Genomic DNA, 57,398 nt, shown 5'->3' on the forward strand with positions numbered 1-57,398 from the left:
GAGAGGGGGGGAGAGAGGGAAGGAGAGAGAGAGGGAGAGGGGGAGAGAGGGGGGGGAGAGGGAGGGAGAGAGAGGGAGAGGGGGGGGGAGAGAGAGGGAGAGAGAGGGGAGATAGGGAGAGAGAGGGAGAGAGAGGGGAGCGAGAGAGAGGGGGAGAGAGGGAGGGAGAGGGGAGAGAGAGGGGGAGATAGGGAGAGAGAGGGAGAGAGAGGGGAGCGAGAGAGAGGGGGAGAGAGGGAGGAGAGGGGAGAGGTAGAGAGAGGGAGAGAGGAGAGAGAGGAGGGAGAGGGGAGGGAGAGAGAGGGAGGGGGAGAGAGAGGAGAGAGAGAGAGGAGAGGGAGGGAGGGATGGGAGAGAGGGGGAGAGGGAGAGGGAGGGGAGAGAGAAGGGAGAGAGAGAGAGAGAGAGAGAGAGAGAGAGAGAGAGGGGAGAGAGAGAGAGAGAGAGAAAAACAAAAAAAATGAAACAAACAAAAAAACAAAAAAAAACACTTAAAGACCGGGTAAACCAAAAATAATTATGGGTTTTGAGTTTATAATACCACAGGAAAATATATTATTAACCACCCTGCCAAATTTGAAGGACTAAAAAAATCGCGAAGTATATAAAATTATGCTTCAAAGTTGATGAAAAATGAGCAGTAATCCCTGGCTCAGGACGGTGGGGGCGTGTGCGCTGCAGGCCAGGAAACCACGCCCATCACCGGAGAGGTCCAACGGGCAAGCTAGCTGCAAACTGACAATTCAAATCAGACTCGTGAGCGGTAAAACCATAGACGGGTGAAACCACAGAATGCTAGTGCGCGGTTAATGTATTTATACCTAGAGGGCAGCAGGGGGCGGGTTTATGTGAGTAGGACCGCTTTACGTAACGCGGTCCTCGATGTAGACCCGCCCATTTTAAACCTGCACACAGAACATTCTCTGAGGCCTAGCTCCTCAAGGAAATGATGAATGGGAAAAATATTTTTTACATGTTTTGAGGGACACATTTAAGGCCTAATTAATATGATAAGAAGAAAAATACTGAATTTGGTTTACCCGGTCTTTAATTTGTAAGGTTCATCAAAATGGACCTAACAAAACGCATCCACAAGGGGGCGGTGTTGGGACAGCATGGTAAGACACTAACGCGTTTCCTTCTGGTTTGATGGTCGTAAAAAAAAGCTCTCTGCAGGAAGCAGCAGGCTTGTTGCTCTGTGTTACGGCCCCGTGTGGGTCCTCTGGAGATGGTGCCGGCACAATGAAGGACTGGACGCGGTTTCCTGAGTTATTTAACGGGCGGGAGAGCCCTATGTGCTCAGTTGTGGAGGAAGCTCATGACTTCTGAGACGAGCTACGCTCAGCTTTGTGTGTTCTTGATCTTCAGCTCTCTTCAGCTCTCTCTCAAGCAGCCATGGCCACAAAATAATAATAATAATAACAACAATAACTGTATTTTTATCTTTCTAAATATGAAAACAAGGCGGAGGAGAGACCTTTGGATCAGGGTTTTCGCTTTCCCCCCTATGCGTCCTCGCTGGATTGGGTTGAATTCAGGTCCTTGATATGTTTTGGCCCAATTACAAAATACCTGAGACATGACTGAACAGCTCTGATAGGCTGCAGACACTTTGTGTTCAGAATCACACACTTGGCATTCAGGCAAAGCGACCGGGACAAGTTTCAGCATCGCCCCAGTCGAGCTCTTAACACACTTTTTCCCAGCACACATTTTTTTTATCTGTCTCTGAATAGAGGTGGGACTGCTCAGGCCCCATCTCTCTCTCTCTCTCTATTATCTATTTTTTATATTTTTATGCGTACATTGCACTTCTGCCTTACTCTGTTTTACTATGTATATGTTGTGTGTATACTTGGATGCTGCTGCAACAATTTCGTTGTACACTGTACAATGACAAATAAAAGGAGAGAGAGAGAGATTCCCTCTCTCTCTCTCTCTCCCCCCCCCCCTCTCTCTCTCTCTCTCTCTCTCTCTCTGGGATCTTCCCTGTCCCACCCGTACCCGTCTCTCTGTGTGTTTGGGAAATGACCCGGGTGTGGCTGTACGGGTGTGGCTGTGTGTGAGAGGGGGGGGGGGGCCACGGGAAGCGATGAAGGTGGTGATTCACGATATTTTGAAATAAGAAAAATATTTGGGACATGTCTTACAAACATCTCAAGCATAATCATAGTGGTCACCTTGTTTGACTCCCAGCCATAATGTGAAAGGTTCGAGTCCCAATGTTGTCGGCCTACATGTAGGCATCCCTGAGCAGAAGGCCTAACCCTCCTCAATCATTAAATATGAATATTCACTGGAAGTCCTTTTGGATAAAAGTCTCTGCTCAAAGACTATTTCAAGCGCTTCATTCAGGTTTATAAAGAATACATTATCCCACAGTAACCTGGGCCCAGTTTCAGGCTCTCATAATAGTACTATTCTTATTGTATTATTTAGTCATTTAGCATACTTTTTTTATTAAGATGCATCAATAAGCAGATTTGATATTGGCATTTTGCTCAATAAGCTAGTCTGTGGACACTGGGATTCAAACCCTGAACCTCTTGCCTGGGGGCCAAACTCCCGACCAACAACTGAACCACTAGTCTCTCCCTTTCAGTCTGTGGAAATCTGGATGCAGGTATTTTTTAGAAACTGACATAAATAAATTCCAAGCTGTGTGAACACCCTGTAGGAGACTAAATGAACACAGCAGAGTTGGCGTTTACAGGCAGCGTTTACCAAGCTTCTTCAACGAGACAAAAGGGTGCACAGGATTCTTACAGAGACTTTCCCGTTGTGGAACGTAACAACAAAGGATTTTTATGTCCCTAATTAACAAGAAGATATGCATGACTTCAGTATCAGACATCTTCGACACGGTCACAATACAAATATTACTGACATGCTGACTAAACCAATTACTAATTAAGTTCCGCGCTTACAACACTATCCTTTCAATTTGAGAGAGGAGGAGAGCTACCGGTGAAGGCTTTTGTGTGGGATTCATACCAAGAAGACCTTTTGAGTTTACTAGTAGTAAAGTGAAAAAGCTTCTTCATCATTTGTTCTATTATTATTATTACGATTCCTTTTTCCGTGATACTAAGCATCGAGCACGATGAGCTCACCAGACAGACAGAAAGATACGAGCGTACGTGGGTACGAGTTTGACCCCAGCACCGAACTGGACCAGGGCACAGGAAGAGAATCTTGTCCACGGAGCAGTTTTGTCTTTATTTTGATGGCGATAAAGCCCTCTGACCCCCGGGGCCTTGGACACAGGCGTCAAGAAGTCACTGAGAAACTTCCGCATGAAACCTCATTCAGCAAAAAAAACAAACCCAATACTAGCCGGGTTAGTCACATGACGTGGTCAAGTCACACGAGGTATGCATGTTTTGCATTCCAGCCTTTACAGCCACTACATCACCATCCAGATCTACACACACCTGAGGCCGGACCTGTGTGTGTGTGTGTGTGTGTGTGTGTGTGTGTGTGTGTGTGTGTGTGTGTGTGTGTGTGTGTGTGTGTGTGTGTGTGTGTGTGTGTGTGGGGGGGGGGGGGGGGGGGGTCGTTAGCTGGTGCGCGGACACTTGGAACAAGGCTCATATAATCCCCAAGTAAGCACACGAAGCCACGTCCACATGAAAGAAAGCACGACGCCCGCTGAGCGCAGGGACCTGTGAATGTTCTCAGATTTCCACATCTCTGTGACGTCATATGCTGGTAGGGTGTGTGCGGCGGTGTGTGTACGGCCCCCACTGCTCGTGAGTCAGGGCAACGGGAATACCTGTCTTGAGAAACCAGCTGTGGTTTGTAAATATTCGAACCCTCTCACACACGTACACAGGTTTTCTAATGCATGCTTGGGACTGTCCTCACGTGACCGGGTTGCAGCTCGGTCGGTCCCTAGCCCCCACAGCCAGCGCACCTCTCCCCTTCCATGTCGCGCAAAGGAGGAGGAAGACAACAGTAGTGGACGCACAGCTTAGAGGAGTTTGCGTAATACTTTGACGGTAATTTCAGAGTCCGCTTCTCTGATTGGCTAGTGTTGTTTGTTTGTTTGTGGCAAATACTCTAACGGCTGAAACACTACAACATCACGAGGAAGACCATGTGTACAGACAACACACTTTTTTTGAATTGTGTTTTTTACTTGATTTTCTTTTGGGGTTATTTTGCAAGTCATATGGAGAAGTTGCGGTTTCAGGTCATTCTGAAACGGTCTGTTTGCAGCAGGGCATCCGTGTACAGAAGAGACTTTCATTGATATCAAACACTCTCGCAACATCTAACATCACATTTCTTTGATGCCTTCTCATCGGGCTACAGGAATAGCTGCTGTGCTGAGAAGCAAGAACCGTTACCGTTGAAGTTCCCCAAAAGAAGTCACAAGGTCAAAATAAAACTCAAACATCATCATCAACATTCAACAACAACAACATGCTGTGTGACATGAGTTTATGACTTTGTTGAGGTTTGGTTTGTGATCAGGCAAACGGAGGAAGTTTATGTATCGTATAAAACAGGACATCACCAGTGTCTCCTGTTCAACTGTGCTCTGCTCAACTGTACATTATTCGGTCTCCCTTATGGCCTCATGGTAGTAAAACAACGCCTCAGAAAGATGGACCCAGAACGCTCACTACTGCGCTGCTACCGACCGTAGGTTAAGTTATCCTCAAACAGGTGTTGGAGGACAACTTGGCTTCTTACAGTCTTGACATTACACCAAATACTTGAAAGAAATGTTGACTAAATTTCACAAACAAAAAAGGTGTTTTGTGTGAATATTAGCACCTTGCGAATCGATCTAGATTTCTCCATCTGACGTGCATTTCATTCAGGAATTGTGTTGTTGTTCAGTGACCATTTGGATGGAGAAAGCGCTTATCTCAATACCGTTTTAACCTTTGGGCACTGGTGTACTTCAGCCAAACGTAGCCTATAGGCTGCTCTACGTCATCCCGTCCCCCCTAACCCCAAATATGGGGGGCGCTGTAGACCTACCTGACTGAGTATATCTGCCGGGATGTCATCCTGGTGTGGGACGTGCAGGCCTCCATTGATCTCCTGTTTGGTGACACTCTGTGAGTCGCTCATCTGATGGGGAACGAGACAGGCCAGCGGTTGGGTTACAGAGCTAGTCCCCACACACTGTAGGATTGACAGTCTCTTCCAATGAATGACCGACGTGCTACATTCATTTGGAATATAGAAATAGGTCTACATGGATCAGTGAGGCAGAACCTGTTCCACTAGATTTATAAGACACATATGCCTACACTGGCCTCTACACTAGACACATTTGTGGAGCGTTAGGGGAATGGAAGATTACGGCAGTGGAAGCTGTCCCTGGGCCCCTTTTCGTCACTCAGATGAGCACATTACTACTCTCGATTGTGACATTTCATGGGGAAACTGTCATGGGAGAAAAAGGGTAATATAATGATTCACTCTGGCTAGAATATTTACTAGTAGCCTGATGACACACACTCCTTCTCACAATATTGATATGAACTTAAAGATGGAAAGCGTTGGAAAAAAAAAGAAACTCCAATAGGATGCCGCGGTGGCTTACTATAAATTAACTGAAACACACAAGACACGGTCCCTGTATGACCTGCAGGTTTCAGGGATTGACACACCTTCTAGTCACCATCGAAAGTATCTCTCAGCTGTTGAATATGAAGATGAAGCCCAAAACAATCGCAGAAGAAACAACGACTTGAATAGCCGATAGGCCTATCACCTTAATTGAAGCAAACTTAAAACTTCGAGAGCGATGTCAATAAAGAGCGAGTGAAGGATGTGACTCACCTCGGTGTGCGCGGAATTGCGGTTGTGGATGCTGTGGAGATCTACCAAACGGGTTTTATTCAGACAGTGCACAGCGAACACACCCACTTCGGTAAAGTGAGTCGGCGGCGATAGGTATTTATTCTCTCACTATGTGTCTGTCTATTGCCAAACGACTGCAGCAGCCCTACCTGTGTGCGGCCCAGTCTACTGTAGGATCTCCTCAAAGTAGGCTGCGTAAACCGCGGTGGGTTGCGCGCATTACGCAAGACGGAATTGCGCATGTAGTTCCTAATTGTACAACTCTTTGTCTTCTTCTTGTTCAACCCTTTACACGGGCATGGCCTACACATCGGCCGAGTCAATGCAATGGGACATTGTGCCATGAAACAGTTGCCACATGATCGTTGTTGAGTTGAAAGACGTGGATGGCTGAAGTCAGGTCTGTCGAAAGGCAAACTTTCACACTGAAACACGGAGCGGCTTTTTTTTGCCTCTCATTGCACAAAGGTGGTCCTACTGTAAAAGAAATGCGTAACTTTGTTTTAAATAACAAATACAAAAATTAACTCAAATAAAGGGTTTGAGTACCAAGGTATTTCAGTGTGAACTGATAATTACTTGAAATAAAGGTGGAAACTTCTGAACACTAAATATTTTACATCACGGGGTCACATCGCAATTAACGCTTTCATTTTGGGAGAATATGGCTGTTAGGCCTGTTTTTGGGGACATGGTTGTTCGGACAGCGTCACTCATGCGAGACCTGGCAAAACATTCTTCACAATATTCTATATATGAAAACGTATTTTTGAATTCAGTGGCTGTGCTGTGAGGCGTTTTCACTCACTGGACACTGCTGCTAACATGCCCCATTAGATACACTGATGGATGGATGGATGATATCGAGGGATGGGTAGAGAGAGAGAGAGAGAGAGGGGGGGGGGGGGGAGAGAGAGCGGGAGAGAGAGAAATGGATATAGATAAATGGATAGAGAGAGAGAGAGAGAGCTGGGATAGAGAGGGAGAGATGAAAAGAGGAAGAGAGAAAGAGGAAGAGAGATGGATACATGGATAGAAAGATCTGGTCTTTCACTTGCTCTCTTTATCTACCCATATGAAAGCCGACTACACTGAAAAAAACAAATCATTTTATTTGCATTCAAATCTCCCCAAGCTCTCCCCCCCCCCCCCCCCCCCCGCTCTCTCTCCCTCCTGCTCTTTTTCTCTCTCCCCCTCTCTTGTATTCTTCTCCATTCCTTCCTTCTCATACCCCGAGAGAGAGCGAGAGAGAGAGAGCGCGAGAGAGAGAGAGAGCTGCCCAGATTATAGCGCATTACACACACACACGTTTAAGAGCGTTTTAATAAATAAAAGGCATTATTTGTACACAAAATCGAATGTTGGCATTATATGTTACGCAGTCCATGACATGAACACCCAGACATAAAGACACAAAACGATCCGCCCCACCCACACACAGACACTCCCCAACGGCCAGCCCAAACCCTGAGGACGACCCCGACCCGGTGACCCCGTGACCCGGTGACCCGGGTCAGACCTCGCGTTGTGAACACACAGAGCCTCCTCTTCAGAACCCCCACCCCCCCCCCACAATCGTAAAAGAGCTTCGTTAGTACATCCTGTAAAAAAAGTCTTTTAAATCAGTGCTGGGCGCAATTGGTTCAAAGTTCATCTGCGTTTGAATTTCCGTTTCAATCCTCCTCCTCTTCCTCCTCCTCCTGCTGCTCCTCCTGCTCCTCTTCCTCGGCGGCCCCGGGGCCTCTGGCCGGGCTCCCGGGGGGCGTTCTGCCTCCTGAAGTCCACCAGGGAGTCCGAGGCCTCGGAGATGGACTTGAAGGCCCTGATGGGGGAGTCACTGACCCTGAACGTGGCCGACTGGCCGCTGCTGCTGCTGCCGCCGCCTCCTTCCTCCGACTCCTCCTCCTCCTCCTCGTCCTCCTCCTCTTCGTCGTCGTTGCTCAGGTCGATCACCTCTCTGGAGGAGAGGAGAGGAAGACGAAATGCGCTTTAGTGCGCTGCACTGCGTACGTTTCATTTGAGACGGCTACCCGCACAGATTCCCGGGGACCACTCCCCTCCGTGGAACCTCTGGTGCGCCTCCGGGAATATAAAAAAAAAAAAAATGGGGTTCTTGTGAATCTCCCATGAAATAATAAATAGACAACAGAGCATCTTCAGCGGAGACCTCTAGGTTCTCCGGCAAGAGAAGGTCAGACCAACCTACAGGCTGACGGTCACTGCGTTTGTAACGGACCAGAGACAGCGATTCTGCAGCCCGGGCAAAGCAATTAGTACTCGAAACTTAAGGGAGTCCCTAAAGAGACGTGTGTGTGCTGTGTATATTGGAATGACCCACTTAAAGCGGTAACATTACGCCACCAGGTGTGTGAGTGTGATTATTAGCCATTCCAAAAGCCGAAAATCTGCCCTTTCTTGTGCCTTAGTGACATCACAAGTGGTTGTGTCCACCGAGACGTATGATGGATGGATGAGTAACGTTTTCTACAGTCCACTGAGTCTGGCGTCAAAACTACTGGATGGACACGCCCACTAGTGATGTCACCAAGGGACAGGGAAGGGCACATTTTCAAACGGCTTGCAACGGCTAATCACACTCAGGCGTAATATCACCCCTTAAAATTCGACACATACCACCTAAAGGATCTGTGCTTGAGTGGCTTCTGTGTGACTTGAGTGAATTCTTCTTTTAAGTTTTGAAAATGCACCCACACAGGCCGAAACGTTTTTTTTTTTTTTGTTTCTGCTATGTGGGCTCGGAATCTGTGTGCAGGGACCTTGAGACGGGTACAGCTAGAGAAATGATAGATACAAGACTATTCCGGTAAGTTATTAGCAACACTAGAACTGTTTGAGGTATGCACTGGACACTCCTCAAACCGCCTGCCCATAACCATGTACAGAACAAGCTGCCTCCTACTGCTTCACTCATTACCAGGCCTTGAGAACAACACGCTTCCACTGCTTAGGTTCAGGGCACTAAAACAGAGCTGGACGCTTTGTTCCCTAACCAGCACACTGTGTCGGCGAGACTCTTGTTATTAACTGATTAATAAATGATTAATCAATTCTTAAATGATTTTTTTAAATAATGATATCGGTAAAATATTTGAATGGCATGCCAGGACTCAGAGCAGGCCAGTGGACGGTGACCCTCGGGTGTGGTTCCACTCTCTAGCCCCAGAACGCCTCCACTGCCTGGGCAGCTGATGGAGGCAGGAGGAGGAGGGGGGGGGGCCTCACCAGCCTACACGGCCCCTGAAGAGAACCTTCTCTAGGGGCCCGACCAACCAGGCCGGTTTCTGATATCAAATTGTTCACCGCCTCATAAACTAAACTAAAACAGAGTTGATGTTGACTTACAAAGTTACAAACACAAATTCCATCTCTTATAATCAGTTGAATTTTTCTTCGATGGTCACTATTGCCCTTCGGCGTGAAGGACGGGCGTTGCGTGTAGGGAGAGACCCTAGCCGTTTCTCAATTCGCGTTCTCGTGTGTTCTCGTGTACTTGCGTTCTCGGTAAACGTCATCAGTGGTGGCCCCAAGCACTGTTCCAATTCCAAGTACGCGAGAACCGTCGTAAAACCCGTGTGTGTTCTCGATGCGTTCTCGATGAGGCCGTTCTACCGAGGACGCATCGGAGGTGACTCGTGTGGACTTGGGACCGTTAAATATCCCAGGATGCATCATCGAGTCCGCTGCTGTTCCGATTGCAGAGTGCGTACTCGCGTTCTCGGAAGTCTGTACTTGAAAGTCCGGACTTGCCAAGTACGGACTTCCAAGTCCGTGAGTACGTAGTACTTGGTATTGAGAAACGGCTCCTGTGTTCAGTGCTCACGGCACTGATCTATAGGACCTACCTGGGTGCACAGGGGAGCTTGGACACGGACGGACCACCTGGTAAAACGACGACGAACAAAAACACAAGAGGAGAGCAGTCAGCAGGAATCAATACAGACTGGGTCACACACACACACACACACACACACACACACACACACACACACACACACACACACACACACACACACACACACACACACACACACACACACACACACACACACACACACACACACACACACACTACCTGGAGGTCTGCGCTCGGTCGTCTCCAGGGCTGACAGCAGGTCTCCCTTCTGGGTGGACGGAGAGAAAGAGAGAAACACATGAAGACAACGACCCCAGCTCTGCATGCTTATGATGCCATCACAGCTCACCAGGTGAGCTGTGATGGCCCCCCCCCCCGCTGTGACTACCCCTGGGAGGAGGGGGGCCCTCCTCAGGTGTCAGCTCTGGTAGTCAGGGGAGTGCTCCCTGAGGACTAAGGGTTGGGGGGGGCTGCTGTTGATCAACAACAGGGGATGTACCGTATATAGTGCATCAATGTGTAAGGATCAATAATTACCTGGAACTTAGCCACTTTATACTTTACACTTTTTTATAATTTATATTTCATACTGTTTATACCGTCTATTTGTTGTTGTTTGTTCTGCTTGTCTTGTCTTATCCTTACTTCAGCATTTTCCCTACTTCTGTTGTATTAGTACTTTGTATTCTTATTGTATTTTATTTATTTTTTATCCTGTGTTTTTCTACTGCTGCTGGTGCAACAAACTAATTTCTCCTACCTACGGGGGGGATGAATAAAGTCGTATTGTATCGTAATATCCAACGGGGCCTGTGAAGCCCTTTGAGACTAAGGGGCTACTGGAGTCATGTGACCGCCCGCTGCCTGCCTGCATCTCCCCACGATCAACTCCTTTAATTCTGCATCTCTCTGAATGAAATCAAAACACTCTGCCGTCAGGAGGAGTCCTGCTATGAATGAACCACTTCTCATCAGCCATGCAAAAAAAAAAAAATCAGACGGAGGGCGGGGCGTTACGGGCGAGGCGGTGCGGGCGCGCTGCCTCTGGATGCAGCTCTCCGTGTGGCGCGAGTACTCGGCCAGCGGGACCGACTTGTGGCAGACGTAGCACTTCTCCCTCGCCTGGGGCGCCCTGTGGGGGGACAGCATGGGTGGGTCAGCCTCACTGTGGACCCACTGTAGACCACTGTAGACTCACTGTAGACCACTGTAGACCACTGTAGACCACTGTAGCCTCACTGTAGACCACTGTAGCCTCACTGTGTCGGAGGTGACGGGGGGGGGGGGGGGGTACTTACGGGGCGTGGCCTGACGGATCACCGCGTTCTTCCGTCGCGAGGGATTTCAGAGCCCGCCTCTTGCTCGGCCTATGGGACACTGGGAGAACGAGAGTACACACACACACACACACACACACACACACACACACACACACACACACACACACACACACACACAGTAAAAGGTATAAGTTTGTGAAACTTTAATGGTTTCTTGTAACCAAACAATTGTGGGCGGGCCAGAGAAGTGTTTATAGTGCAATCAGGCATTTACTAGACGACAGGCAACACTATAGTATTGTTTTAGATTTTTATAGGCGTTGTTTGGCTCAATATTTAGAATGTAGACTGTCATTAACATGACTCACGGATGGGCTGTATCCGTGAGTCCGAGAGATACAATAGAGATACAATAAAGAAACGAGAGATACAATAAAGAAATGTCTTTTGCAACTATCTTAATACTACTACCCTGCATTATTCCACCGGCTTTGTGCCCAGGATCAAAACCAACCAGGCCTTTTTTTTACCATTTCCTTTATCTTTTATGTGGCAATACAGCTCATAAAAGGCCAACGGCCACCCATTTTGCACTTGTCTTCTCTTTTTGCACTATGTTTGCACTATGTTTGTTTGTTGTTTGTTTTTGCACCAACACATTAAAAATAATTCCTTGCATGTGTAAACATACTTGGCAATAAATAAGATTCTGATTTTTGGCGTGCGACCACTCCCTTAGCGGAGCAGGCCGACGTGACGAGCGGGCGGTCCAGGGCGATGGAATGAGAACAGCCTGGTAATCAGGAACGTATACCGCATCATCACAACAGGTCAGAGAGTAACGCACGCTGTGACTCTGGCCCGCAGAGTGACCAGCTCGGCCATAATTTCCGCCAGGAGGAACTCTGCACGCACAGATACATCAAAGAACATTGTATATTTATATAAAGACTATTTCAAAGTGTATTTTAAGCCCGGAAAACGATTGTTATAATCACTGCGGTTTATGTGTCCTTCCGTTTTGAAGATGAGTCTCAGGGCCCAACCTAACCCGGCATTGACGATATCAACGGCACACAATTATTTTAACAGCGAAACCGGAATTATTTTCACCCGCCGAATAGTCAAATCTATTTTCCAGTTTATTTTGTAACCTGTTGGGACGTCCTCATTTGCATACGGCGTTCCGAACCCCGGTCCCTAGCCACGGCGTCCCGTCACATGACGTCGGGCGGGTTAGTCACCTGGCGAATCCTCCTCCGGGCACTCCACCACCTCCTGCTCGCCGTCACAGAAGGCGGCGTGCATCTCGATCTCGGACGCGGGGAAGGCGCCCTGGCAGATGGGACAGTCCACGCTGGAGGCCGCCTCGGGCCCCGCCCCCTTCCTCTCCTCCTCTGTGCCTGCAGCTCCCCGCGTCTCCTCCTCCTCCTCCTCCTGCTCCTGCTGCTGCTCCTCCTCCTGCTCTCTGCTGGGTGTCATGACGGCAGGCTGCTCGGAGGCGCCCCCCGCTGGAGGAAACAGGGAGAGACCAGACCGGAACATTCTGTTAGATTCTGTTGGCAGTGGAAGCCTTGTTGCGTCACTTCACAGTGAACCACTTTGAGTGGAATCGAGGAGCAGGACATTGAACAGAAGAACACAACAATAAAAAAACAGCTTTTGAGCTTTTGCGTTTCTTTTCAGATAGTTGATCGGTTTAAAATTTGTTATTAGTTACCAAGTGCATTATTTTCTTTGTTTAACCATTCAGTGCATACAGAGAGGAGTGAGGTTCACATAAATACATAAATGATGTCAAAGTCTCAGTTTGTAAGATTGCGTGCGTCGCAGTCAGACTGCTGAAGGCGGGCTAGCGTTCGTGAGCTACCTGCTACTAGAATGATGAACGTTTTTGGTCTTTTGAAACCCTGAGAATGTATCTCTGACATCAGCCAACCCTTGAGCATTTCCCCTCCTGCTCACCATCTCCACACACCTGATCACGATCCTAACTAATTGGGGTCTTCCCATTGGCCAGTGCCTGCTCAGCTGGCTTGAGCCTTCTCGTTGGCTTCTTAAAGGGACAGTACCCCATCCGCCGCCACGCATATTCGAAGCACAGAAGTTACAACAAGATATTCACTCTTGAATTTGATTCGATTCATTGGGATGGTATTCATTCAAGGCAAACTGAGAGTTTGAAGGGCAGAGGCTAGGGACATAATAATTAGTTATACATCTAGGGTTTCTAAATTGTGGTATCACGTCACATGAGCACATCATGTGATTCTAAGGTGTGGCATAATCTGACGAGTAATCAAGTAATTTTGCGTTCATATTTAACCTGACTGTCGACATTCCCCGCGGATAATGGTCTCACGTCAACATTATAGTAAAACGATTGTGTGAAAAACATACCAGAGATACCGTGGCTTGCTTGAATGCTTTGTGCCTTCTTATCAACATCTGTGAAATGTTTAGTATTTATAAGGTCATAGGACGGAGACGCAATCGCCCCAGGCACCACACTGTCCTGGCTTGTATGGTTGTAGGGCGGGGGCAGGGGCAACAATAGGTTGATCAAGAGGAAGATCCAACACTCGGGGTGTTTATGAGCAAGGCAGCTCTGACCCTTGCTGTACTGCCCCCTTAAAAAAAGATGGCGCTTATTCCAACAAATCAACGTTAGGCCTCCTCACAGCTTGGAGAAAGCCAGAGATATCGAATCAACTTCCGTGCAAACAGAAGCCGCCAAACGATGGCTGTACTGGGCAGAACTGTGAGTGGGGGGGGGGGGGGATTTCTGAACAAACGTGAAATACGACATGAAATACAAGACCTTCTGGCCTGAGGCTGCAAGAGTCAGACGCCTCGGCTCCGGGACGGCATTTGATGTCATTTCATATTCACATAAAACAAAATGGCGTCCTGCTACAGTGACGGAGAGGTTACCAGCACTGAATCACGTGTCAGTGTTTTATTAACCTACCGTCTCCCTCCTCCTCCTCTTCCTCTTTCTTGTTGAGGTCCTGTGTGGGAGTCTCTTCCTCCTCCTCCTCCTCCTCCTCCTCCTCCTCCTCCCTGCTGCGGGGGAGACTCTGGATCTGGAGTAGGGAGGGGCTGTCGGGTTGAGTCTGTTGTCACAAAAAGGAGTTCCGGTTACTCCCTCAGTTTCTTTCCATTAATCTGCACGGCCACTCAATTTATTCCACTCACTAATGGCCACACTGCAAAGCTTCTCAAGAACAAAACCCAAGCCCACCCCCCCCCCCCCCCCCCCGAAGTCCATCCGTCAAGAGGATCTATGTCTACAAATCCTTTTGTGAGGTTCACTTTTTGCTCCTAAAATATTCATATGACATGTCTCTGAAATGTCACGGCTATAGCTGCATTTACAACGCCAGCCACTAGAGGCTGCCAAAGGGAAAACCTTATTGCTGTTCACCAGCAGAGTGCACTAACTTGCTTATTTCACTACGGCGTTGTGATGTTTCCCCACGGCCATCAGTAGAGGTTTGTGTCTAATCGTTAAGCCCTTGTGGTTTGCAGGTTGTGAAATCGACACGGCCGTTGGCAACACGTCCGTCATGACGACCGTAAACCTCAACAGTTCCTGCTCTACACCTCAACGGCCATTAAGGGACGTGTCAGAGCATTTTTTTTATGTTTCCCCCACATGACAAAATATTTTATATGGAGATAAGATAAGACTTTATTGATCGCCAGAGAAAAAATAAATGCATTCCAATAAAATACAAAATATTCAATACAATAGACGAAAGACTGACATGTAAATATAAAAAACGAACAAACTAATGTACATGAAGTGCAAAAGGTGCGTTATTTCAAGTTCATGAGTTCAGGTAATTGAAGGGTCCAAAGTGGGTCAATCTAATTTAAATACGGGTACAGAAGTAACTTGACTCTACGTCGCCTGGCTCGCCGCGCTACGGCGGCGGCGGCCACGTTCAGCAGCGAGCGAGTTTGCGCCAACAACGGCTCAACAGCTGCTCCCTGCAACTCTGGCTTCAGATCGCATGCGATGTTAAGGCCAATTTTACACCGCAGACGTTTCAGACGCGTTTTTTTAGTCGGCCTTCAGACGTCCGACTTCAGCCAGAGATAGAATCCATTCAGACCAGTGCACTGATTCACACCGGCAGCGTTCTACGCCCGGCTCACGGCCCCGACCAAAGCTTATAACTTTACGCTTCGCTTCTGTCTTCAAGCGTTTCTGAAGCGTCTCGGTGATGATGTTATCCGATGAATCTTGAAAATATAGCGAAATAAACGGCGGCGGTGTGAACTGATACGCCTGCGTTACGCTCACGTCTCTCTCTCTCGCCTGCGGTGTAAATTCCCCTTTACACGGCAGCCATGAGGCGCGTCATGTCATGAGACCACGCGGTGGCCGCTGCGTCTTACCTCCTGTCCTGCGGCGGTGCCCATCACCAGATCCGGAGTCTCGTCGCCGCTGAGCTGCGTCTCTTTAGTTCCAAAGGGCACAAGGTTTTGGTTGAATAAACGCGTCGCGCTGACACAACACAAACTACAGAATGAGTATCCAGAGTCACTGGGAGCGTGATGATATAATTCACGTTAAAAACGGCTGAATACAACAGATACATCTGAACAGACTAATTGGATTCTGCGGGATGTGTTTTTCATAACCGATTGATCTTGAGTAGGCTGATGGCCGAGAGATCCTGGAATAAGAACGACGACACGCAGAAACGTTTGTGACACGGCGCTGCTGCCTTCCTGCTAGGGCCGCTGGTCAATATTGAAATCACGATTATTCAAAAGGTTTTTTTTTTTGAGTTTGAAAACATGCTGCATTTATTCAGCATTTTTCTCCGAAAAAAAACAAAAAACACTTTGTAACCGAGAACTTTGAAAAAATACACAAAATGTTCAAATCGAAAATGTTCTAATCTAAAATAATGTTCAAATATGAATCCAGACGTTCTTCTATAAAACATTAAATGAATAAAATATAGTTTAAAAAATAAATAAAAATAAAAAATCGTTTCAACTCGATTATAATAGTTTGGAGATCATTTGACCCAAAACTCTAAATCGCGATCAAAACTCGATGAATTGCCCAGCCCTACTTCCCGCGCTGCACACAGGCCGGGCCGCAGTACCTGGACACACGTCACATCCCACCACGTCCAGGTCCTCCTCTCCCTCCTCCACGGGCTCCTCCACCGCCTCCTGCTGCTCCACCTCCTCCACCCGACCTCCTCCGTCCTCGTCCTCGTCCTTGGACGGCTTCACCCCGGACGCCCGCCTTCTGGAGCGGAGGCCCGGCCGGCCCAAACTGTTTCAACAAACCCAAATCAAAACAGAAACAACTTTATTGACACCTTGTGTATGTACGGTTTGGTTATGGATACATCTAAACACCCTGAACAGATTTCAGAGGAGGAACAGCTTTGTTATGGTTGTAGTTTCTGTGCCATGAATTGCCGCTCCACATTTCATATCGAAATGCATTCGAGTGGATATGGAGTTATTATTTGTGCGCTAGTTGTGAGTCCAGCTATAGACCTCTGAAGAATAAGTCCCGCCTCCGAGGCTCCCGGTTCCCTCGGTCAAAACGTGACGCAGCTTTTACTTCTCCGCCACCTACAGAGTTTGTTATGTACGATCGTTCAAAAAAACCCTGTGTTATTCCCCCGTAGACATTTGACCGAGGGAACCGGGAGGCGGGACCTATTCTTCAGGGGGGGGGGGGGTCTATAGCTGCATTAAACGGTACACCAAAAAAAAAATCATACAGGATCAATTATCATGACCATTCGAAAGTAGGTTCTACCTGATGGTGGGGATCAGTTCGGGTGAGTCCTCCGGGGGTTCCTACGGTGACAGAGTAGATTTGTTTCAACAAAAGAGCAAGACAAGTTTTATTTTGCACGCATTCGACCCAAGACAGCTGGAACCCGACGGGCTACCTCGGGTCTGGGGGTGATTCCGTCGCCCCACTCTGCCTTCCTCAGCAGGCCTCTCTGAGCGCTCTTCAGGCTCTTCTCGTACACCTCCATCTGGGCCAGGATGACCTGGGGGGGATCGGGTAGCAGCAGAACGCCAGCGGGGGGGGGGGGGGGGGGGGTTAATCACAGCCAGGTTGAAGCAGCTCAGAGCCACGACGACGCGGGACAGGTCGGGGCAGTAAGTAAGCGGCAAGGACACGTAGGGATGATGGACGCAAAAAAGTACAGATGGAGGAGAAAGGGAACCGCTTCCTGTTTCATCATCATCATCTTCATTCACCCGTTTTGACCAGCTTTAAAGCAGTATGTATCTTGCTGGGACCTGGCTAGTCCATTCAGAAGCTCATCCATGTTTACTAGGCATGGGCAAAATGATTCTTTTCCGGGAATCAGTTCTTTCAGTTCCCTTCACTATCACAAATTGTTCGTTTGATTCGTTCGTTCAGTTTGTTAAGTCATATGGTCAGTTACGTCATTTGGCAGGGCATCTCAGGTGTCTGGCCACACCGCTTTGCTTTTAAATATGAGGTACGCCCGCAAACGGAGCCTTTAAAACCACCAGAAGGTCTCAGACGGTGACGGTGCTCGGGAAAACAGCTAATTTCTGTAACAATAGCCAACGACGCCGCTCGAGCATTACACGTGTGGTTTGAGAACGTTTTAGACTCAATCAATATGAAGTTGAGGGGAGACGAAGCTCTGTTCGTTTGTATCTTTTATTTACCATATTGATTGAGTGACCATATTTTTATTTTATGTAAAAAAAAAAAGGAATCAGTTCTCTTATTTTTGGGAATCAGTTCTCGTCATTCACCTTCGGGATTCGTTTGTTCTGACCGAATCGTTCGCGAATCGCCCATGCCTAATGTTTACCAGCTTTAAAGCAGTACGTATCTGCTAGGACCTGGCTAGTTCCTGGAGGAGCCGGGGCGGTCTGCCCACCTGTGTGTATCTGTCCGGGTCCAGGCCCTGGGGACAGAAGGGCACCCCCCAGTAGTAGTGCACCAACGGCTCCCCTCCCCTGGGCACCTCTGGGAGGGCGGGGGCCCGGCTGGGGGGCTCCTGGGTGTGGGAGGGCCCCGGCCCAGACTGAGGGACCTGCGGACAGGTGGTGGTGGCGCCGGTGTCCGAACCAGTCGCCGCCACAGCTCTGGAGGGGGGGACGGGACTCAACCTCAGACGCTTCGGACTGGGAACAGAGCAAAAAACAAAAAGGAAAAATGAACCGGTAATTTTGACCCCCGACAAAATATATTTAGTGCCTTCATCGCCACTAAGGGCATTTGCTCATGCACCCATCCATCCTCACCCACGTTATCGTTATCGGCTTTATTAGTGTTAGTGTTAGTGTTAAAACATGAGTGCATTCCGTGCACACGAGAGCATGATTGCTTTACACGTGATGATCAATACCCAAATACAAGGCGAGATCTTGGAATCTGGACAAACCATGTGGGGAAAAAAGGTTTTACATTCACAGACTAGAGTTTACTTTAAGGCACCACTATAAACATTCTGCAAACTGCAGAGGGCGCCGGTTACAAAAGGCATTCCGACTTGCAATCCTGTGTTATAAGATATTGATTAAAAAAACAAACATGCATCAGTCGATATTTGTAATAAGTGGGGAAATAGTGTGTGTGACTTTGTGTGTAATTAGGTTGGTCTTGCATGGCAGGGGCAATGCGGTTTTACAGAAGTAAGAACAAGAGCGAGGGCCCAGATCCAGTCAGCTCTCCGTCAGCAGTGTGCGTTTCCCTACCTGTGGCTGGAGGTCGCTGGCAGGGCCGACCCTCTGTGTTCAGGGGACCACTTGCGGTCCTCGGCCTGCTGCAGGCGGCTCTCCCCTGGGAAGACGGGACTGGGATACCCCTCTGACTGCTGGGGAAGCCGGGAGACGGTGGATGGTCCTCATTTATACAGCGCTTTCATGCAAAGCACTTTACAGTGTCGACTGACATTCACCCGTTCACGCACACATTCACACATCGAGTCAGCCACGCAGGGGCGACAGCCAAGCTCGTCAGGAGCAATTAGGGTGAGGGCGTCTCGCTTAGGGGACACCACGACACTCACAGCTAGGAAGTGAGGAGCCGGGGATCGAACCAGCGACCTTCCGGTTACCAGCCAACCCGCTCTACCTCCTGAGCTGATGCCGCCCCCAGATGTGGATGTTGGCATGAGGCAGCATTTGATGCCAGGGGTTGTTTTAAAATTTCACAGTAGTCAGAAGCTGGGACAAGTGTAGTGTAATCTCACTAATAACCAAACTGGAGAGCTCGTTTACCACCAGGTCTTCCTCGTTGTCCGACCAACGTAAGGTCATGTCACTGGTCATCTTCATCATCATCATCTCTGGGATGGACTCTTCATCGTTCTTGGCGTACTTCTTTTTAACGGCTAAAATCAGGAGGAATAAAATCAACACATCAGTCATCAATCATCATCATCATGATGAGCTGAAACACGGCGGATCCAGCAGAGCAACACTGATTGAACAGATGAGGATGGGGGTGGCCATCAACACAAAGGTCTCATCGTTCTATGAATGAATAAAGACAAGACGTTTACCGGGGGCAACTGTTGGGGGCTTGCTCACAGGGTCCCCGGACGTGGATCCAGACTCCTCGTCCTTGTGGTTCAGCCCGTTTGTCTGCAGTCAAAACAGAACAAAACACAACACACACCTTGGTGGAAGGGTACGAACCCGATCGGTGAATGACGGAAGACTTTATGAACACTGGTTGGGATGAGATGGAATCACATTATCAATTGTAACATCCAGGCCTATGACAAAATGGATTTAAATATAATAAACGGGTCTGCACGGGTCTCATTTTTCCCCACCCCAAGAGAACGCAAAGCCAGATGATGTTGCAGTGGGGGGAATAGAAAATATCTGATAGGATGGGTACACATACATCTGAGATGGGAGATTAAATCATTAGTGAATCATCGTGCGAGGATCTGGTGAAGATGCTGCAGAAGATGCAACTTCAAACCATGCACTTATGGTCGGGGCCAATCACAGTTCTAAACAAGCCGTCAGTCACCGGGGGCTCTTCACAACATTCTCAACGGTATACACTCCTAGTCAACAGCAATGCCTCCGATTGTCCGTATAAGCAGCTCATAAAATAGAGTCCATTCACCTGCAGCCCCACAAATGGTCACGTGAACCAGGCCTCGCGTTGCACTTACCCTCTGAAGGCACCGCGGTGGCTGTCGGCTCTCCTTATTAGAAATGGCAGAAGCGGGCCGTGAACGGGCAGAGTGACTGTCCTGGCTGCTGGCTGACTCCTGGCCTATTGTAACCGGAAGAATGCTACTTTTCTCTGTCCTGGTACCGCCGAATACTGGACTGGTCCTCCCGAATACCGGACTGGTTCCACCAAGTACAGGGCTGCACCGGCCAGATCCAGACACTGGCAGACTAGTCTTGCCAAATCGTGGGCTTTCCTCTCTAGAATCTGGGCTGGTCTCTCCACTTACTTCCCCGCTCTTTCCAACTAGTGGACTAGTCTTCTCAGAGCGGCCGTCTCTCGACATGTCTTTGGCCTCTCCAGGCCTCTCCTTCCCCGTGGAGGCTGGACATTTTGGGAACATCAGACCTTTAGACAGCGTGCTAGCCTGCGTTGAGACCACCCTGCCAAATACAGGACTCTTCGGTGCGATGCTGGTGTGATCCAGAGCCTTTGTGGACTCAACCCTGCCAAATACAGGACTCTTTGTGCTGGAGTCATCCAAAGCCTTTGTGGATTCGACCCTGCCAAATACAGGACTCTTAGGACAGTTAAAACGTGGATTCATCTCTCCAATTTCTTCCATGTCCGGATCTGAACAGTCAGTACTTTTTGGGAACGTCGGCTTCTTGGAATCCCTTACATTGTCCGAGTGTGTTGCGCTGCCTGGAAAGGTGGGGCTCTTGGACGGGGAGGGCAGAGATGTCTGGGTCGAGGTCAGACTCTGCTGAGAGCACAAGACAAACCCAGAGGTTCTGCAGGTCTTCAGAGTCCCCGGACTCAACCTGGGCAGGTGAACGTGGAGTTTGCTGGCCGAGGAAGACGGTTTGAAGGTTTTAGGGAGCTGGCAGGGATCAGTCTGGGAGGAAGAAAAGTCTTGGAGATTCATCCGGGTTGAATGGGATTCGTACAAACACGAAGACATTAGAGAGAAATTACACAGTGGCAGAGGCCTGAGTTACACATGTCATTTGAATGGGACTTTTGTGATTAAATGTTGGATCTCCAATCGAAAAAGACATTAATATCTACTACTAAACTACTACTACTAAAATATAACTATTACACTAGCTTCCTCCTGGTACCGTGCCAACAACTGTTCTCATGCACTGAAGTGCCATTTCTGTTCCTACGCATGCAGAGTGGCTTTAACGATGAGGACAGAACAAGACCCCATCCCCCTGGGCAGTTCACAGTGGGAAGTCTGCGTTCCAAAGCGTCTCCACGGAGACGCTTTGGAACGCATCCAAGGTTCAAATCCCCAAAGTTGCCAAGACACATCCAAGTCTGGTATCATTATTATTATTATAATAATAATTAAACAGTTTTAATTTAAATACAGTGTATATTTGTTCCTGAAAGCCCATGGTGTTTAGATTAGGTGAGGTAATGATGAGCGATTGGCTGACCTGAGAGCAGAGCGGCTCCGGTGTGGAGCTCTGGGAGCAGATCTTCTGGGTCTGAGGGAGGTCCTGCCTCTCCAGGAGCAGAGCGCCGTCTTCCCTCTTCCGTTTTCTCTTGCTGTGCCTGTGATTCCCCGCGCCTCTCGGGTCTAGGGGACACGGCGGGAAAACCAAAAAGACGGCGGCGTGGTTTGTTACAGAAGGATCTCGGGTGACACGGACGTAGGCCCCCCCGGGGGGGCGGCATGGCGGAACGTATCGTCAGTTGCCCGTGACGGCCCTCTTGTTGGTGTACTTACCGTGTTCGGCACTCGGTTCCGACTCCGGCGTCGGTTCTTCTTCAACCAGCATCACGTCCCCCTCGCACACCGCGGCTGGGTAGGCCAGTTTCCGCCTGGGGGGGAGTTTCGGCGAGGGGTCCGTGTTGCCGTGGTATCTTTGGCTTGGAGGCGAGGCACAGGGCTGGGTCTGACTGGACATCTGGAGAGGGAGACGACACGAGGATGAGGTCGCTTGAGGCCATGACCATCGTTCAACCATGAGCCTGCACAGTAAGCAATGAGTTCAACGGGAATGGTTGTTCCCATTCGAGGTTCGAGGTAAACGATGGTCTAGCGGTTAAGGGGCTGGACCAATAACAATCACATGATTGTAGGATCGAATCCCACCCCGAGACCGATGTGGTGCCCCTTGAGCAAGGCACCTGGAATACCCCCCATGGCTCCCGAGTGCCTCTCCTGTGGCGGCACGCTGCTCCGAGTGTAGTACTAGTAATACTAGTACTAGTACTAGTAATAGTAGTACTCGCGGATGGGTTAAATGCAGAGAAAGAATTTCCCCAAGGGGACTAATAAAGTATAGATTATTATTATTATTAGTAGTAAACGCCACACGATTCACAAGTTACTATTCTTTCGAGGCCACCAGAGCGTGAACAATGTAATCGACGGGCACACTGGGAGCAGCCGGAGGTCGTTCACTGTGATAAGGCGAGCGCTGAGTTCGTACACTTTCTTTCAAGGCTTCCGTCATGGCCTCTTCCTCCTGCTGCCGTTTGGCAGCAGCGATGCTGGCTTCCTGTTCGCTCAGTCGCAGCGCCAGGTCCATCATCTCCTCCTCGGTCATCTCTGAGGGTCAAAGGTCAGGTCAAAGGTCAACTACAAATATGTGACTTGGCCGCCTGCTAAAATTGCCTTCTGTGGAAGCCCATGAACGCAACACTCGATATGCCACTCCATCCTTAATGACTAGTCTGGAGCTTATATCCTGAATTATCCAACACACTGAAATACTGTAGAAGGATTTTGAGTTTCAAATGGTAGTAATTAACACCAAGGCTAAGTATGCAAGGTCCAATGTGGATTTAATACAACCCTAAGTGGACGTCACAATATTGACTCATGTGAACGCAGATGACAGATTGCTGTAACTAGCATTCGTTTTCCATGATTACCTTCTATGAACAGTTTTCCGTTAATTATTCAACCTTTATATTTTAACATGATCTTGATTATGTCAACGCTACAGCCAGCGTTGTGTGTTATAGTTATTTTGATGCACAGTGTCAGTGCACAGGTTCGTTACCTTTCGGCTTTGCTTTAACAACCCTTTCACGCCTGCGAGACAACGACATGGAGGAATGGGGAAGCTCTTCTGGAAACATCTAGGAGTGAGGGCAAAAAGGCTTTTACTTTGAACACCAAATGGAGTATAACTTATTAGATAGTTAATAGTAGACTAATATACCCCAAAGGGAAATTCACAAAGAACGGGATACTGTTTAACAACATCAAAAAGTCATGTTTGTTTTGCTTTGTTGATTCCAGAAATAAATAACGTTGCCCAAAATGATCGATCATAACTTAGTGCGTTATAGGGTTAAGGCTGCTACAGTTGTTGCTTTTAGCTCTGGTGTGTTGTGAATGAATGTGCCTTTAGTAGAATATAGTAAGGTCTTGCATTACAGTGACGACTCATCACTTCTTTCACCTCCTCGTCCGTGTCTTCTACTTCAACACAGTCCCCATCTCCCCCGGAGGATAAGGCACTGGAAGTCTTGACCACTTGCTTTCTAGGAGACATGTTGTTCTTTTTTTTTTTATAACGTTGACCTAAAGAGAGAGAAAGAAATACGCACGTGGTTTAGAAAGTTTAAAACAGGCACTTTTTAAGAGATAGATGTTGACATTTGCAAGTATTTTTCTTTTAAACCTAGAGTTCGAAAAAAATCGAACCACTGCAGCCGATTTTAAAGTAGATGTACAACATATTAAATTTAATTTCAATATGCATACATCAGCGACAGTGTGTAGGGGTGTTACACCGTTCTGCGTCATACCATTACTGCGATGAATTGGTTGTTAAATCGGTTACCCCCCGCCCCCCCCACAGTCAATGTGTTGTTGATACGTTCACCAAAAAAAGTTGAGTTGCATTTGCTTACTCTCTTCACACAGCCATGTTGGTTCCTATCGGTCACGTGACCCCCAGCCTGTGCTGCTGGCGCGTTCCTCTGCGTCACCTACTGGCGTGCGCGTACTTCTTCTTCTGTATTGTTTTTTGACGTTTGGCAAACGTTTAGATGCATAACCGCCATCTACTGGTATGGAGTGTGGAATAAATAACAACCTCCCCACTAAAAAAATATAATAATAATAATAATAATATTAATAATAATAATACTTTAAATAATTTAATTATCTTCTTATCTTATCTCATCTTATCTTCACACAGCCATGTTGGGTTCATGTTCGGTCACGTGACCGCGCGTTCCCCTTGCGTCGCCTACTGGCGGCGGGCGCGTGCTTCAAAACACGAGCGACGACTCGTAGGTGTTAGCCGCGAAGCGCTAACGTCACCAAGAAGGAGACTGGCAGCATGTGTAGTAGAGTCAAGAGCAACGCAGTAGTTCCAACAGCGTTTGCTCATCCAGTTTCCGGTGTTTGCTGCTGTGCTTGCCTTCGACTCGGCGATGTTCTAGTCACGTTTTTTTTTTTTTTATCCGCGCTCAATAGTAAACAAAACACAAACACAACACAACACGTCGCTCCACATTGGACCGAGCGCGTCAGAAGTGTGGGCACACGAATTAAACGCGCATGCGCAGTGGATCCGCTCTCTCGCTCTCTCTCTCTCTTGCTGCCTGTGAAAGAAAAATGGCCGTAGCGATGCAGATGGAAGATTTCCCCTACTTACCTTCTGGGCCAGCGGAGGGTATGCTCTTGTCAATCATATCGTTTCGTATTCAACGACAACAGTAACAGCAGCATGAAAAAACGGAACTTAATATTAGTCGTCGTGTTCCCACGTGTGCCCGCTGGTGTGACGCGTTGTCGTGTGTTGACAAGTTACCGATCAGTCGTGCAGTGCAAGCCATTGCAGGACTGGCCGCTAGCTAACCACCGCTACCTTTTTCCTTGCTCCAAGGTCGATTGCCAACATGTTCATGTGGCGACGGTCGCCTTGCAATGCACCACTTTTGTTTAAGAAAGAGCGAGGCTAGTCATTGCACCGGCGTGTTTGTATATTGTGCAGACTATATCATTGGATATCATTGACAAAATGTGACAGACATTAGCTTGCTAATCTTGATGCCGTGTGCTCCAAATTCAAATGCATATTTTTTTGCACATTTACCCCTGCTAGATCAGGTCATTTTAGGACGTTTATTTGTCCTGCATTTAAACTACCAAAAAGCGAATGATAACACGGTAGAGCTTTTGTGTATGTACTGAAGATGGTGCTGTCGCAAATTTGACCTCCATCCTCACTGATGCTATGATGACGTGCGTGACTCAAAACAAACACAATTTGAGAGCACAGCCAAGTGTTTATTCATCACATGCTATCAACGGGCAATCTAAGACACGTCTAGTTACTGTACACATACAGCTTCACATTTCGCACAGCAGAATTCATTGCTGTCTAACTTTACTTTTTCTTCCATTGTACACCCAACTGTCTTTAATATTGTATAGCCATTATTTGCACTACACTGTATGTCCCAGCTGATATTTAACTATGAACACAACATGCATAGGGGCAAGGACCTGATTTATATTGCACATTCATGATTCATCTTGATTTCATAATGGAATTAACAACCTTTCCCCGGTTGTTTTATTGGAGTGCTTAAATTGAATGAGAAATTGCTTAAGTAAACAATGATTCTAGTTGCAGCGCAATGGCCAGTGTGATGCATTGGCGCATCTTTAAACCACTCTATGAAGGACTGATGATTGTACCTTATGCTGAGTTGAATACTAATCGGGCTCCTGTGTCATCATATTCCTTTTTTTTCTCTCAGTTCCATTTCACACCATTATGTTCTCGGTATTGCATATTTAGTTCCTGCAAAGGGTCCCATACTATACCATGTATTGCAGAATGTGCTGAATGCCTGATTTCTTTTTGTCTCTGCCTTGCAGTCAACAAGATGATCAAGGAACACGGTGACCTGTTTTCTGACTCCCAGTGTAAAGTCTGCAGCGCTGTCCTCATTTCGGAGTCCCAGAAGTTGACCCACTACCAGGTCGGTCAGCATCAGCGCGGTTACCACGTCGTTCCTCTTTAGACCCTCCAAACACTGTTCTAAAGGGCGTGTTTGGCGTCTGATTGCTGATCTGGGGCATGGACTGTAAAACATGGGTCAGCCAATGACGTGAATACGTGGAGCAAGCCCCGTGCAACGTCACCATTCTTAAAGTTCATTCTTTTATTTTTTGTTGATCGTGTCTTTCTCAGAGTAAGAAGCATGCCAACAAGGTGCGGCGGTACCTCTGCGTCCAAAACGACAAGGAGCCGTCCCTGAAGAAGTTTAAGCCTGAATCATCTGTACCCGACAGCGTGAGTTATCCGTCTCCTCAACAACCACCTCTTCCAAGTCCTTCAGAATCCCACACAGTGGCCATAGCTGTCGTGGATTTATTTCCTCTTGGCAATATCAGGCAGTCCATTTAAAAGTAAGTGTGTGTGTGTGTGTGTGTGTGTGTGTGTGTGTGTGTGTGTGTGTGTGTGTGTGTGTGTGTGTGTGTGTGTGTGTGTGTGTGTGTGTGTGTGTGTGTGTGTGTGTGTGTGTGTGTGTCCCCCTCCCCTCTCTCCCTACAGGCCTGTAACAATGGAGACACAGAGCGATATAAAAGGTGTCATCTGTGTAACATGACCTTCTCGTCGGCGGTGATGGCCCAGTCTCATTACCAGGGCAAGGTGCACGCCAAGAACCTCCGGCTAAAGACAGTTGGCCCTCAAACAGCAGGTACCTGTTCACCTTTTCTTTTAATGTATGAAGGGAAATACAACAAGATGACAAGCAGGAACAAAATGTATGGACAGGAATTTGGGGGTTTGGCAATTATCCCTTCAATGTGTCCATGATGAGATCATTTATATCCTATTTAGATATGGTATGGTTGTGTGACAGTCCATACCATATATGGGCTAATACAAAGAATGCGTTATAAACATTGCATGTATTGCGGGAAGGGATTTGTAGGCTATCTGTAATTTCCTGTATAGGAAGGATTTATCTATCTGTCCAGGAGGATATATGCACATCCACTCTGCTCAACATTTGAATATTGGAATTCTGAATGAGTATGAACCCGTGTCCTGTTGGGAGTGGTCTCATCTTCTCTACTGCCCCCCTGTCTGCAGCGCCCCAGGCCACCGCGACAGCCCCCCAGCCCAAGAAGAGCCCCGCCGCCGCCGCTGCTGCTGCCACCGCCGCCGCCGAGCCCAGCGGGGCGGGGGCGGGGGCTGGTGCGGTGACGGGGGGGGCGGGGGCGGCCGGGAGCAGCAACAACAACCCGGACCGCTTCTGCTCCATCTGCCAGGCGTCCTTCAACAACCCCCTGATGGCGCAGCAGCACTACGCCGGCAAGAAGCACAAAAAGCAGCTGACCAAGCAGAAGCTGATGGAGACGTACGGGCCCTCCACGTCGCCAGGTCAGGCCGGCTGTGCTCGCCACGTGAAGCAACAACAACAACAACAACAACAACAACATCACAAGCGCCGTAAACAGAGGAACAGCCCGTCTGTCCACTTAAGGGCTGATTATGGTCCAATGTTCACGCTTACGTCCTTGCGGACCCTCCTTGATTCCACCGCGAGGGGCCTGACGTGCGCCTCCCAAAAAAGTGTAACCTTCCGTCGAGGTGACGCAGCAGCGAGGGGCTGTGATTGGTCCGCTCACTAAAACCCGACGCAAGAACCATAAAGGTTCGCGACTACGTCGAAGCGTCTGCGTGGTCGTTGCGTTGCGTGAACGTGGGATCATAATCAGCCCTTTGGGGAGTGCAGTGTTGCAAAGAAAGGACCATCTCACTGCTGTGCACGTGTGAATGGTATTAATGTCTGCAATGACTTAGATGGTTCTCGCATATCTAGATGTAGGTCAGGTACATGCAGTGGGCGACATGGTGCCAGGGAAGTATTAGGATACAGGACAGAATTATGAGTGAGTGCAGTGCAAGTTAGTGACACTTAGGTTAATCACGCGGCTGTTTAAACGCAGCACAGCAGAGCCAGCGTCCATCCTTGTAAAATGGGACAATTGCTCGTAAGCAGCTTTGCCGAGAGAGCCTTAGAGGCTTTATAGCTGGACGCCGACTGAATTACTATACTTAAATGTAATTTACACCTCCACACAATATTTATTACATGCAATATTTCGATTTTAAATTATCCATTCATGCTGAATGGCTATATATATATATCCTATATTCCTTATTTGTATTTGTATTTCTGGAATGCCACTAGTGTTTATATTTGTATGATGTATAACCATATTTTTGCTATTCATGACCTTATTTGTGACTTTTTACACACTTACCAACGCCTTCTGGGTATTTGTTGCTCACTGTTCAGAAGGACCGCGTGTGTGACTTTGTAGCGGTCGCACAGTCGTGACTATCGGCCGACTCTGCAGAGTTGTGCGACGACGGAACAGACCCCCCCCCCCACCCCCGGCGAAGCGTGTCTCTCTCTCTAACCTCTCCTTCCCCCTCGGCCCTCAGCCTCCACGGTGAAGGGCTACTCCTGCACCCTCTGCAACATCGACCTCAACTCGGTGGAGCAGTACCAGGCCCACGTCAGCGGCGCCAAACATAAGAACCAGTGAGTGCAAGTACAAGTGCAAGTGCAAGTACCGGCTCTCGTGCCACAGGTGGAAGACCCGTGTTCAGCAAGGAGGCACGCCCTTATAGTGGCTGTTTCAAGTGTCTGTGGTTGTTACTACAACTTCCAGAGAATGGAGAATTTTGGAGGGTGTGTGTATTTGTGTTGGGAAAACTTTTATTAGTTTTATGTAATTACCCACCCTTGCTGGTCCACTAATTTCATTTTAAATGGTAATTTAGAAAACATCCACGATGGTCTTTTGTTTATCCATTCTATTAAAAGTTTGATCTTAAAAAATGTAAAAAAAATAAATAAATAATAATAATAATAATTTGTCTCCATAGAATGAAGAAGTCTGGCATGGGCTCCGCAGAAAACCAGCACAAAACGACACAGAACCAGTTCCCCGCGGGCGAGTACCAGGCGGCCGACGGGACAGACCAGTTTTCCACCGGAGACTACCAGTCCGTCGACATGGGCGACCAGTTCAGCACGGGCGGCGACTACCAGTCGGTCGCCCCGGGCAACGAGTACTCTGGCGGGTCGGACGCCTACATTGCCACGGAACACCAGTACATGTCGGAGGGCAACCAGTACTCAACTGGGATACCGGAGTGCCAGTACACCTGAGATTGTGAACCAGGACGCCCCCCCCCCCGCCCCCATCCCACGACGCTACAGCCTAGGAGAGACGCAGCGACAGACACCCCCTTTTAGGATCGAATCCCACTACTAAACCATCCAGTTGACGACAACAACACCACCACCACCACCACCACCACCGCCACCACCACCGCCGCCGCCACCCAGTCCCTTTTGAACCCCCACCTCGACTGCACTCATTTGTTTTGGGTTGTTGCAACAAAAAAAAAAAAAAAAGAAGAAAAGGTTCAAGGCATGTATTTGTTTGGCTTTCCAAACACTTTTGGATTGTTAAAAAAAACGAAAAAAAAAAAAACGTAGGCGGTTTCCGTGGGTCTTGGTAAACCTGAGATCTCCGAGCAGCCTCTGCAGCGACAGGGCGATCCTGCAGCCGTTTGATAGCGCCACCCCCCCCCCCCCGTCCCCCCGTCGTCGTCATCGCACGTCGCCAGGCTCGTGACGGAGAGACACACACTCCCACGTATGCGCTCCCGAAACCAACCATGTCCTAGAAGGAGACCGCTACGTCTTAAGAATCTAGGCGTCCACCAGGAGGAGGACGACACCCGGGAGCTGCTTGCTCGCTGTTTCTGGGCCCGTTTTTAGGACCGAGGCTCGACGTTCGATTCCCGTTCGAGTCCCTCTGAGGTCCCGCCGACCGCAGGCCGTGGAGAATAGCTTCCAGGGTAGCGCATCCGCTTCCATGACGCCTACGATCCAAGTAGTCTGGCCCCTGTGATGGCTTGAACTTGGTTACAACAACAACAGGAATGTAAACCGAGACCTAAACATCCTCATCCTCATCCTCATCCTCATCCTCATCGTCGTCCGCTTATCCGGGGTGGGGTCGCGGGGGCAGCAGCTCAAGCACGGGGCCCCAGACTTCCCTTTCCCGGGCCACATTGACCAGCTCTGACGGGGGGATCCCGAGGCGTTCCCAGGCCAGTGTTGAGATATAATCTCTCCACCTAGCCCTGGGTCTTCCCCGGGGTCTCCTCCCCACTGGTCGTGCCTGGAACACCTCCCAAGGGAGGCGTCCAGTGGGCGTCCTTACCAGATGCCCACTGGACATAAACATCGGGATTCCTTATTCAACTTTGGCATGCATGGTTTCCAATTTTTGAACCCCCCCCCCCCCCCCAAAAGAAATAATGCCTCATAGGCCTTACGCCTGCCCCCCCTTATACCACCTCTCAAAACAAACCCAAATGAACTACCATGTCGTCTGAGTTCCTTTTTATTTCTTAGTGAGCTTCTGAAAGGCCACGGCCCCCAAACTCAACGGCAGAGCCTCGGGAGCGACGACACCGGGTAGGGTAGGCTGGCAGCAGCAGCAGCGGCGGCGGCTAAACCGAGGGGCGAGCGCAACGGCTTAGGGCTTAACATTCTCCAACTTATTCCAGACTGCATCACCGAGCTGACTCTTAACAGCGCAACAAACAAACCGCAACGAAGCAACGCTAAAGGTGTCTAACTAATGCGCAACGGCCGCTGCGCGCGGCCTCCCCTCTGCGGTCGGTCAACGGCGAGCCCTGACTGGGATCCGTTAACGGGGCTGAGGCTGAACCCGGACGGCAACCGGGTTGACGCGCTGAAGATTTCTCTCCCACAAGTTTGAATATCCCTTTAAGTAGTAACGTTACGTCCTTGTAATACTAATACTTTGTATTTTGCTATTTTCTTTTTTTTTGGAAAGATTCAAAATTGAGTATGGTTATTGTTAGAATGTAATTGGTAGGCCTGCTGGTGGCCTACAGAAGCTCCAGATACTTTGAGGAGACCGCCTGGCCCCCGGGCTTCCCTGACCAACGGCCCCAGACAGGCTCCTCTCCCAGCCTTCCCCCGGAAGTCTGACCAGGAAGACCAGTTGAAACCCCACTGACGCGCATTGTGACCGAGGCAGAGAAATATACTAACCAGGTTTGTGTCCATGTGTGGTATCTCCATTTCAGTGTGTCCTGGTAGAATAACAGGGGGGTAACTATACCTTCTTTTTTTTTTTTTTTTGAGTTGAGTCTATAATTCTTGGGGTCATGAGGTCAATACCAGGTTACACTGATCGATATGTTTTTAAATTCTAGGTTGGATTTTAGCCTTCGTGGTTCCATAATCAGTGTCTTTGTCATTTCTTTGTGGGTGGTCAAAACGTGTTTTGAAACTAGGACAAATGTGATATAGGAATCACGTCACCCCTATGATTTTGTGTTTTGACTAAATGTTAACTTTTACTTGCTTATAGGAAACGTCATGTGTGTGTGATTAGCTGCTGAAACGCTAAGATGTCGGTTTGACCACATCATGTCAGACGGCCACTCCTTGTTCTGTACTGACCGCTCCATTAGGCTATTTACTTCGCAAGTTTTATAAGTGAAATTGAAGCTAACTTAACACATTGGCCGGTTTGGATGAGGCTGTAACAGTCAATTTGCATTTTTTTTTTTTTGAACTATTTGAACTGACTCTTCTTACACTTACATTAAAACTTCATACCGTTTAGATTTGCTGTAAAAGCATTTATTTTCTCAAACGGACGACCTAAGTTGTACATTTTGAATTTGAATTTCCATTAATTTAATACAAATGTGAACCATTTTGCAACAGGAACGGCTGTTTATAAATTGCAGGTTTTGCATTTTCTTTTTTGTCGCCTGCGCTGTAGGCTACAGCCTCTGCTAATACTAGGCCTATAGCCTCCAGCTCACACGGTGACTTCTTTCAGACCGTTTATGGGTCAAAGCTTCGTGTGTGTGTGTTTCAAATGTGTCTGGAGCAGACCAAGTACAGCAGTCAATCCGTTGTGTTCTTCTCTGCCTCACAGGGTCTGGCAAAAAAAAAGTGTGTGATGATGAGTGTAATGATTCCGAAAGACTATTGGAATATGTTTATATTGAACCTGCTGACTCCTCATTTCATAACGGTACACAATTATTTCACTAAGTGGGCGTGGCCCGTCGGCGTTTACACTGGACGAAGGTAGCGTTCTGGTCCCGGGGCGCCTGGTGCGGAACACCGTGTCCGCCCCACATTGAATATCGAGACTAAAAAGCCTTCATCTTGTGTTCCTCGGCCATAGCAGTGTGTTATTTGCTTCAGCCACGCGAACATGCGAGTAGCGGGTCGTAGCTGTTCGTACAACAGTTGATGTCATGAAGAGCGGACGTTTGAATCCACATTTTATAGGAGCTTACTTCGCTGCTGCCCAGTATTTATGTGCAATCTTGATAGAGTACACTGGTTTATTTTGTACCTGAAACCTTTTTCTTATATTTTAAATTAGTTTAATTGAAATTCTGTGAGGGGTGATGCATTGCGGGGTGGGAGACGGAAGGGCCCCGGATGCAGTTCACCGTCTTGACGTTTTTTAAGTTGTCGGGGAAAGGTTTTTAGTACTGACTGGTTTTTCTGAACGGTTCCATCTACTCCTGTGATCAAGAGAAGCAGAATCTGGTCCTGGTGATGGGACGAGGGCTCATCAACACACACCAATACTGTACATGATACCTGCAAAATAACATTGCTTTTAAAACCTCCTTGTTGCCGTGTAGTCGTTGTGTTGTAAATTATAAGATTTATTTTCCAGACAAACTATATGTATATTCAATAAGTGCTACCAAGTTGTGCATCTAGTAAAGGACGTGTGAGTTTGATGGTGTGCTTCAGAAGGTTCTATGTAGAATGTAAGATGCAGACATATGGTCTAGGGAAGGGGGACTGAGGAATCTTTTGAGACGATTGCTGGACAGTAATAGTTGGATTTCTATTTATGTACAGGTATATGAGCTTTCGAATTCAGATTTTGAATGCCATTAGGTATTGCCCTATTCATTCTGAATAAATAAATCGTGTAGAGAATACAAAAACAACACGACTGATTATTGTTTTTGTGCAGTTGGTCTCTCTGGGGGTCCCTAGATACGGAAGAGGATTAGGGCCAGTTTTGTCCTAAAGTCAGAATAAAACGAGTTCAGACACCACATCCTACAGTAACACACAGCGGCCACTAAGGGGCAGCAAAACATTTGTGATGAGAGCGTGTGGGATCCGAGTTTGATTGTCAATTTACGATGCTGATAATAAAGAAATGTAATCTTTTCTCAAATAATTATGAATAAATACATGTAGGAACATCAGACTGTCAATCAGAGCCACTCCGTTCTGATAGTCAGGGAAACTGTCGCAGTGATTCTCCGTCACTAATCAAAGCGAAACTTTCACTGAAAGTGAAACAAAGGCGAGGTAACGAACTTCAGAACGTCACGACTCACATACCTGTTTGATCAGTCGTTTTGGATTCACTCTGTGACTACAATGGCGTACACATCATCCCAAGTTCACGATCTGACCTGTTCGGTTTGCTGTGACATCTTTAAAGACCCTGTTCTCCTATCGTGTAGTCACAGTTTCTGCAAAGGCTGTCTGCAGACATGGTGGACGCAAAACCTGGAACAGCAGTGTCCACTTTGCAAGAGGAGATCTTCAAAGACCGAACCACCCAGGAACATTGCTCTGAAGAACCTGTCGGAGGCCTTCCAGCGGGAGAACGCGGATCTCTGCCTTCTGCACGGTGAGAAACTCAAGCTCTTCTGTCTCGATGACCTGGAGACGGCGTGTGTCATCTGTCGAGATTCTGAAAAACACACCAACCACAGATTCGTTCCTGTGGATGAAGCTGCCCCGAGCCGCAGGGAAGAAATGCAGGAATTACTAAAACCCCAGAAGAAGAAGTTAAACGACTTTGTTCAGACCAAGAGAAAGTGTGAGGTCATAGCAGCGCACATTAATGTCCAGACCGCGCACACCGAGAGACAGATTCAAAAGGAGTTTGAGAAGCTTCACCAGTGTCTTCAAGAGGAAGAGAAGTCCAGGATCACTGCGCTGAGAGGCGAAGAGCAGTTCAAATGTCAGAAGATGAAGAAGGAGATTGAGGAGCTGTCGAAGCAGATAGAAACCATATCGCACACAGTCACCGAGACGGAGCAGCAGCTGGGGGCTGGAGACGTTTCCTTCCTGAAGAAGTTCAAGGCTACAAGAGAGAAAGTAGCCCAGCCCCGACCCTCGCCAGCTCTACCCAAGGGAGCGCTGCTGGACGTGGCCAAACACCTGGGCAACCTGGCCTACAAAGTCTGGAAGAAGCTGAAGGAGAGCGCCTCCTACTTTCCTGTGATCCTGGACCCCAACACCGCTGCCCCCGGTCTCCACCTGTCTGAGGATCTGACCAGCGTGAGATGTGGAGCGAGGCAACAGCTCCCCGAGAACCCAGAGAGGCTGAAGTATGGCGTGCTGGGATCGGAGTCACTTAAACCAGCTGGGTACACCTGGGAGGTAGAGGTGGGAGACAGCACTGAGTGGGAGCTGGGTGTTAGAGGGGTTAACCAAGGTTATCAAGGTGATCAACGTTATCAACCAAGTGGTATGTCTATGCTTCGGCAGCTCATCATTGGTGTTAATTGTTTTAAAATAGGGTTACATAAAGGTGGATACAGATTTTTAACAAATACATCTGGAGGATGGGTTCATCTCCCAGGGATGCAGAAGTTACAGAGGATCAGAATTAAGTTTGATCCGACCACTTGTCAAATGTCCTTCAGTGATCCTAAAACCAGCCAGACAATAGGCTCGCCGAAGTTGTTATCTAGGGCTCTAGGTCTACTATTACCATTTATCCGTTCCACTGATGCAGTTCCTTTGAAGATTTCCCCGGGGAAGGAGCTGTAACAGTGGGGCCTGGGAGTTAGGAACCATGTGAGTGTACCTGTACTGCTCTTTATTTCTGTGTTGTAAACCATATTCTGTATTGTCCTTGTTGATCCGTAAGCGATGGAAAACAGAACAAGGATTTAAAAAAATGCAAATAATAATGTTACGACATGCATGTTTCCTTGTTATATACATACATGTAGCCTATACAATTACGTTAGATCGTGTTATAGGTTTAATATGTAACCTACAATATTATGGATTATTACTAATTAAGTTGAATGAAACTAATTGGGTTATATGCTGTGTAAATGTAGGCCTAGGCCTACTAACTAAGTTTGACTGGGTTAAATGAAATGTATTACTGATTAAGTACAGGATTACGTGTTGTGTAAATGTGTGACATAAAGTATTATTATTATTAGTTAAATTGATCAGGGTGATTGCTGGGGGAGCTTCAGTGGTAATTGGAAGGGCTGATTGTCATTTTGATTGTGAAGTCAATAAAGTTTGATTTGAAGAACATTTTTCACCTTTTGGTAATGTAAACAGGACTGAGAGAATATAAAAATGAAAAAAAAAATGGGGTCAAATGGTGAGTTTGCAAATGTGATCAAGTACATCCTACAGTTACATACAGCGGCCACTAGGGGGCAGCAAAACATTTGCGATGAGCGCGTGTGGGATCGGACTCCTCTCACTAGAGAGCTTAACTGACCTGGGACCGTTCTGACTTGGTTAGACTAATATGCTCAGTTACGCATAGTCACCATAACTACTTTCAAACGGCATTCATACATATATGCTAAAAGTATACCGACCATTTCTTTACAAAAAGTTCAGTTGTGATCTTTTTGTGTATTTTTTTTAAATGACATTCTTAAATGAATAATATTAGGCCTATTCAGGGCAAAGACGGATGCGAACTTTCGGATCAGTTTGGTGTCATGGTAGTACAGATGCTGTTTGTGTTTTTTTGCATTCAGGTCGGCTGTCTTAACTCTTGCAATTGATGTTAGCCATAGCCACCAAGTAGCCTGACTTATCCACGGTTTGCGTTCGTACAGTGTTGGGTATAGTGGAGATGACGATAGTGGAGTAATCAGTGGAATAACTGCGGTGGGGAGTGCATGAGTTTTGGTCAGAATGCCTGATGTAGATTGGATGGATGCATGTTGTGAATTGAGAACAGCCAGCTCATGATGTGATACAGCGTTCAGCTGTCAACACGTAGTTAATTTCCTTTCTTTGTTTGTGCTGGTAGCTTAGTCATGTCATGTCACGTTGTCAACATTGGGTACATGGAGCACAACATAGTGGGTCATATGTCCAATGCTTTTTGGGAACACTTTATTCATAAAATGTGTCAGACATCAGACAGTTTTTTGTATCCACAAGTTTCCACCGCCCCGTGATGCTTTGCGCGAATTGTGGGCTTTACTGGTTACTACAAGATCGATGTAAACAATCGCCGTCAGTCATTCATTCATTACGATTTCAACCAATTATTTTGTTTTGTCCGGTTGTAAGTAGCCTACATCCTCAAACGGCACACGTTGTTTCTAAGCTTTTTAAAGCCATAATTGCATTCAGCGACAATATCCAGTGATGTGCTCAGCCTGCCAGCTGATCAGCTACAAACACAGCGGAGGCAACCCGAGGGGTGTTCCACCAACCAGGCTGAACGCAAAGCCGAGCTTATTCCGCTTAGCCGGGCTTCTTTTAGCTGGAGTTGCGTTCCATGAACGTCACTTAAGGGAATCTCCGCTAAGTAACCATGGCAACTTATCCGACCAAACTAACCTGAGGGGTGTTTCACAAAGCCGGTTTTATCACTTACCCAGCTAAGTTAACCCAGGGTTAGCGGCAACCCTAGGTTTTCCGTTCCAAAATGAACACGGTATGTAAGTTGCTATAGAAACATATGCTCTCAATCAAACCTGGTCGGAGCAGGTGCCCAGAGATAGGCTCGTTCAGAGCCCAGAGGGTTCCCTGGTCCTCTGGAGAACCTTCTGTAGGAAGATGCCACGCTCAGTCAGTAACTTAAATCTAACAGTAGTCTATGAGTAATACATCGGCGGTAACCACTGTTTTTGGGGTATATTGCGAAATTGCGCCAGCTGGACATTCTGTGGTATTGGATGTGTTTGAATAAAATACATCCAATACACGGAATGTCCAGCTGGTGACTCCACTGAGGCTATAGTAACGATGCCTCTTAGCGCTCTACGAGTGCCCCTGGAGCCCTCGTTAGCTACGAGGGTTTTAACGACGTTCGTTACGCAACGATGCTTTCGGGAAACGGGTCTGAAAACTCTACGATGCTCGTACGATGAACTTTACGACCCACTTAGGCTAACGATGCTTTCGGGAAACGGGGCCCAGGGTTGGTTCAGGCAGCCTCACCTGGCCCGACCCACACTGATTGAGTCTGATCGGGCTGGGCGAGGCTGCACAACTGTTGCACATTGAGCAATCAATTAGTTAATTAGCTAGACCAGCCCCCAGCCCGCACACACTCCGGGAGATGTCCTGCCTGGCGACATGCAGCACCAGCACAGCACACGCCCACAACATGTGTCATCGTTTAAAGTGTACATTCTGTGTGTTCTCAGAGACGATGGACCAAGCGTCCCTCAGGGATGCTGTGTCTTATGAACAAATGCAGGTCTGTTTCTACATGTTGCCGTTTAAAATGGATTCCCCATTCCTCTACTCCTTCCAAAGTGTCCCACAACATTGAGAGTGCGTACATGTTATTGATTTCTAGATTTCTGTATTCATGAGTTATTATTATTTTTTTTTATGGATCGAACAGTGAAGACAGACAGGAAAGTAGACTGATACAGAGAAGGAATAATATCGGCATAATGTGGGTCCAGAAGCCATGCGGTCAAGGTCGTTATCGTTTCCATACCAAATAAATACTATTTGGCTCAGTACTGCATGAAAATGTGCACAAAACCAATTTTGCCCTACCCTTATTTGACTGACACATTTTACTACACATTTGCCTAACAGGTTTGGTTACATATCGGAGGCCATGTAAATGGCCTTTTGTCTAGACAAATTTAACTTTCCAGTAAGTCTGGCGGGATCAGTCTTGTTAGTTTCAATTAGTTTCACGTTTCCATTTGGTCATTTAGCTTCATGTAAGCGTTCATGCAAAGCGTCCTTCAAGTTGGGCTGAGATACGCGCATACAATCAAAATGTACTTTTCTGAATCTCCACACACGGACACAGAGTTCACCAGTGTTTTTGTTTGGGTTAGTAACCTGCTGTTTATTGGTCAGAATCGTTCTTTCTGGTCCCTGTGTGATTGATCCGGTTTGAAGCGGTGACGGTTGGTTCTGGTCCGTTTCAGGCGGTCATCGAGGAGGTACTGGAGGAGAGCCCATACTACGAAGGGACAGGAGCCAGGTGACCGTAGCCTAGGGTCAGAGAGGTCAAGGTCATCAACACATGTTCACTAGCCCTCCGCTCTGACCCTAGGCTCAGAGAGGTCAAGGTCATCAACACATGTTCACTAGCCCTCCCAAGAAGTTCACACCGCTCAGTTTAAAAGAGAACAAGCTCAATTTATAATTATTATTTGAATAATTACTATTATTAGTATTTTGATATGAAATGCAATCTATATATTTTTTTTTTTGGGGGGGGGAAATGTACTGATTCCTTTGATTAAATAAATACAATCAATTCGTTTTTTTTATTTGTTTGTCCATGCATTGTGTAACAGGCAATAAATGTCTTCTTTATGAATTGGGTGTGACTATACGGATATTTGATGTATGACTATAATGTCATCGCCTTGTTTTTGTTTGTATAAAATATGCACAGATATAGATTTAATACATGTAAATGTTTGACTAATATATTGGAACACTGTTCAAATATACAATATAAGAATATTAAAGTAACAATATAATGTATTCTTTTATTAATGTCATTTGAAACATTTAGTGTCATTTGGATTTCTGTACGTTTTGATAACTTCATCACTTTGACAATAAATATCTGAGCTGATTGATTTTATTATTTTTTATGCCGTTTTTCTATTTTGTGAATAAACAAACGCAACTATAAAGACTTTCATAGTTGCATAATTTGCCCAAATGTTGTAATTTGCATATTTAAATTAAGTAAGTTGTGTTCTATTTTTTTATGTTCTATAATAGTAATTGTATCAATACAGTTATAGTTAATTAGTTATGTTACACATAAGGCATTTATTTTTTTATTATTTTTATTATTTTCATCAAAAGGAAATACACCATCATACGGTGTAATTTCATACTTCAATCAGCATACAATTCCTGGTAGTAACAGTATTCCTCTACTCCATATGGTTTTAAACCACACTCACACATCCACATAATATATACCATTTATTCCCACTCATCCACATATCGTTCACCTTTTAAACACACAAACCCAAACACACACCCACAGTTTGTAACCCAAACCCACCCACCGACTCCCACCCCCGCTCAACACGCACGCACGCACGCACGCGCGCACACACACACACACACACACACACACACACACACACACACACACACACACACACACACACACACACACACACACACACACACACACACACACACACACACACACACACACACACACACACACACACACACACACACACACACACACACACACACACACACACACACACACACACACACACACACACACACACACACACACATATATATCTATGGCGGCGCACACCTGCATGTAGTTCCGCTGATTATTCGCTGATTATTTCGCGGGTCTCGGTGCGGATCGCGCTGCGTCTCCATTGAGCCTCACTGTGCTGCTGCTGCTGCTCGCGCTCCGTCAGCTGTTGGCTCCACCACAGGTTAGATTGAAAAAGACGCTGAGCCGTCTCCATTACACGGTTAATATTGACGTTATTTTAGTAGTTTAACCGAAACATGGTTAGAAACGTCCGGTTGAAGTTATAAAAGTAACTAATGATCCGTCTGGTCCTTTTGTTTTCCAGGTTGACCGTCGGGTTAATTAACGAACACTTTTTGAAGTAAAACGGCCCGCTACATCCGGACCTGCTGTGAGTAGGACACTTATTTATAATTTATCTTAATTGTTTTTTACTCTAGGCCTACTTGATAAGTTGAATAATAGTAGTTCTGGATGTATGTCGTCGTAAGCTGTTTTTAATTGAGTTAATTGATATTTTTCGCCGGGTGACGCGGCTGCAGATATTTATCAATGACTCCATGACGGAGTTGGCGGCGGAAGACGTAGGGGGGCGGGGCCGTGACGTCACACAATGACTCCGCACTCGGTTACCGTCGTAGTTAGATGGGAAAAATAACTTATTTTAATAACTTATTTGGATTTATTGGATTAATCACTAATTAAAACACACACACACACACACAAGCCGTAAAACTAATCTCGTTGCTCTCCTTCACAGCTCAAGAAGAAGAAACTGATTCTGTGAGTATCACGATCGAACCACGAAGAAGAAGAAACTGCGAACTGTAAGTCACAACATTTTCTTTTAATGCTGTGGGCTGACAGCGTTTAGTTTGAACCTGTTCTCAGGCCCCACCCCACGTAGGCCCTGCCCCGCCCCACGTAGGCCCTGCCCCGCCCCACGTAGGCCCTGCCCCGCCCCACGTAGGCCCTGCCCCGCCCCACGTAGGCCCTGCCCCGCCCCACGTAGGCCCTGCCCCGCCCTCTCTCTCTCTCTCTCTCTCTCTCTCTCTCTCTCTCTCTCTCTCTCTCTCTCTCTCTCTCTCTCTCTCTCTCTCTCTCTCTCTCTCTCTCTCTCTCTCTCTCTCTCTCTCTCTCTCTCTCTCTCTCTCTTCCCCCCCCCCCGTTCTCATGCCTCTCATTCGTCCCTAGAAGATACTTTATCCGTCCACTTTCCTACTACATTCCTCATCATTGCATCACATCCCATGTGTGTCCTACTGATAAGGGTGTGTGACTGACTGACCAGAGATGCATGCGAGGGTTCTGCGCTGTTTGAGGCCTTCAGTTGTGTAGACGTTCCCCCTCAGGGGAACCTAGTGTTTAAGAGGCCGTCGTCACGTCAGTTACATGACCTGGAACGTCCTTCAGGATGGAGACAGGGACTCCTCAAGGAGACACACCAGGGGGCGAGATGTGAGGGCTGTCCCTCTCAGCAACTAGAACCCAACCTGGTTCTTGCACCTGAGAACCATGGAGCACGTTCCAACGTTTCCCTCCGTACGCTTTGAAGCCCTAGCCCCCCCACCACTGGTCTCTTCATCAAACCCTCCACTGGTCTCTCCTCTCTCAAAGACCTACAAACCCAGCGCTGGTCTCTCCGTCAAACCCACCACTGGTCTCTCCACTCTCAAGTACCTACAAACCCACCACTGGTCTCTTCTTAAAGACCTACAAACCCACCACTGGTTTCTCTTCTCTCAAAGACCTACAAACCCACCACTGGTCTCTCCGTCAAACCCACCACTGGTTTCTCCTCTCAAAGACCTACAAACCCACCACTGGTTTCTCTTCTCTCAAAGACCTACAAACCCACCACTGGTCTCTCCGTCAAACCCACCACTGGTTTCTCCTCTCAAAGACCTACAAACCCACCACTGGTTTATCCTCTCAAAGACCTACAAACCCTCCACTGGTCTCTCGTCTCTGCGGGGCGATGGCCTCCGTCGCCCCCGGTCGATCGAAAGGGAGTCGGGTTCAGATTCCCAAATCTGGAGAGGCGGAGATAGGCGCCGCGAGGCGTCCAGTGCGGTAACGCAAACGACCCCGGAGAAGCTGGCGGGAGCCCCGGGAAGAGTTCTCTTTTCTTTGTGAAGGGCAGGGCGCAAAGACCTACAAACCCAGCACTGGTATCTCGTCTCTCAAAGACCTACAAACCCAGCACTGGTCTCTCCGTCAATCCCGCCACTGGTCTCGTCTCAAAGACCTACAAACCCAGCGCTGGTCTCTGTCAAAACCTCCGCTGGTCTCTCCTCTCTCAAGGACCTGAAAACCCACCACTGGTCTCTCAAAGACCTACAAAACCTCCACTGGTCTCTCCGTCAAACCCAGCACTGGTCTCTCCGTCAAACCCAGCACTGGTCTCTCAAAGACCTACAAACCCAGCGCTGGTCTCTCCGTCAAACCCTCCACTGGTCTCGTCTCTCAAAGACCTACAAACCCTCCACTGGTCTCTCCTCTCGTTTGGCTTTGTATTCCTTTGAGTATTGTCATTGTTTGTGTAAATACACAATCTAATAACTGAAAATAAAGAGGTGTGATCTTTAACCTGGTACTGGTCAATCTTTGCATGTCATGGGGTACTAAGTGTGAGGGGCAATCTTTGCATGGCATGGGGCACTACTTCATGTGAGGGGCAATATTTAACCTGGCATGGGGCACTAAGTGTGAGCGGGGCAATTGTTGACTTTGCACGGGGCATTAAGTGTGAGAGGGGTGATCTTTAACCTTGCATGTGGCACTAAGTGTGAGAGGGGCAATCTTTGCCCTGGCATGGGGCACTAAGTGTGAGAGGGGCAATCTTTAACCTGGTACTGGGCACCACATGTGTGAGGGGAAGTTTTTCTACTTGGCTTGTATTACCTGAACATTTTGATTTTCAGCTATAGGAGGATGCTACTCTTCCTGAAACACCCTTGAGTGTCATTTGGTCGGATGTTTCTAATGACTCAAGTCTGTGCCCTAAATCAAAGAGGATACCAAAGTGGGTGTTCAATACAGCAAGAGCCTGGTGCGATCTAGCATCTGGATCTCAATTTGACCTTCTACACACTGGACAGGATGACTGGAGTGTCATGCAGCTTGGACTGTAGTGTGACTGAATCATGCAAACAATGGGAAGCGACAATGGCTACTTGGTACAATGGATGATGGACTAACGGCATTCCGAATGGACAGAATCGGATGAGAAACCAACCAACTAACTGAAGATGGAAGATGAAACATTCTGCAACGTGCTTCCCTACCTAACCTCAACATGATGGACTACTGGCAAGCCCTCTGGATCTCCTGTACTCCTGCCCTGAGATCCAAGTATTTCTCGGGCTGAATCGGAAACCATCTTGGAAACATCCCAACTAGCGTCCCTGTCGAGCTGCAGTTGTGCTCTTCTTCAGAAGAGGTGAAGAAAGCCTCACTGGGGCTTCAAAGGTCTATGAAGAGGAACGTTGAAATGTGCGCCATGATTCTCTCCTGTAAGAGCTGTTGTATTCTAGTCGCCGAGAGGGGGAGCCTCACAGCCTACCCTTTGGCGTTTCTCCTTGGGGAGTCCCTGTCATGGTCTTGACGGACGTTCCAGGTCATGTAACTGATGTCACGACAGCCTTTTGAAAACTTGGTTTCTCCTGAGGGGGAACCTCTACAGAACTGTAGGCGTCAGATGGCACAGTATCCCAGCATGCATCTCTGGTCACTCAGATCACACCCTGATCAGTAAGGCAACACTCATGTGATGTGCATGCGATGTTTTAGAGAGTAGTAAGGAAGTAGACAAAAGGCATGAGAACAGTTTGTTATTTTGTACTGTTGTCAGCCTTGTTTATGGGTAGGAATTATTTGCTAAATGGGGGGGATATGAAATGTATAGTCAATTATTTGTACATGAACCAACAGCAACAAACTACTAGATCTGCTCAAGGTAAGTCTGTTGGCTGTATTTTGCAACAAGACGACCAAAGCACCCCAAGATCTCCATCGTCCTTCCAGCTCAAGGTAAGGGGCTCCTGCGGGGGGGTTGGTAGTTAGATTCGAGACTGCGATGTGCACGGGTCTATAAAGATGCTGTCTGACTTCACAGGATCTCCTGGACCAGGGTGGACCAGAGGCTGAGGACCAGCAGGTGACCAGATCCCACTGGACCAGGTATGGGTCACCAGGGTGGATAATAATAATAATAATAATTATTATTATTATTATTATTATTATTATTATTATTATTATTATTATTATTATTATGTGTCTAGTGCTTTTCTCGCACTTAATTATAATGTAGGGTAACTAGATCCCCTAGACCAGGCAGTACCAGGCTGGACCAGAGGGTATCCAGATCCCCCTGGACCAGGAATGGGGCACCAGGCTGGACCAGAGGGTATCCAGATCCCCCGGACCAGGAATGGGGCACCAGGCTGGACCAGAGGGTATCCAGATCCCCCTGGACCAGGAATGGGGCACCAGGCTGGACCAGAGGGTATCCAGATCCCCCTGGACCAGGAATGGGGCACCAGGCTGGACCGGAGGCTGTGGACCGGAGGGTAACCATAACCAAACACTTGACACCTGGAGGTTCTTTTTAATTATTTCAAACAATCGTAGAGGGTCTTGATTAGTTTTTCCTTCAGATTCACCTTCTGTGAATTTTAGCCAAAGCTGTGATTTGAAGTAATTAAGGTCACATCAGCTGCTACTACTATAGTTTATCCAGCGTACATCAAGGTGGACACTAAAACGTAACAGCTGGTCACACTCACACTTGGTAACGTAACATCACCCTTTTAATGTGTGTTTGTATTGTGAACAGATTAAGCTGACGACCCACCAGGAGCGAGACAAGGACTACGATGGGACTGCTCAAGTCTTTGGAAGGTTAATACCAACAGGTTTTTTACATCGTTTCACCACCAAAGCTATGCTGTTAAATTCACAGAATGTTTTACTATATTCCTGAATTACAAATTCCCAAGTGTGTGCATGTTTCATGTTGAAGTTTAAAATTTGATTTGATTCAGAATTATTTAAACAAGGTGTCCAAAGAATAATAAACTACTACCACTGTGTTTCCAGTGTGGAATTCTCAAAACAAAAGTATTTTCTTCAACACAAATTATATAAACTAAAAAAATTATGGAGGAGGAGCCACCTATCTGGAGGGAGACCCGGAATCTGGTTAGCCGCCTAGCTGGACATCGTTAGCCTCCTAGCATAATGGATATAGTTAGCTTCATAGCATAATGGATATCGTTAGCTTCATAGCATAATGGGTATTGTTAGCCTCATAGCATAATCAACATCGCTAGCCTCATAGAGTTATCTATATCATTAGCCTCATAGTATAATTGATATTGTAGCATAATTGACATTGGTAGCCTCATAGCGTAATCAACATGGGTAGCCTCATAGTGTAATCGACATTGGTAGCCTCATTGACATTGTTGGCCTATGGCTAGCAACATAGATTATGCTACGAGGCTAACGATTTGTGTTTTTCCTCTTGCAACATTTCAGTGACCCACTGACGGCGCCTCGTCGGAGCTGGACGGTGGAGACTTCAGATGCAACTTCTACCTCGCAGGACGTGACTTAAGTCACGGGTTCTCAAGGGCTCCTTCGCGGGTTCCTCATGGTTCAGTGTTAGGGACAGAGTTAGGGTCAGATGGTCTCACGATGAACCATTGTTTTTTTTTTTTTATCACATCCCAGAATTGTTGCACTGTGTGCACAGATGTTGAAATGTATACTGATGTTTTATGATATAAAATCATTTAAAATGACCTGGTTGTGTGGCTTGTTGTATGGTAATTTTATTATACACATGCATGTTACCCTAATGAGGTAAGGTTACCTCTCCCCTCCCCTATATCCTAACCTCCCCCCTCCCATATCCTCTCCCAACCTCCCTCCCCTTTACCCCAACCTTTCCCTCTATACCCTGACCTCTGTCCTCCCCCCCATACACCCTTACCTCCCCCTCCCCTCCCCCCTCCTTTACTCATACCTCCCCCCCCCCCCCCCCTCCTCTAACCCTAACCTCTCCCCTCCCCTATACCCTAACCGCCCGCCTCCCTTACCCTCACCCCCAACCTTACAAAAGCCCAGAAGGAGAAGTTAAACAACTTCGTTGAGACCAAGAGAAAGTGTGAGGTCATAGCAGCGCACATTAATGTCCAGACCGCGCACACCGAGAGACAGATTCAAAAGGAGTTTGAGAAGCTTCACCAGTGTCTTCAAGAGGAAGAGAAGTCCAGGATCACTGCGCTGAGAGGCGAAGAGCAGTTCAAATGTCAGAAGATGAAGAAGGAGATTGAGGAGCTGTCGAAGCAGATAGAAACCATATCGCACACAGTCACCGAGACGGAGCAGCAGCTGGGGGCTGGAGACGTTTCCTTCCTGAACAAGTTCAAGGCTACTAAAGAGAAAGTAGCCCAGCCCCGACCCTCGCCAGCTCTACCCAAGGGAGCGCTGCTGGACGTGGCCAAACACCTGGGCAACCTGGCCTACGCAGTCTGGAAGAAGCTGGAGGAGAACGCCTCCTACTTTCCTGTGATCCTGGACCCCAACACCGCTGCCCCCGATCTCCACCTGTCTGAGGATCTGACCAGAGTGAGATGTGGAGCGAGGCAACAGCTCCCCGAGAACCCAGAGAGACTGGAGTATGGCGTGCTGGGATCTGAGCCACTTGAACCAGGGTACACCTGGGAGGTAGAGGTGGGAGACAGCACTGAGTGGGAGGTTGGTGTTAGCATGGATAACCTAGGAAGCCAGCGACCAAGATTGTCTTCGTTAATGTTTATGCTTCAGCAGAGCATCGTTTGTATTAATTGTTTAAAAATATGGTTACATAAAGGTACATACCGATTTTTAACAAATACATCTGGAGGATGGGTTGATCTCCCAGCGAAGTTACAGAGGATCAGAATGAAGTGGGATCGGACCACTTATCAAATGTCCTTCAGTGATCCTAAAACCAACCGGACAATACGCTCATGGAAGGTTTCATCATGGTATTTACTATTTCCATTTATCCGTTCCACTGATACAGTTCCTTTGAAGATTTCCCCGGGGAAGGAGCTGTAACAGTGGGGCCTTGGAGTTAGGAACCATGTGAGTGTACCTCTACTGCTCTTTATTTCTGTGTTGTAAACCATATTCTGTATTGTCCTTGTTGATCCGTAAACGATGGAAAACAGAACATATAAAATAATGAAAATAATAATGTTAAGACATGCATGTTTCCTTGTCGCATGGTCAGAGCCGAATGTTGTATGGTTTCCTAATTACGTAAGATCATGTTATAGGTTTAATATGTAGCCTACAATTATGGATTATTACTGATTAAGTTGAACAGGGTTATATGCTGTGTAAATGTATGACTAACTAAGTTTGTCTGGGTTCAATGTTGTGTACATGTATTACTGATTAAGTTTAACAGGATTACGTGTTGTGTTAATAAGTGACATAATCATGGTATTATATTTATTTATTAAATCGATCAGGGTGATTGCTGGGGGAGCTTCAGTGGTAATTGGAAGGCCTGATTGACATTTTGATTTAAAATTCAATGAAGTTTGATTTTAAGAACATTTTTCGCTTTTTGGTACTGTTAACTGAGAGTGAATAATTAGGGTGAGTTTGCAAACGTGATAAGTAGCCTACATCATATAGTAACTGTTGGAGCCATTTGATTTAGACAACTACAAGCGTCGCACTTTTGTTTTTTGTTTTTATCAATGACGCAATCACTGCGTGACGTGGCCTTAAATAAGTAATTGAACACAGGTGCGAGAGGTGACAGGAGACGCCGACAGAAATTGTTTTTCAACCGCTCGGTACCACGCCGCATAGAACGTCATAGACCGCATAGAAGTTTTTGATTTATTTAGAAAAGGAAAGTTGAAACGAATAAGCGACGCCGTTTTTGATTTGTTTATAATTGGTTTGAAGCGAATAAGCGACGCCGTTTTTGATTTGTTGCAATTGAACGAATAGTTGAGTATATACTAGATGCATGCATCGTCTTTACGTTTTTTTTGTTACTTTGAATGGCGAACGCACGCACCCACCACAACCGGCCGATCTTCAAGAATCTTCAACAATAAAGTAAGTTGATGCCGCAGCGCGTTGAAGTCCGTCCCTAGGCGTCCGATACGGCTTTGTATTATATTTTCATGTTTGAAAGCCGTGACAGTAACCGCCGCTAAGGGGCACTATGGCATTAATGCGCAGGGCCCCACACCTGGGAGGTAGGGGTGGGAGCTGGGTGCTAGAATGGCTAACTACCCCTACCACGGACTCTGTTTGGCAAAGATGTTATTCATTATTTTTAAATAGGGTTACATAAAGGTAGATACAGATTATCAGATGAGCATATGGAATGATGGGTTGATCTCCCAACGATGCAGAAGTTACAGAGGATCAGAGTGAAGTGGGATCCGACCACTCGTGAACTGTCCTTCAGTGATCCTAAAACCAACCAGACAATACGCTCATGGAGCACCACATCATGGTCTGTACTATTTCCATTTATCTGTTCCACTGGTACAGTTCCTTTGAAGATTTCCCCGGGGAAGGAGCTGTAACAGTGGGGCCTGGGAGTTAGGAACCATGTGAGTGTACCTGTACTGCTCTTTATTTCTGTGTTGTAAACCATATTCTGTATTGTCCTTGTTGATCCGTAAGCGATGGAAAACAGAACAAAGGATTTAAAAAATGCTAAAGACATGCATGTTTTCATTTCACATGGTCAGAGACGAGTGTTTAATATAATACATCTATGTATAGCATACATGGTTTCCTAATTAGTAAGATCATGTTATATGTTTAAAATGTACAATTATGGATAATTACTAATTAAGTTGAACAGGGTTATATGCTGTGTAAATGTACTATTTAAGTTTAACAGGATTACGTTTTGTGTAAATGTGTGACATAACAAAGTATTATTATTATTATATAATAGGGTTAGTAAGTATTATTATATAATACATAACATATATATATATATATATATATATATCTTTTTTTTTTTTTTAAAGTTAAACGGTGTTTAGGGTGAGTTTGCGAACGATGAAACGTGACTTTGGGCCAATCAGTGTAATTTTTGCTGTGCATTTGACTTCCGGCGTTCCCCGTGTTTGTGCGTCGATCGTGTCCGACCACAGTCCGCCACTACACAGTCCACTAGCACACGCGGCCACAGAGGTCAGAGTTCGCGGGCCTCCCCCGGTGCCGTCGGCAGCGAGCTGAGGAAGGCGTCCAGCGCGGCGAGGTATTCCTCGCGGTGGCACCGCAGGTGGGCGGCGTGCACGGAGGTGGCCCAGCGGCGGCGGTCCACCGCCATGCCCCGCCCCCTCCAGAGCTCGATCACCGTCTCCATGGCGACCGGGTCACACATGACGTCATTGTCGCAGAAGAATAAGAGCGCCGGCGCGTGCACGGGGTTGTTGTGGAACACGTGCACGCAGCTGTCGTAGAAGTCAGCCGTGTGGCTCCGGAAGAGCCAGAAGAAGAACAGGAGGGCGTTCCTCACCAGGACCTCCAGACGGGGAAACAGAGTCTTACCCAGGCCTGGGGAGGGAGAGGGGGAGGGAGAGGGAGGCCCGGGAGAGGGAGAGGGGGAGGGAGAGGGAGGCCCGGGAGAGGGAGGGAGGGAGACAGAGGCCCGAGAGGGAGAGGGAGGCCAGGGAGAGGGAGGGAGGGAGTGGGAGGGAGGGGGGGAGGGCGAGAAGGAGAGGGAGGGAAAGAGAGACAGAGGCCCGAGGGAGGGAGGGAGGGAGAGGGGGAGAGGTAGGGAGAGAGAGAGAGAGAAGCCCAAGACCGGAGAGGGTGAAGGAGAGATTGTTATTGTTATAACAATAAAAATGTTTAAAAAATTATAAAAAATGATGTTATTAAAAAAAGTCTGCATTTTGAAAATCTCAAACCTTGAATTTGAGAGGGAGAGAAAGGTCAGCAGTAACACGGTTTGAGATCAAGGCTGACACTAGAGACACTCTGAGTGATATGAAAGACAAAGCTACAATGTTATAATGCTAACCTTCAAAGTGAGAGCCAGGCTGAACCGTGAGCACATTCAGAACCAAGAGAGGATACAGAGAAGAGGACATAACAACCCGTGTTACTCTATTTGTATTGACCTTGATCATAGTAAGTCTCTACAGTCTCTAACTGTAGACCCCAATTTAAGGCTTAATTTACAAATCCAACCTCTTTCCTGCTACTACGTAGTAGCTGGATTAGAATGATGTGACAATGGTTTTGTATCCAAGATTAATATTCTTCAGCCGGAGGAGAACATTTAATATCTTCATTTATTTTGGACTCTCTATTAAGCAAGCCACTGTGACACATGTTGGCTTGAAACTTCACAATACAGCAGCTGACCTCCTGCCATAACCTTTGGCTGATGTTGCTTGTTTAGGGTGACGCCATCAGTGTGTATGAGTGCTCTGATAAGAGACACTAGTCCCCCGCTCTAACCTTGCTTTGTTCCCATTTGGTCGACTTGACCCCCAGTTGACGCAGTTGAACATTTCTCCAGACTGAGCAACCCAGCCCGAGGGATTACCCCAACGGAGCCGTTTTGTTCTCACCCAAGGGTGGCTCAGACGGGGCATTAAAGTGTCAGCGGCTCAACGGCCCGTATCAAACCCCAAAGTACCCAGAGCCCGCCCCGGCCCCCCCCCCTCATCGGTCGGTCGGTCCTCCCTCCTCACCTGTGGCCATGTGCTCCAGGCTGCCGGCCACCATGCTGTCGTAGACGTGCCCCCGGACCCTGGCGGCGACGCGGGCGTACCTCGCGGGGCCCTGGGCCAGGTGGCTGAGCATCATGGAGAAGGTGTATCCGCCGATGGAGAAGGCGTGGACCAGCAGGGGGCGCCGCCGCAGCCAGGGCCGCTCCAGCAGCCGCAGCACGTCGCGCCCGTACGCCAGCCCCCAGCGCGGCCACAGGAAGAGCCACGCGCCGCTCTCCACCGTCAGCACGTCCACGCCCCGGCCCAGGTACAGAGCCCGGTACTTGGCCAGAGCCTCTGGTCTGGCGCCCAGCCAGGGGAGGAGGAGGACGAGGGGGCGAGGGGCCGGGGAGGGGGAGGTGGGGGACGGTGGGGGACCCCCCCCTGTGTGGGACCGGGAGGGGCGGCCCGGGGGCGGGGGCGTGTGGGGGTCCTGGCGGTAGTGGTACGTTATGGTGCTGCTGATCTTGTGGGTGAGGAGGCCGGCCTGTTCCTCGCTGGTTTTGTGCGACGCCTTCGCATCGACAGGTTCTGAGATGAAGAGGCTGAGAACAGACACACACACACACACGTCAGATGATTGGCTGATACGCTGACCAATAACTCTGTTCTGTTGGGTTAAACGGTTTGTTCATGGTTATTATTTTATGTATACAACCTAGTTGTTAACATGTAATGCATTATTGTACTGTCAGGATTATATAATAATATAAATATATACAATTGGGTTTAGATGTGGACTAGCAATCAAAACCATAGCCTACTCATCTGGGCCCCGTTTCCCGATAACGATGGATCCATGCTCGTACGATGGATCTCACGATGCATCGTTAATTTTAGGGGAGCGTTTCCCGAAACTCATCTTAACATGAACGCGCGTGCTCTGCTCTTACGACGTCGTAGGATTGTAGCTGTCCGCTGACACGGTGCTGAAATGAGCTCCGTATGAGGGGGATTTTTTCTATATTTTGTGGTAGCAAAAAAATATCTCCCCATCAAGGCCAACAGCAGAGTAGCCTACGAAAAGAATAGACTAATATGAATGCTACAAATATTAAAACACAATTGATTTGGTCTAGGCCGACATATCAGTCCTAATCCCGAACGCACCGTGCGTACACTGTTTCACGGCATTTTCTCCCCTGAAATAATTCCATATTACAAAAATAACAAAAATAACAAAGCAAACAATCGCAACAAAAAACGCCTGCAGAAATTCTCCGACACCCGCTGGTCTCAGCATAATTCATGTACAGTATGTCTTCTGTCATTGATCAATATGAGGACATTTTAACCACGATGGTTGAATTAAAATCAGAGGGAGACAGCAAGTGCCGCTCGCAGGCGACCTCCCACACGAGCAACGGAATCATTTGATTTTATTATATGCCTTGTGATAGGGTTGCCTTGTGACGTGGCGTTTGATCGCCTACATTTCGACTGCGCATGGATTTTTGGAATTTTAAATAGCTGCAATAAGTTATATTTGTGTTGACTTCTAACATGTCTGTCTTTGCTGAGACATGTACCCCTGTGGGCGTCGTTAGCTACGAGGGTTTTAACGACGTCGTTACGTAACGATGCTTTCGGGAAACGGTCCGAAAATTCTGCGATGATCGTACGACGGTGTTAACGACGTAGTTAGGCTAACGATGCTTTCGGGGGGGCCCTGATCTCAGCCTAATAACAATAAGCTATGATTTCATCGTTTTAGGTACACCATTTGAATAAATAAACTACTTTGAATACTGTCTCCTGTCGTGGCAATTCCCCTTTAACAGAGATTGCGTCTAGGCCAGGTGAAATTCCCACTGCAAAAAGCACACAATACAAAGCAATTGTCCTAGGTTTTAATGCATGCATACATTAGACTCCTCTCTAGCAGAGTGAGTCCAGAATACAGGTTGACATGGTTTTTTTATACAGTTTCAGACCCTCCCCACATTGTTGAAGGCTCATCAAAGAAGAGAGGAGAAGGCTAAAGGGGAATTCTTCTCCCTACGACCCTTTTGTCCCAACACAGTGGTCTTCTGTTTTACGACAAACAAACTCAAATTCCAGATGTCTTATCTTTGCGACGTTTTCCCCCAAGCACAACGATCAATAGACAGCTGAGAGGCAAGTGAGCAAGACATCAAAGGAATGAACAAGGCTGAAACTGAGGACAATACAAGTTATACAAGAACAGACAAACTTATCAAACAGGTCAAACATATGAATTTTTCCATCACACTCCCTGAAACTAGCGAGCCTACTAAACAGACATGAAAATGAATATGTAGGCCTACAATGAAAATATTGGAAGCATTCGATAAATAGTTGTTAAACAAATGGTTATATGCATATTAAGCCACGTCAATGCGTGGCAGGTCTTCATTGGGTCCCTTACCTTCCGAGGCACTGCTGCATATTCCCCATAGTCGCGACCCGTGCGGCTTGTCCAGCGCCGATATGATACTGTTATGATATTCTAGTCCAGGAAAGGCCGCCGAGACAGGATCGCTTTTAACTCACTTTATTTGGTTAAGATTTTGGTCTAATGTCTATCGTCTATGAAACAAAATGAGAGGGATAGTATATAACACGCGCGGAGCGTTTCGGGTCCGAGTTAAATAGGCAGGTAGAGGTGGGCGTGTTCTGTGGCTTTAAAAGCCCGCCCCCTTCATCTATGTATGTTCAGCTGCTGCCCCCTTGTGGCTATGCGCAAGTGTTACAGCTTATGTTATATGTACTCGGTACTGTGGCTATGGGAGAATATTATGGCTGAAATATATTACAATACTTATTCTCGGAGATGGATTACATTGAATTTAGGTCAACACTCATGGCTTCAACCGGGGTACGGCTGACCGATCGCTGTACTGTTATAGCCCCAGTGAAAGCCTGGCCAGCAATCCTGCAGAGGGGGATGCCAGTGCCTATGCGCGATGATGCGCACCAATGCACCGGCGAATTCTGTCTTTCCGCCTCCTGCCGTGAATGGGATCAAAGTGTCGCGGAGCTGTCATCACGCCTGGCAGGGTTCAAATGAGGACGTGGTGGAAAATGAAATTCCCTGGGACACGGGAATCTGTTTTTCTCAGATTTTTTATTTGCAATTTTATACGGAACGGTTAAGATCGGACCAAAACGCCCATGTCCTTCATAGAGTTTCAACATAATTGATTGGATCTACAGTAAATTTGTAGCTGTAACAACGGGGTTCGCCACCAGATGGCGATACAGAGTTACCACAGAATTGCCATACGTCAATAGAAAGACAATGGGGCCTACAAGTAAGAAGTCACTTTTGTGTAATTGAGTGAGTCAAACGGTAGTAACGATTCGTGACTGAATTTTAAATGATGAAATTTCTTCCATACTCAGAACTGTACGTCGGATAGATAAATATCAGCTGTTGGCTGACTTCAAATATACAGCTTAGCCTTGGATAGCCTTAGACATTTTCAGATCATAGCAAGTTCATATATATATAGCTCATACATGCCCCGTCTGGTACTCTCTGGTACTCTCCTGTGGTTGCATTTGCAAGGCTTAGAGAGAGTGTGAGAGAGATATTTCAACCCTTTTCAAGTATTGGAACTACGTGATCTTTATTCTACTTACGGTAAGTTTATTTCTCATACTTCATTTATCATTCCATTTAAACTTGTAATGAGGTCTAAACGGTTGTCAGTAGTAGATTATATGTGAACTGTTGTGTATGAAATAATAAACAGCAGCAGTTTTTGTCATACTGTTACTATAATGTTGGTTGTTGGGCAAGTTACTTTAAATTAGTAACTTAGTTACAGTTACTAGTTACTTATTTCAGTTACTTTAAGTTACTAGTTACTCTCAATGTAACTAGTTACTAGGGAAAGTAACTTTGCCAGTCCTCTCTGGCTTGCTTACATGTAAGTCCCACCCTACCACAAGCGCAATGCGCCACCTAGTGTGAATGCAAATTAATGAAATATTCCCATTGTTTCCAACCCTCTACAAATGCACAAATTATTTTGATGTGGCCTAGTGTTCGACAAAACTGTAAAATTTGATGATTGTCCGCGCCCGAGGAGGCCTGATCGGATGGATGCTGACTCTCTCCGCGCCCGCAGATGCCTGATCGGCTGGATGCTGACTCTCTCTGTGCCCGTAGATGCCTGATCGGGTGGACGCTGACTCTCTCCACGCCCGCAGTGTACCTGTACTGCTCTTTATTTCTGTGTTGTAAACCATATTCTGTATTGTACTTGTCGATCCGTAAGCGATGGAAAACAGAACAAGGATTTTAAAAATGCAAATAATAATGTTACGACATGCATGTTTCCTTGTCACATGGTCAGAGACGAATGTTGTATGGTTTCCTAATTACGTGAGATCATGTTATGGGTTTGTTATGATAGGTATTTTAGTCCAGGAAAGGCCGCCGAGACAGGATCACTTTTAACTCACTTTATTTGGTTAAGGTTATTGATCTATTGTCTATCGTCTATGAAACAAAAGGAGAGGGATCGTATATAACACGCGTGGAGCGTCTCTAAGCTTTACATCTAATCGATACGCCGCCCAAGAGATTCTGCTTCTAAAATGGCGGAGTCCGAGTTAAATAGGCAGGTAGAGGTGGGCGTGTTCTGTGGCTTTAAAAGCCCGCCCCCTTCATCTATGTATGAATCAGTTGTTGCCCCCTTGTGGCTATGCGCAAGTCTTACAGCTTATGTTATGTTGGGAGAATATTATGGCTGAAATATGTTACAGGTTTAATATGTACAATTATTACTTGTTTTTATTATTACTGATTAAGTTGAACAGGGTTATGTGTTAGGCCTATGTGTAAATGTATTAGGCTACTAACTAAGTTTGTCTGGGTTAAATGTTGTGTAAATGTATTACTAAGTTTAATAGGATTACGTGTTGTGTAAATAAGTGACATAGCCTATTTAAGCAATAGATCACGACAGGCTGTCCGTCCCGACGCGCAGACTGAAGTGATCTATTGCTTTTATAAAACGGTATGGCGAAATGAAAGTCATAGACACTCTCAATTTTGAAAGAACATAGCAACTATGCTATTGCTTTTATATATAAATAAACAACAGTTCAAGTTAGGCTCTCTGTAAATTGAATAGGCGTAAGCTGTGTGTATACGCTCATTATACAACAATTTGGAACCAATCAGATCGCTTGATTTAAGCCACCCGTTTTATAATTAGTTATTAAATCGAACAGAGTGATTGCTTGGGGAGCTTCAGTGGTAATTGGAAGGGCTGATTGTCATTTTGATTGTGAAGTCAATAAAGTTTGATTTGAATAACATTTTTCACCTTTTGGTAATGTAAACAGGACTGAGAGAGTATAAAAATGAAAAAGATGGGGTCAAATGGTGAGTTTGCAAATGTGATCAAGTACATCCTACAGTTACATACAGCGGCCACTAGGGGGCAGCAAAACATTTGCGATGAGCGCGTGTGGGATCGGACTCCTCTCACTAGAGAGCTTAACTGACCTGGGACCTTTCTGACTTGGTTAGACTAATATGCTCAGTTACGCATAGTCACCATAACTACTTTCAAACGGCATTAATACATATATGCTAAAAGTATACCGACCATTTCTTTACAAAAAGTTCAGTTTTTTTTTTTTTTTATGACATTCTTAAATGAATAATATTAGGCCTATTCAGGGCAAAGACGGATGCGAACTTTCGGATCAGATTGGTGTGATGGTAGTACAGATGCTGTTCTCACCTTCCATTACTCCAATCGAGGGAACTGCTTTAAATCATGATCTGAGGCGGGATACGTTCCCTAGACACGAGCCAATAGACACACTGGACATCCCTAGACATCCTGTTCTCTCTGATGGGCCAAGACGGAGCTCCAGTCTCGAGTCTGACTCGGCCCAAACAGTTCATTCAAAAAAACGTAAAGAAAATGAGACCCTAAGATTAAATAATATTTAATTTTCCTATAGCTTTGACTTTTTTTTTTTACTCTTCTATGCTTGACCGTTTCATTTCATTAAAGATGAACTGAACTGAAGTAATCAACATTGATAACTTGTTAGTTATGACCATTATAAAAAAATGACAATCGATACATAGCTTTTTTAAGCAACACAAAAAATGTGTTTATTAGTATTAGAACGCCGCCATTTTCATCATATTAACTGTAGTGTCTTATGTTATGTTTCAATGCAGGTCAATGCTGGCTTCGTCTTTACCCGTTGGCCGCTGTGAGGCGCTCCATCTAAATGATTTATTGTTCCCGTGGTACTGTAGGTCATCAGTGCGTCTTGATAAAACCGGTTCGATTTCGCCGTGGATGCCGGTCCACTTAAGATAAGACAGGATAATCCTTTGTTAGTCCCACAGTGGGGCCATGTGCAGGGTTACAGCAGCAAAGAGGACAGTGCAAATAACAGAAAACAGTAGTACAAAATACAAGAAGAAAATACAAATACAAATAATGGCCAACACAACAGTGTGCACTTGTGTGCATATGTGTTGGCAGTGTGTGTGTGGGGGAGTTTGATTGATCTTGTGTAGCAAATGTTTGGTATCCATGGTCACAGCTAGTGACTGTGTTGGTGGCTGAACCTTTGGAGAGATGATGCGTAAGGAGCGTGTGGACAGACTGGTACCAGTTAAACACTTCTTCGGTGTTCGTGCTCCTGTATGTTAATGACATGTGGAGATGCATGTGGTTTTTCTGATGAGCTTGGAAAAGGGAGCGCTTCATTTAATATGAACCGTAGTACCGAGGAGAGACACACAAAGTACACATTTGTGATGAAAAGGTCCCGCCTGAAAAAAACAAAAAACTGAAAACAAGCAAGGGAAAAATGACTCAAGGGAGACTCGCAAATCTAGCGGAAAAATCCATGGAATCCCATCAGTGGG

The 57,398-nt window shown here is 46.9% G+C and overlaps 5 protein-coding genes across 5 annotated transcripts in view; 3 read left to right on the top strand and 2 right to left on the bottom strand.

Annotated features, from left to right (window-relative positions):
- Positions 1-7,387: 7,387 nt before the first annotated feature.
- Positions 7,388-24,095, bottom strand: uimc1 (ubiquitin interaction motif containing 1). Its single transcript, XM_084474354.1, has 22 exons — positions 24,047-24,095; positions 23,593-23,714; positions 23,188-23,266; positions 22,612-22,730; positions 21,903-22,083; positions 21,610-21,752; positions 20,160-21,059; positions 19,530-19,611; positions 19,246-19,358; positions 18,721-18,839; positions 17,901-18,147; positions 16,920-17,024; positions 16,784-16,824; positions 16,110-16,285; positions 15,388-15,449; positions 13,952-14,096; positions 12,225-12,491; positions 10,999-11,077; positions 10,718-10,832; positions 9,917-9,968; positions 9,690-9,726; positions 7,388-7,783 (listed from the first exon to the last, which is right to left on the bottom strand). Exons 2-22 carry the CDS (start codon positions 23,683-23,685, stop codon positions 7,477-7,479), a joined length of 3,462 nt encoding a protein of 1,153 aa, XP_084330480.1. The 5' UTR covers positions 23,686-23,714; positions 24,047-24,095; the 3' UTR covers positions 7,388-7,476.
- A 657-nt stretch (positions 24,096-24,752) lies between these two features.
- On the top strand, positions 24,753-33,225 carry znf346 (zinc finger protein 346). The gene is made up of 7 exons (XM_084474350.1): positions 24,753-24,816; positions 26,031-26,134; positions 26,347-26,448; positions 26,710-26,857; positions 27,256-27,546; positions 28,618-28,717; positions 29,065-33,225. Exons 1-7 carry the CDS (start codon positions 24,759-24,761, stop codon positions 29,348-29,350), a joined length of 1,089 nt encoding a protein of 362 aa, XP_084330476.1. The 5' UTR covers positions 24,753-24,758; the 3' UTR covers positions 29,351-33,225.
- Positions 33,226-33,632: 407 nt separating this feature from the next.
- On the top strand, positions 33,633-35,335 carry LOC311354525 (E3 ubiquitin-protein ligase TRIM35-like). Its single transcript, XM_084474325.1, has one exon. It carries the CDS (start codon positions 33,671-33,673, stop codon positions 35,075-35,077), a length of 1,407 nt encoding a protein of 468 aa, XP_084330451.1. The 5' UTR covers positions 33,633-33,670; the 3' UTR covers positions 35,078-35,335.
- A 10,540-nt stretch (positions 35,336-45,875) lies between these two features.
- LOC311353823 (E3 ubiquitin-protein ligase TRIM35-like) lies at positions 45,876-48,969 on the top strand (the record flags this gene model as incomplete). The annotated part of the gene is made up of 2 exons (XM_084473635.1): positions 45,876-46,521; positions 48,947-48,969. Coding segments are annotated over 2 exons (669 nt in total), but the record flags the coding sequence as incomplete, so codon positions are not given.
- Positions 48,970-48,987: 18 nt separating this feature from the next.
- Positions 48,988-57,398, bottom strand: part of LOC311353824 (transmembrane protein 53-like) — a gene marked incomplete at both ends in the record, with an annotated part of 11,521 nt that continues 3,110 nt past the window's right edge. Inside the window, 2 exons of the mRNA XM_084473636.1 lie at positions 48,988-49,352; positions 50,501-51,063. Coding sequence (XP_084329762.1) covers positions 48,988-49,352; positions 50,501-51,063 — 928 coding nt within the window. The remainder of the gene's footprint in view (positions 49,353-50,500; positions 51,064-57,398) is intronic.

Source organism: Micromesistius poutassou, assembly GCF_964030765.1.
Source record: "Micromesistius poutassou genome assembly, chromosome: 10".
Lineage (NCBI taxonomy): Eukaryota > Metazoa > Chordata > Actinopteri > Gadiformes > Gadidae > Micromesistius > Micromesistius poutassou.

Excerpts from the sequence above, each read along its gene's own strand:
- LOC311354525 (XM_084474325.1), top strand. The coding sequence starts at position 33,671 with ATGGCGTACACATCATCCCAAGTTCACGATCTGACCTGTTCGGTTTGC.
- uimc1 (XM_084474354.1), bottom strand. The coding sequence starts at position 23,685 with ATGTCTCCTAGAAAGCAAGTGGTCAAGACTTCCAGTGCCTTATCCTCC. Across the intron at positions 19,359-19,529 it reads GCCCCCAACAGTTGCCCCCG|CCGTTAAAAAGAAGTACGCC; the intron begins GTAAACGTCTTG and ends TCCTGATTTTAG. Across the intron at positions 16,286-16,783 it reads GAACTGATCCCCACCATCAG|TTTGGGCCGGCCGGGCCTCC; the intron begins GTAGAACCTACT and ends TTGTTGAAACAG.
- znf346 (XM_084474350.1), top strand. The coding sequence starts at position 24,759 with ATGGCCGTAGCGATGCAGATGGAAGATTTCCCCTACTTACCTTCTGGG. Across the intron at positions 27,547-28,617 it reads CGGGCCCTCCACGTCGCCAG|CCTCCACGGTGAAGGGCTAC; the intron begins GTCAGGCCGGCT and ends CTCGGCCCTCAG. Across the intron at positions 28,718-29,064 it reads GGCGCCAAACATAAGAACCA|AATGAAGAAGTCTGGCATGG; the intron begins GTGAGTGCAAGT and ends TTGTCTCCATAG.